This window comes from Oncorhynchus masou, chromosome 16 (genome assembly GCF_036934945.1).
Source record: "Oncorhynchus masou masou isolate Uvic2021 chromosome 16, UVic_Omas_1.1, whole genome shotgun sequence".
In the NCBI taxonomy this organism is placed as follows: Eukaryota; Metazoa; Chordata; class Actinopteri; order Salmoniformes; family Salmonidae; genus Oncorhynchus; species Oncorhynchus masou.
The window spans coordinates 38173897-38233896 of NC_088227.1; the positions used below are offsets into that span (position 1 = coordinate 38173897).

At 44.8% G+C, this 60000-nt stretch overlaps 3 protein-coding genes across 5 annotated transcripts in view; 2 read left to right on the forward strand and 1 right to left on the reverse strand.

The window, feature by feature from the left end:
- The window catches only part of LOC135557925 (coiled-coil domain-containing protein 85C-A-like), a 147220-nt gene extending 146379 nt beyond the window's left edge, over window positions 1-841 (forward strand). For both annotated transcript variants that reach the window (XM_064991643.1, XM_064991644.1), the window contains exon 6: window positions 1-841. This exon is cut by the window's left edge and continues 1378 nt beyond it. The gene's annotated coding sequence lies outside the window, so the exon portion shown is untranslated.
- Window positions 842-5149: 4308 nt separating this feature from the next.
- LOC135557926 (cyclin-K-like) lies at window positions 5150-18890 on the reverse strand. 2 transcript variants are annotated; one of them, XM_064991646.1, is made up of 10 exons: window positions 18775-18890; window positions 18021-18247; window positions 17787-17868; window positions 17331-17462; window positions 9454-9577; window positions 9171-9228; window positions 8854-9023; window positions 8341-8543; window positions 7640-7742; window positions 5150-7090 (listed from the first exon to the last, which is right to left on the reverse strand). In XM_064991646.1, exons 1-10 carry the CDS (start codon window positions 18781-18783, stop codon window positions 6552-6554), a joined length of 1647 nt encoding a protein of 548 aa, XP_064847718.1. In that variant the 5' UTR covers window positions 18784-18890; the 3' UTR covers window positions 5150-6551. The 2 variants fall into 2 exon arrangements, with proteins under 2 accessions (XP_064847718.1, XP_064847717.1); XM_064991645.1 differs by having other exon boundaries at window positions 9445-9577.
- A 35405-nt stretch (window positions 18891-54295) lies between these two features.
- The window catches only part of LOC135557927 (B-cell lymphoma/leukemia 11B-like), a 70670-nt gene continuing 64965 nt past the window's right edge, over window positions 54296-60000 (forward strand). The window contains exons 1-2 of the mRNA XM_064991647.1: window positions 54296-54814; window positions 55108-55299. Coding sequence (XP_064847719.1) covers window positions 55236-55299 — 64 coding nt within the window. The 5' untranslated portion in view covers window positions 54296-54814; window positions 55108-55235. The remainder of the gene's footprint in view (window positions 54815-55107; window positions 55300-60000) is intronic.

The window sequence follows — 60000 nt, forward strand, 5'->3', positions numbered from 1 at the left end:
TCACCTACGGCTGCAAATATTGAGGCGGCTTAATCTAATGCCTACCCTATAACAAGGAGCTTTATCAAGATGTGGAACGTCACTGTGCACATGTTAGGCTACACATCATTAAATAGGAGGCAAAAATTGCAGACAGGAGCCAAATAGTAAAATAAAAACAAAATTGAATGAACATGAAATTGCTTTCAGTATCGTCGAAATACGATCTGTAGGTAGGATATTTATCTTTTAATGCTGTCGTCTCATTTCATTGGAAGCATATTTTTTCCTTCACTTGTTTGTATGAATTGCAGAGACATTGGCAACTTTTGTATTTGTACTCAACATCGTTCTGAAGTTTTCGGCGGTCACAGAGAGACGGATAAACATCTTCTTGATTCTTTGTTTAGCGGAGGTTTTCTGTGTATAAAGTGACGCGGTAGGTATCTAACGACGTCCTTTGCTGTTCACACGCCGAGGCATTCGGACGCAGTCAGTAAATAACAAGCGTTTTTCAAGTACAATTTTAGTAACGTTGGTTTTGGGAAACAGCTCTTGAGATGCTCCTACGAAGTTACTAACGATGAAATGAGTCTTTAGATGCTCTTGGGAACCTGGCCCCTTTTGTTTTGTTTTATGCTGAATAGAAACCCAGATGAGCTCTGGGTAAGAGCTCATCTGAAGTAAGAAGTCCCCTAGAATAGGACCAGTGTCACTTTAAACCAGTAGAGCTGCATGGTTACTATAACAGGGCTTCAGGTAGAGCTGCATGGTTTCTATAACAGGGCTTCAGGTAGAGCTGCATGGTTACTATAGCAGGGCTTCAGGTAGAGCTGCATGGTTACTATAGCAGGGCTTCAGGTAGAGCTGCATGGTTACTATAGCAGGGCTTCAGGTAGAGCTGCATGGTTACTATAGCAGGGCTTCGGGTAGAGCTGCATGGTTACTATAGCAGGGCTTCAGGTAGAGCTGCATGGTTACTATAGCATGGCTTCAGGTAGAGCTGCATGGTTACTATAGCAGGGCTTCAGGTAGAGCTGCATGGTTACTATAGCAGGGCTTCAGGTAGAGCTGCATGGTTACTATAGCAGGGCTTCAGGTAGAGCTGCATGGTTACTATAGCTGGGCTTCAGGTAGAGCTGCATGGTTACTATAGCAGGGCTTCAGGTAGAGCTGCATGGTTACTATAGCAGGGCTTCAGGTAGAGCTGCATGGTTACTATAGCAGGGCTTCAGGTAGAGCTGCATGATTACTATAGCAGGGCTTCAGGTAGAGCTGCATGGTTACTATAGCAGGGCTTCAGGTAGAGCTGCATGGTTACTATAGCAGGGCTTCAGGTAGAGCTGCATGGTTACTATAGCAGGGCTTCAGGTAGAGCTGCATGGTTACTATAGCAGGGCTTCAGGTAGAGCTACATGGTTACTATAACAGGGCTTCAGGTAGAGCTGCATGGTTACTATAGCAGGGCTTCAGGTAGAGCTGCATGGTTACTATAACAGGGCTTCAGGTAGAGCTGCATGGTTACTATAGCAGGGCTTCAGGTAGAGCTGCATGGTTACTATAGCAGGGCTTCAGGTAGAGCTGCATGGTTACTATAGCTGGGCTTCAGGTAGAGCTGCATGGTTACTATAGCAGGGCTTCAGGTAGAGCTGCATGGTTACTATAGCAGGGCTTCAGGTAGAGCTGCATGGTTACTATAGCAGGGCTTCAGGTAGAGCTGCATGGTTACTATAGCAGGGCTTCAGGTAGAGCTGCATGGTTACTATAGCTGGGCTTCAGGTAGAGCTGCATGGTTACTATAGCAGGGCTTCAGGTAGAGCTGCATGGTTACTATAGCAGGGCTTCAGGTAGAGCTGCATGGTTACTATAGCTGGGCTTCAGGTAGAGCTACATGGTTACTATAACAGGGCTTCAGGTAGAGCTGCATGGTTACTATAACAGAGCTTCAGGCTGGGGAAACATGTGCGATTTAAAAAAAAATCCCCAAACGTCCCCAAAAGTAACGATGTGATAACATCAGATATGGTTTGATAGTACGTTTTGGGTTACAAGCGTCTCGTATGCACAGATCTAGGATCAGCTTCACTCTCCTTTAACCCCGATCTTGAGCATTTAGAGGTCACATACAGAACTGACTGTGGATCAGTGTCTAGGAACAATGTCATCCCACTCCTTCATAGTACTTGCCATAAAAACCCAGCTTCTATGTCAGTTTTGTCTCTCTGGTTGATTAGCATAATTAGCATTAGCTAATGCTAGCATTAGAATAATTATCATTAGCGTCCAAAGTGTTAATTTGTGTTACCCACTGTGACGTACATACCTAGCACCCTGTGCTCATAAGAGATGTCTATTATTAACACAAAACTATAGAGATCACTTTTAAAACTTGTGTAAAATATGTATAAAGACATAGCATTACTGTTTATCGTTTATTTAGACTTTTTGTTTGTTATTATTCTAGGTTGAAATTGACTGTTTTATGTTTTACAAAAGCACTCAGTTGAACTGTAAATAGGGCTGTTTCTATGGTAACCACTCTTATTTTTACTGTATTTTAGTATAACAAATGATTATTTTATCTCTTCAAACACATCAAGGCCATTTGGAATCTAAACTGCCTCAGCCAAGAGTCAATGGAGCGATCTTGTTTTTTGAGGAAAACATTTAAAAAAAAAAAAATGTTTTAACTAAAATGTACACCGTTGTGTAAGACAATCATATTTCTCAGGTTGGGAAATAACGAGAGCTTCACCCCAACTCTTCTTCTGTGACTCTGAAGACAGGATGGTTTGTAGTCTTTCTTTCGGTTGGTCAGGCTGTATACTGTAGTTCTCTGTAAACAGACTGAGGACACCTGCTTCATACAGGGTTGGAGACTGCGGAACACATTTGCTGCATTCATTTCGTATGAACTAATGTTTCAAGAAATATTCTGTGAAATTTAAAAAGCTTTCATGCTACTATCATAAAGGGAAGATCAGCCAAATTAATCTACTGTAATAACTACTAATCAAACTACTGTACAACACCATTTTTATTGAAAGCTACAAAATAAATGGAATGATTTATATATTTTCAATTAGCATAATATTAATTAGGCTTTTTAGCGATGGTGAATCCAGGAGATGAGTTTCAGCAGTGAACTGCATGTTTTGTAAAAGTCTTTTCTGTTGGAATGTGAGAAAGAGCAAGTCTTCCCTTAGATGTTTTTCGATACATTTTGACGAGTTATTCCTTGACGAAGTCAGATGAAATAAGTACTGTTATGATCAAACTGTTCATTGCCATGTGTTTAGATAAGAGCTCTCCCATTATAGGGCTGCCATGTGATTGGTCCGTTGATGATTTTAACCTATCGGGAGATTTTGATTGGTATCCAAGTCTTTTGATTGGGTAATTGGTTAATAAGTCACTGATTGACAGCTCAACCTCTCCTGACACTAGTATTTCTTGTTCCTAATTAGAACATCATTTAGGCTTCAGACTGTACAATCTCACGGTTCTGCCTCGGGTTCTCGCTAATGGGGTCTAGTACAAAAAATAAAATCAAAAGAATAGATTTTTTTTTGAAGTGTCATTTTTTTCTAGAACAACTGATTTGTAGCTATGAGAGGAGATGATTTGTAATATTTTTCAGTCTGCCATTTTGTGCCATGTTTTTCTCTGCGTGGGAGTTTGATTTGGAACCTGTGTTTTAAAACAACTTCTGTGCTAAACCAGAAGACATGACGAACTTGGTATGCATATGAAATATCACCCTATTCCCTAGTGCAGGAGTTTCCCAAACTCCAACCAGGTGCACGGTTTGATGTTTACGTAGCAGTACACAGCTGATTCAAATAACCAACTCATCATCAATTATTTGAATCCGCCGTGTAGTGCTATGGCAAAAACCAAAACGTGTACCAGGGGGCCCCGGGACCGAGTTTGGGAAACCCTGCCCTAGTGCATTACTTTTGACCACAGCGTTGTGCTGAACCTAGACAAAAGTAGTGCACTATATAGGGAACAGGGTGCCATTTCAGACACAACCCTAGTGTTAATGCTAACTCCTCCTGTAGTTACAAGCATTACTGTAAAGTGTTTTTTCATGAATTTAGCTGAGACCAGATAGATACTCTAAAAGGATGAATAAATGTACTAGGCCACAGATGATTTTGGGAAGAAAAATAAATAAACTTTCTTTGTAGTTCTGTGTCTTCTCTGAGTTAAATGTGGGAGGAAACGCTGACTTGAGCCCACTGATTAACACTAAACAACACATGCGAACCCTTCTGTACTGAAGAACTGACAGGGTGGCAGGTAGCCTAGCAGTTAAGAGAGTTGAGACAGTAACTGAAAGGTTTCTGGTTCGAACCCACGACCTGACCATGTGAAATCTGTCAATGTGCCCTTGAGCAAGGCACGTAACCCTAATTGCTCCTGCTCAATGATACATTAAAATGAATTCAGAACTTGAGCAAATCTGCCCTCTGCTGGTAAAGCTGTTGAATGTACAGTATTTTGCTGAGAAAACAGAATAACATTTCAAAGTGGACTAACGGTATTGGGGAAAACAAATGTAACAGGTACCGTTTAAGCCACTGGTCAGTAGATGTGTGGTTGTGGTGAGGGGTGTCAGTAAATGTGTGGTTGTGGTGAGGGGTGTCAGTACGTGTGTGGTTGTGGTGAGGGGTGTCAGTACGTGTGTGGTTGTGGTGAGGGGTGTCAGTACATGTGTGGTTGTGGTGAGGGGTGTCAGTACGTGTGTGGTTGTGGTGAGGGGTGTCAGTACGTGTGTGGTTGTGGTGAGGGGTGTCAGTACATGTGTGGTTGTGGTGAGGGGTGTCAGTAGATGTGTGGTTGGGTGAGGGGTGTCAGTACGTGTGTGGTTGTGGTGAGGGGTGTCAGTACGTGTGTGGTTGTGGTGAGGGGTGTCAGTACGTGTGTGGTTGTGGTGAGGGGTGTCAGTACATGTGTGGTTGTGGTGAGGGGTGTCAGTACATGTGTGGTTGTGGTGAGGGGTGTCAGTAGACAAAACAGTTAAGCTGACTGTTGGTAAGGTCATGACCTGTAAATCAGACAATTTGAACCTGACCTTAACACTGTCAAGAACACAACACACCACTGTTCTGAACAAACACACCACTGTTCCTTCTCACCCCCCCCCTTAAATGATTTAGATGCACTATTGTAAAGTGGCTGTTCCACCGGATGTCAGAAGGTGAATTCACCAATTTGTAAGTCGCTCTGGATAAGAGCGTCTGCTAAATGACTTAAATGTAAATGTAAAAACACACCACTGTTCTGAACAAACACACCACTAGCCTCAATCACCAGGATTCCACACACAATGAACCAGTCTACGCAGTATGGTAACACATACTAGACTAATTCAACACAGACAACACTAGTTTATACTTTTTATTTTATTTTCCCCGAGTGCCTGTGAGACACAAAAGCAAGTGTGGGTGTGTAGGGAGGGAGAACGCAATTGTCTTAAAGTAAAGCCTGATTAACTAAGGATATGAGCTGTCTAGAAAGAGCTAGTAACTTAATCATGTACAAATACACCCCTGCCTGTCCAGGGTCCACCGGCTGTTCAGAGCCAGATGTGGGTTACACCCCTGCCTGTCCAGCGTCCTATCCACAGGCTGTTCAGAGCCAGATGTGGGTTACACCCCTGCCTGTCCAGGGTCCTAGCCAGATGTGGGTTACACCCCGGCCTGTCCAGGGTCCTATCCACCGACTGTTCAGAGCCAGATGTGGGTTACACCCCTGCCTGTCCAGGGTCCACCGGCTGTTCAGAGCCAGATGTGGGTTATCGATGTCTTTCAGCTCATGACTAACAGTGGAAGTGCTATTCCTGGTATAACACATGTCACATCCAGTCCAACACGTCTTACAGACCAACCAATATTCACACAGCTAAATAAAAAATAAAAAAATGTGTTTGGTATTTTCTGCGATCAACCCAACTTGTTCTCCACACACATACACAAGTTACCACAGCACTGAAAATATATCCTTTTTCGATGCAGACTCAAAATTAAAGCAAAAACAAGCAGGTTTTATTGCATCATTCGAACCTTCCGTCTATATATAAATTGTATTTCCTTTCAGTGCGTCTCAAAATATGTTCCACCATGTTAAGACTTCAATATTATCTGCCTCGTCTTTCTCAAAAGGAACCACATGGAATGTGGAACTGATAGAATCTCTACAGAATGGCAGGACAGGTTCCAGGGGTCGTAACCTTTACATGCCTGGGATTCCACAAGCAGCCAAGACAATGTAGAACAACAGACATGGCTCTCTGAGGTAAAAATCCTTTGTTGACATCTCCAGTGGACTCCAGGGTTGTATTCATTAGGACACAGTGTACCAAACAGTTTTGCAACAGAAACAAAAATTAGCATTTCTTATTGGACAAGTGCAGGTAGTCCCTCAGTAGTCAGTTTCTTCCATTTGGTGACTAATGAACACGACCCAGCTAAAGTTATGCACAACAGGAAGTGTACTGTTAGCTTCAGACATTCCTATACTTGTCACTCTTTCATCCTTCCCTCTCTCCTCCACCACTCCTCCTTTCATCTCATCCATCCCCCACGGTTCATTGGCATGCCAGGGGGTGGCAGGGGCACCTGGGGCTGGCCTGGCGGTGGAGGGTACCCCCCAGGAGGCATGCCCATCCCCGGAGGTGGTACCCCGTGTCCTGGGGGCATGCGTGGAGGGGGGTACTCAGGGTAGTTGTAGCCTGGTGGAGGGTAGGCCGGAGAGGGAGGGGGCAGGTTGGGGGGTGGGTAGGCGCTGGGTGGGGGACCAGGGGGTGGAGCGTTGGGGTAGACATGAGGATGATAGGGCATGGGGGGACCGTAGTTGGGGGGCATGGGGGGGTAGGATGGTTCCCCTGTCTTCATTATAGACTGTAGGCTCTGGAAGCCTTCCCCTGACATGTAGGAGCTAGAGGTGGACATTCCCATGATGTAACTAGAGGGAGGAGGAGGAGGGGGGCGGTGGGGCAGGGGAGGGGGCTGGTGGGGGGGTGGCGCATGAGAGGGGGGAGGGGGAACAGGCTCGCTACCCGCGGCTGGCTCAGCTTCAGGAGGCACTGGGGGAGCCTTACGATCTGAGAGGAGAGAGAAAGAGAGAGTGAAGGAGAGGGGAGAGAGCGAAGCGAGAGGGAAGAGAGGAGAAAGAGAGAAAGAGAGAGGGGAGAGAGCGAAGCGAGAGGGAAGAGAGGAGAAAGAGAGAGAGAAGTGAAGTAAGGTCAACAATCATAGGACTGAAAGCTTTGACATTCCTGTTCAACTAGACAGCACTTTAGAGACCCAACTGTCACTTTAAAACCGTAAAGAATTCCTAGTAATCCCATAGATAGACTACACACTTCCTGTGAAGTGCTCATTAACAAGTTGAAGCAGTAATCAGATTGGTCAGAGGGCAGGAGGTAAGGAGGGGGTGGTCTGTTCTGATTGGACGGTTAGTTACATAACCAGGATTCTAAGAAGGCCTGTTGTGCTCTAAGCAGCCTCTCACCAAAACCATGTCCATCATTAAAAACACACAACATAAAGATACCACTTCATCCATCATATGACAACAGGCCAGATTCTCTCTCACTAGCTACTGCTGCTATGCATATAATGAGTAACCTACTGAGTAGTAAGACACTCACCAGGCAGCGGTTGTGAAGCGGGCAGGGGGGGCATAGGGTTCTCCAACCGTGGAATCTTAGAACCCACTTGTTCTGGAGGTTTAGGTTCCTCTTTTGGAGAGGTCTGACAAAACAGAAAGAATACTCTGCTGCTTCAAGCAGGCACACACGCTCCTCGTTCAACTTTAGACCACTTGAGGAATGAAAACGACCAACTACACACAAGCTGTTATCGGGGGGTTATCTGTTAGAGTTGGGCAGTGTCCACATTTTCATACCGTCTCTGTACCATACCGGGGTGCATGGTATTACAGAATGTGTACACAGGGGGGGGGTGCCATTACGCACAAAACCATTTAGGCAACAGGGATCTTGATCCAGGAGGGGGGGGGGGGGTTGAATGTCTCTGCTGTGACCAAGAAGCTTGATCTTAACATAGAGCCACTTAGCTAGCTGGTTAGCAAACCAGATGCATAGCTGGAGACCTGACTTGGATATCATGTCTTTGACAAGTATTAGATTTCTGATAGTTATACATAACTTAGTTATAAATCATACTGTCAGTATTTCAAAATATACTGTTTATAACAGGGTATCATCTAATACCTATCGTGTTAGTCATGGATACTACTCGGACACATTAAATAATTAAACATTAATGATCCACAGATAATGTAATTGCATATGTCACCAGCTGACAAAGACACGCTGCCATCACTCACATGTGAGCGTTTCGGATGGCGTGGGGGGCTGCCTTGGGGGGAGATCCTCTTGGGTGGAGGGGGTAGTGGGACACCCCCTGGAGGCTGTGGGGGGGCTGGGCCAGGAGGCTGGGGGGGTCCTCTCTGCTTGGTCTCCTGCTCCAGACCCGAGGGGATGGGGGTCTTCCCCTGGGAGTACAAGTCCAGGATCTGATGACAGATGTCTAGGACGAGATGACAGCAGTGCACAGGGGTTAGGTATGATGTGCCTGTACAGAACTACAGTTTTCATTTCTCCTAGATGCTGATTAGCGTTAAGGGATGAATAGGACTCAATAGGAGTAGGAACATGAGCAGAACTTGTAACCATTACACCATAAGTACATAAGTAGGGATAAAGTGACCTGGCAACATGATAAGTCAAGACGCTTTAAAAATGGTGCAACACTGTGCTTTTGGGAGTCACCGTCTTAAAATGTGTGTCAGGGAAGTGTTACAATGCAAAGAGACGAAGACGTAACCTTGACGTCATACCTTCCAGCAGCTCCACTGGGACGTCCTGGACAAACTGCTCCCACCATCGCCGTGGAGACTGCTTGGATGTCCACTCCTGGAGGTCAAACTTACACAGCCGTCCAGCCAGGTACATGACTGCTACAGCTATGATCTCTGATTCCCACTGCAGGGACAGCATGGTGCACAGACTGGGGGGGGAGAGAGAGGTAGGAACAGAGAGAACCGTAGAGATCTGGAGCTAAATACAGTCCTACAATACTAGTCAATGAAAATTGTAAGATGAGAAGGTGACAGGAAACAGGAAATAAGGACTACTGGTGTTATGTTTGGCTCACCTGTCGTTGACGAAGGTCCAGGCCATCTGCACCAGCTTCTGAACTTTGGTTTTGTCACCTAGAAAAATAAAACGCTGTTTTTCACAATTGCATAAGGAGGAACACATCATTGCCTGGTGTGGCCAAGACAGGACCTAGATGTTTTCAAGGTGAAAAAAACATGACTCACTAGTGCTATTTGGAGAGGAGACAGCTTAAAGGATACTAGTAACCACTTCAACATAAAGACTTGGAGATGACAGTTGGAAATGAAGTCAAACTAAGATGGAAACACCTTTCAGACCTTTGAGCTGTTTGGCGTATCGCAGCAGAAACATGTAAGGGTGTTCCACTTGCAGGTCAAACTTGATCGTCTGTAGCAGGATCCTCTCTAGAACCATAACCTCTTCCTGTTGATGGCGAAAATCCTATGATACATCCCAGGACCCAAGTAAGAGCATAAAGTAAAAGGAAACACACAAGGGCTTTTCACACTACTATCAAACTGAGCTGTACTGAGCAGGCCTGGTTAAGCATTCAAACAATTGAGTGAACTGTGCTGAAAAGGACAGTGTGAAAAGTATAGCCTATTAAAACTAAATTATTGCCAACAATAGAATGTTATATTTAAGGGGGATACAACCGTCCCAGCTCCACATATTTTGCTGTGAAGAGACCGAGTCATTAGATCATTTATTTTGGTACTGTCCATATGTAGCTTGTTTTTGGTCACAGGTACAGGAATGGCTGAAGAATTGTGACATTTACCTACAGCTAACTCTGCAGATAGCAATACTGGGTGATTTGAAAAATAATAGTCAAAACGATCAATAATATAATAATTTTAGCAACACAAAAATATACATATATATAATTTACAATCCGTAGAAACTGATAGAAAGTTTCAGAACTTGTGAAGCATCACAGCACAGCTGAAAAATATATGACAAATATAAATCCAAAATGGATGGTGTTAATAGATGGATGGGAGGGGTTGAATGGAGCTGAAGGTTGGGACTAATAAACAACAAGATATCAACTGTAAAACATACTGTCTGTAAAATGTCTATAGGTTCAGAACTTCTGCGAAACAGCACAGTTCAAAATATATGGCAAATAGAAATCAAACTGGAAGGACACCAGAAAGAGATGGGAGAGGTAGGACACCAGAAAGAGATGGGAGAGGTAGGACACCAGAAAGAGATGGGAGAGGTAGGACACCAGAAAGAGATGGGAGAGGAAGGACACCAGAAAGAGATGGGAGAGGTAGGACACCAGAAAGAGATGGGAGAGGAAGGACACCAGAAAGAGATGGGAGGAGAAGGACACCAGAAAGAGATGGGAGAGGTAGGACACCAGAAAGAGATGGGAGAGGTAGGACACCAGAAAGAGATGGGAGAGGAAGGACACCAGAAAGTGATGGGAGAGGTAGGACACCAGAAAGAGATGGGAGAGGAAGGACACCAGAAAGAGATGGGAGAGGTAGGACACCAGAAAGAGATGGGAGAGGTAGGACACCAGAAAGAGATGGGAGAGGTAGGACACCAGAAAGAGATGGGAGAGGAAGGACACCAGAAAGAGATGGGAGAGGAAGGACACCAGAAAGAGATGGGAGAGGAAGGACACCAGAAAGAGATGGGAGAGGAAGGACACCAGAAAGAGATGGGAGAGGAAGGACACCAGAAAGAGATGGGAGAGGAAGGACACCAGAAAGTGATGGGAGAGGTAGGACACCAGATCGGTCTGAGCGCAGAGTTTCTTGCCCTGGCAATTTGCACTGTTAAGACACTGATGCCCTTTGAAACCACATAACTATTGTGAGAGTGGATTCTCGGCCCTCACTAGCATGAAAATAAATACAGGCACAGACTGTGTGTGGAAAATGATTTAAGACATGATCTCCAATACAACCCAACATTGCAGAGTTATGTGCATCCTTTCAACCCTCTCATTAACCTGTGGTGAGTTATTCACCATCTTTGATGAACAGATAAGATTTTATATAGAAGATGGGTAAATAAAAAGCTAAATGATTGATTATTATTATTTGTGCCCTGGTCCTACAACAGCTCTTGGTCACTTCCCACGAGCTGGGCTGTGACAAAACTCACACTCACTCTTATGTTTAATAAATGTATCGTATAGTGTGTGTGTGTGTGCGTGTGTGTGTGTGGCAGGCTTACAATAATGGCAAAAAAACATTTGAGAGTGTGCTGACCCTGGTACTAGAGGGGGTACACAGCTCGAGGTTGAATGTTTGAAGGGGTACGGGACTATAACAAGTTTGAGAACCACTGGGTCTACCTTATCAAAAGCTTTGACCAAGTCAATAAAAAGCAGCACAACAACATTGCTTAGAATCAAGGGCAATGGTGACATCGTTGAGGACCTTTAAGGTTGCACTAACACATCCATAACTAGAGTGGAAACCAGATTGCATACCAGAGAGAATACTATATAAATCAAGAAAGCCAGTCAGTCGACTATTGACAAGTTTTTCCAACACGTTTGATAAACAAGGCAAAATAGAAATAGGCCTATCACAGTTAAGATCAGCTTGATCGCCTGGTTCCTCTCTAGGTTTCTTCCTAGGTTTTAGCCTTTCTAGGGAGTTTTTCCTAGCCCCCGTGCTTCTACACCTGCATTGCTTGCTGTTTGGGGTTTTAGGCTGGGTTTCTGTACAGCACTTTGAGATATCAGCTGATGTACGAAGGGCTATATAAATAATTTTGATTTGATCGCCCCCTTTAAATAAAGGATGGATCGTGGCTGCCTTCCAAGCAATGGAGAGACAGGTTAAAGGTCAGAGATAGGCTTGGCGATGATAGGGGCAGCAACCTTGAAAAGAAGAAAGGGTCTAAACTATCTGACCCAGATGGTTTTTGGGGTGTCAAGTTTAAGGAGTTCATTTAGCACCTCGGATTCAGAGACTGCCTGCAGGGAGAAACTTTGTAGCGGGGCAGTGGAAAAATAGGGAGGAACACCGGGGATAGTCACATTAGAAGGGGTGGGGAGATGAGGAAATGTTGGACGGGCAAGGAGGCATGGCCGAGTCAAATAGGAATCCTGACTTAATGAAGTTGTGATTAAAAGCTCAGCCATGTGCTTGTTAGTAACAACCACAAACTTTAAGGGACATGGGCAGCTGTGAGGAAGAGAGTTTATTCTCCAGGTCATTAACTGGTTAAACCCACAGAGAGAGAACTGCTCCTTAAAGTAACTAACGTGGGCCTTCCGGAAGGCCTGAGTGCACTTATTTCTCATTTGCCTGAACGAGAGCCAGCCAGTCAGCCTGAGTATGCGTGTGGCGAGCCTTTCGCCAAATGGAATTCTTGAGATGGAGTAACTGCAAGATCACGGTCGAACCAGGGGCTGAACCTGTTTTTAGTTCTCATTTTCTTTATGAGGGAGAGTTTGTTAACAATACCACTGAAAATATGAAAAAAAATAGGGTCCAAGTGTCTTCGACAGATTGACAGTGTTGATCAAGCTGATTTTATGCCAATTTACAGAGGCCAGATCATGAAGGAAGGCTTGCTCATTAAAGTTTTTTTTAACCAAGCGTCTATGACAAATCAGGACGGGTCGTTTCACTGAGCAGCCATTACGAACACAGGCTGTAAAACAGTGATCACTAAGGTCATTACAGAAAACACCAGACTGATACCTATCAGGATTATTTGTGAGGTGATGTCAGAAGGTGAATTCACCAATTTGTAAGTCGCTCTGGATAAGAGCGTCTGCTAAATGACTTAAATGTAAAATGTAAATGTAATACCTATCAAGATTATTTGTGAGGATAACATTGAGGAGAGTAGCCTTTTGTGGGTGTTTGAAGTCATACCTTGTTGGATTGGTAATAATCTGAGAAAGATTTAGGGAGTCTCATTGCCTTAGGACTTGATCAGGTAGTTTAAGCATGTCCCAGTTTAGGTCACCTAGCAGGACAAATTCAGAATTAGTGTAAGGGGCCAGGAGAGAGTTTAGGGCAGGTGGGGTACAGGCCGGAGAGAGCTTTAGGGCAGGTGGGGTACAGGCCGGAGAGAGCTTTAGGGCAGGTGGGGTACAGGCCGGAGAGACCTTTAGGGCAGGTAGGGTACAGGCCAGTGCCGAAAAAGGTTGTAACCAGAAAAGTTAACATCAGTATTCAAAACACTCTTTCTTAATCACGTCTCAGTTATGACCAAAACATCTGGATTGGAGCTGTGAACCCACACTTTCAATTGATCCATTTTAGGTAATAAGCTTCTAGTGTTAACGTGCAGAAAACCAGGCTTTTACTAGAGCAGAAATCAGTGAAGCAGATATCAGAGCACAAGTCAGAATTGAGGCTAGCAACAGTAGATGGGTCAGGGTGTATATGCACAGTTCCAGATATCATCAGCAGTAACACCATCAAGGCACGGCAGAGGACAGGGAGAGCTCTGCAGTGCTGATTTATGCATTAGATGGCAACAAGATCATATTGTACACCAATTTCAACAGGTAACATGAATACAAAGCTGGTGAGAGGTGGTTGGAATGGGAGGCCAAAAATATATGTAACCAATAGAGTCAGAGTCCCGAGTTTGGGAACAAACAGTCTGTCCCACGGTTGGGTAAAGAAAGTCCATCCTCAACAAAGCATGCAGGAGTCTTGAGGCAAATAGCAAAATAAAAAAATAATGACTTGGGGCCATTTTAAGTTCAGAGTCACTCGCCCCAACAGTGCCTGTGTGCTGGAGGGAGTAGGTGTCACACCCACTTGGGAGAAGCGTTTATTTCTGGAGACAGATTTGTAGAAAATGCCAGAGGATTGTCTCTGAACAGCGGGAGAGGGCTTGTGAGACGCCATGTTGGCCTCACACTTCACACCTCAGTGCTAATTTACGTTGTATCTGGTCTGTCTCAGTTCCAGGTTGGATGGTGTCCTCAGGTCTCTACTGTACGTTTGCCAGAGAACCCTCTGTATAGCTTAGAAAAAGGGAATCCTTGGTCGTAGTAATCCTTCCAGGTAATTTTGTCCAAAATGAGGTTGTAGGTTTGGAGTTTTGACTTGGAGTGAAGGTTATGTTGTGGACAGTAGCATCCTGTACATGTCCCTGCTGAAAAATCCAAGTTTATCTAACTCCAAATCTATATTTTTGTAAAAATAAAAACATGCTGAAAAATGAATATCACATGCAGCTTTTTCTATCACTCTCTCCCTCAATTCTGGTACAGGGCCTTCAGGAAGTATTCTGACCATCTTTTACCACATTTTGAAATGTTACATCCTTATTCTAACATTGATAAAAAATATATATTTCTCATCAATCTACACAAAATACCCCATAATGACAAAAAACGGAAATATCATATTTACATAAGTATTCAGACCCTTCACTCAGTACTTTGTTAAAGCACCTTCGGCAGCGATTATAGCATTGAGTCTTCTTGGGAATAAGGCTACAAGCTTGGCACACCTGTATTTGGAGAGTTTCTCCCATTCTTCTCTGCAGGTCCTCTCAAGCACTGTCAGGTTGGATGGGGAGCATCGCTGCACAGCTATTTTCAGGTCTCTCCAGAGATGATTGATTTGAGTTCAAGTCCGGGGTCTGGCTGGGCCACTCAAGGACATTCAGAAACTTGTCCCAAAGCCACTCCGGCGTTGTCTTGGCTGTGTCCTTAGGGTCGTTGTCCTCTTGGAAGGTGAACCTTCGCCCCAGTCTGAGGTCCTGAGCAGGTTTTCGTCAAGGATCTCTCTGTACTTTGCTCTGTTCATCTTTCCCTTGATCCTGACTGGTCTCCCAGTCCCTGCAGCTGAAATACATCCCACAGCATGATGCTGCCACCACCATTCTTCACCGTAGGGACGGTGCCAGGTTTCCTCCAGATGTGACGCTTGGCATTCAGGCCAAATAGTTCAATCATGGTTTCATCAGAACAGAGAATCTTGTTTCTCATGGTCTGAGAGTCTTTAGGTGGCTTTTGGCAAACTCCAAGTGGGCTGTCATGTGTCTTTTACTGAGGAGTGGCTTCTGTCTGACTCTACCATAAAGGCCTGATTGGTGGAGTGCTGCAGAGATGGTTGTCCTTCTGGAAGGTTCTCCCATTTCCACAGATGACCTTGAGAGCTCTATCAGAGTGACTACAGGGTTCTTGGTCACCTCCCTGACCGAGGCCCTTCTCCCCCGATTGCTCAGTTTAGCCATGCAGTTAGTTCTAGGAAGAGTCTTGGTGGTTCCAAACTTCTTCCATTTAAGAAAGATGGAGGTCACTATGTTGCACACATTTTTTGTCACCCTTCCCCAGATCTGTGCCTCGACACAATCCTGTCTCTGCGCTCTATGGACAATTCCTTTGAATTCATGGCTTGGGTTTTTGCTCTGACATGCACTGTCAACTGTGGGAACTTATATAGACAGCTATGTGCCTTTCCAAATCATGTCCAATCAGTTTAAATTGACCACAGGTGGACTCCAATTAAGTTGTAGAAACAGATGATCAATTGAAACAGGATGCACCTGGGCTCAATTTCGAGTCTCATAGGAAAGGGTCTGAATACTTATTTAATAAGTTCTTTAAAACAAATTATAATACATTTGAAAAACTGTCTAAAAACCTGTTTTCACTTTTTCATTATGGGGTATTGTGTGTGTATTGTTGAATATTTTTTTGTTATTTAATAACTTCTTGAAGCCAGGGGGCACTAATTTTATGTTTGGAAAAATAATGTTCCCAAAGTAAACGGCCTATTTCTCAGGACCAAATGTTAGAATATGCATATAATTGACAGAGTAGGATAGAAAACACTCTAAAGTTTCCAAAACTGTCAAAATTTTGTCTGTGAGTTAAACAGAACTGATTTTGCAGGCTAAAGCCTCTCTGTTGTGATGCATCCCTATTGCCCATTTAAAGTAATATCAACCAGATTCCTTTTTCTATGGCTTCCCTAAGGTGTCAGCCTTTAGACATAGTTTCAGGCTTTTATTTTGTAGAATGAGCGTGAACGACCATATTGCGTAAGTGGATAGGTGGGGGCTCTCAGAGTGAGTTGTGCGCAAAAGAGAAAGGTGGCCATTGTTACTCCCGGTCCTAGTGAAAAGCCAACTGTCCCGGTCGATATATTATCAAATAGATATTTGAAAAACACCCTGAGGATTGATTTTAAAAAAACGTTTGACATTTTTCTGTTGACTTTATGGATATAATTTGGAATTTTTATCTGCGTTGTCGTGACCGCTCTTTCCGGTGGATTCCTGGTCATAACGCACCAAACTAACGGAGGTATTTGGATATAAAAATAATCTTTATGAAACAAAAGGAACATTTGTTGTCTAACTGGGAGTCTCGTGAGTGAAAACATCCGAAAATCAAAAGGTAAACGATTAATTTGATTGCTTTTCGTGACAAGTTACCTGATGCTAAATGTACTTATTGTTTTGTCGAGCGATTGATAAACTTACACAAACGCTTGTATTGCTTTCGCTGTAAAGCATAATTTCAACGAGACGACAGGTGGATTAACAAAAAGGCTACGCTGTGTTTTGCAATATTGCACTTGTGATTTCATGAATATTAATATTTTTCTAGTGATATTATTTGACTGTGGCGCTATGCTATTCAGCGAGGCTGATGACAATTATACACAATCCAGGATAGGTGGTTCAGAGAGGTTAATCAATTTTAGAATAAGGCTGTAACATAACACAATGTGGAAAAAGTCAAGGGGTCTGAATACTTTCCGAACACAATTACCGGACAAAAGTTTTAGAACACCTACTCATTCAAGGGTTTGAAACTATGAAATAACACACATGGAATCATGTAGTAAACAAAGTGTTAAACAAATCATGTGTTATTTTATAGTTTTGATGTCTTCACTATTATTATACAATGTAGAAAATAGTAAAAATAAAGAAAAACCCTTGAATGAGTAGGTGTTCTAAAACTTTTGACCGATCGTGTATATATTTACAAAAAAAATATATGGGGGATTGGAAATGATGTGGGCTATTAGATTTTAGCTTCCATCAATCTATCTGCAATATTAAAGCTGATCTACCCCGTAAAAAGGACAAAATAATAATAATAAAAAATAGCCTATTATCAAGCCAGCAGTTTGGTTCAGCACGTGTAGAAAGTGTACCAGTAAACATAGCAGGACTTCACTGTACCTACAAACAGAGGGAGAAGTGCATGAACTAAGACACATCTCACCTTTGGGTCGTCTCCAAACTGGGCAAACTGTATGTCGTTCAGTAAGCTCCGAGCCGTCTTGATGATGTCTTTACATTTCTTAGGAGTCTCCTCCACTTTCCCAGCCAAGAAGAGACAACACGCACCGGTCACCTGTAGATACACAAGTCTCACACGATGTAATACCAAGACATTAGGCAGTACCACCTGTCACCTGTAGATACACAAGTCTCACAATTTAATACCAAGACATTAGGCAGTACCACCTGTCACCTGTAGATACACAAGTCTCACAATTTAATACCGAGACATTAGGCAGTACCTCTAAGAATGCACCACTGAGATTGAAGTTGACAAGATGACTGTGTACAATTACTTTGATTGTTGAAGGCAAATTATTGTAAAAGTGTAGTATTGTAAAAGTGTAGCATTGTAAGTCGCTTTGGATAAGAGTTTCTGCTAAATGTAAATACTCACATATCTGGGGAACTGTTTGAAAGAGTGAAACATGTAGAAGCGGTGGAAGTAGATGATACCTGTTGCCAAGGTGTCATAATGTCTGATGACAGAGTTGAGGGTGAAACTCGACAAAGCCACTTTACTTTAGGTGAAATCCCAAAAATCTTGCTAACTTTCTGACACACAGAAAATGATCAACCAGATGACGAGGCTATGACATGACTGTGTCAAATGTTGCATGTAAAAGGATACAGTCCGAGTCTGGTCCCCACATCGAAGATGAACCGGGCCCCCTCCCTGCGGTACCGGGCCTCTGTGGCCGGGTCCAGGCCCTCAGACTGGGACGGGGTGTGGGACAGGTCCTTCTTGTCCCAGTACCAGCATGGCTTGATATGGTCAAGGAAGGCCTGACCACTGGAGGGGTGGTTGTTTTCCTTCATCTGGTGAGAAGAGGATGATGGACCCGCTGAACTAGAAGACTGGCAAAGGAGGGGGATGAAAACAGCGAAGACAGCAATTAATGGTGTAGAGTATTGTCATATATGATGAAGAAATCAGTTGCTAGTTAGCTGGCTAAAGTTGTCATCTATCTTATTTTACAGTAGCTAGAAACTGTTTGGGAAGTTAAACTAATAAATACGTCGTGGTAGTAGCCATTGAATTCATAATATTAAATGAGGGTTTATAGTACCTAACTATAGCTACAGAGCTAGGTAGCTAACAGGATGAGGGGCATGGATTACCTACATGGAAGAAATAACAGTTTTGACAATATCTATTTGATCTCTCTGACCACAGTTGAAAGCCTGTGCTAAATAACGGTGTTGTAAGCTAACGTTACTTAACTACATTTCAGGCCGAAGATGCAAGTTAGCTACTATAGCTAACTAACTTGGTAAAACTAACTTTAGCTAATGTTAGCTTGCACTCCCTGACCGTTCAATCAGTCCAAAACACACGCATGTCGAACGTAGGTCCTCTAAAATCTGAAAAGAAGGTCCCTTACCTTTATCATGTAGGCTTTATAATGAGTAATAATATCAACAATCGATTAAATAATCGTTTTATATTTAGACTGAATTAGTCACCGACAACAGTCTCCATTGTAACATGGGCGCCGCCATTTTTGTTATACGTCAGATGCCGGTGAGGGTTTTTATTATTATTATTATTATGAAAAATAGCACAAATTCTAAAACAGAAATATACAGACAAGAGTGCATAAACCAAACGTAGACAGGGATATTTCATGTAAAACTACATTTTAATTTGTCAAAAAGTTTTATGGTACAAACGTTTTTTTTTTTTTTTACATTTACTGATAATTTCAAACTAATGTTTCAGTTCTACCTTAAACAATGTAAAGGTTCTCCGCCCACTTCATCTTATGGATAATACAAATAATAAAATTAACAATCAAAATTAAATCAAGGTCCAGCCGGTTTGAGGAGTTGTCTGCGTGGTATATGGTGTAATTGCAGACCGATATCTGGGGCGTTTCTTGATGTGCTTGTGGTTAGTTTCCGTGGTCAGTTCCGGTGTTATGAGACGGTTGGTTTCAAGACACAGATGATTTGTTTACATAGCAGATTAGAATAATTTAAGGTGGCAGGTTAGGGTAATTAGCGTGGCAAGATAGGAGACTGTGGTCAATAGGTGTAACTTGATATCAAGAAACGCCTATATTAAAAAACACCCACAATTGCTGTCTGCAAATACACTGTTTCTCTATGCACACACGACACAATAGTGATAAATGTGAACAAAAATGTTCCACTAGAGGGCGAGAGAGAACTACTAATGTTGATGACCCCTCTACTTCTCCACTTGGAGGACCTCAATGGGCATTCAGAATTCATGAATGGATGGATGCATGAATGAATCTTTGCATTAATAAATTCATTCATAGGCAAATGGGTGTTTGCATAATTTTCTCAAATTTGAGTGGGAAAAACAACAGAGTCACGGTGCACAATCCCATTTTAGAGATTTGGCTGATACAGCAGTCATATTGGGCCATGTGTTTGTGCTCATCATTTCAGAGATGACTCGAATGGTGAAATTCAAACTCTTACCCCTCATTGTATTGCTTATAACTATGTCATTGCAATTCATGTGGAATTCATATGTTCAATGTGGTTTATTATGTTCCTTTGCTGCAACACCAATTGCCCGCTGGGACAATAAACTTGAAACTTGAACGTGATTTCCCCATCACTCAAGTTTCAGTCCAAAAATATAATCAGATTTTATTTTCTCCTGAAATCTGTATTTGGCTGAAGGAAGGAGATAAATTCTCCTGTCACAACTAATGTGTATAGTTTTGTGTGTAAGAACATGAGGCAATAGGCTTTCTACCACCACTAGGCTCTCTACCACCATCAGGCTCTCTACCACCATCAGGCTCTCTATCCCCACTAGGCTCTCTACCACCACTAGGCTCTCTATCACCACTAGGCTCTCTATCACCACTAGGCTCTCTACTACCAATAGGCTCTCTATCACCACTAGGCTCTCTATCACCACTAGGCTCTCTACCACCATCAGGCTCTCTACCACCATCAGGCTCTCTATCACCACTAGGCTCTCTATCACCACTAGGCTCTCTACCACCACCAGGCTCTCTATCACCACTAGGCTCTCTATCACCACTAGGCTCTCTATCACCACTAGGCTCTCTACTACCAATAGGCTTTCTACCACCAATAGGCTCTCTACCACCAATAGGCTTTCTACCACCAATAGGCTCTCTACCACCAATAGGCTCTCTACCACCAATAGGCTTTCTACCACCAATAGGCTCTCTACCACCAATAGGCTCTCTACCACCAATAGGCTCTCTACCACCAATAGGCTCTCTACCACCAATAGGCTCTCTACCACCAATAGGCTTTCTACCACCACTAGGCTCTCTACCACCACTAGGCTCTCTATCACCACAAGGCTCTCTACCACCACTAGGCTCTCTATCACCACAAGGCTCTCTACCACCAATAGGCTTTCTACCACCACTAGGCTCTCTATCACCACTAGGCTCTCTACCACCAATAGGCTTTCTACCACCACTAGGCTCTCTACCACCACAAGGCTTTCTACCACCACTAGGCTCTCTACCACCACTAGGCTCTCTACCACCAATAGGCTTTCTACCACCAATAGGCTCTCGACCACCAATAGGCTCTCTACCACCAATAGGCTCTCTACCACCAATAGGCTCTCTACCACCAATAGGCTCTCTACCACCACAAGGCTCTCTACCACCACAAGGCTCTCTACCACCACTAGGCTCTCTACTATCACAAGGCTCTCTACCACCAATAGGCTCTCTACCACCAATAGGCTCTCTTCCACCAATAGGCTCTCTACCATCAATAGGCTCTCTACCATCAATAGGCTCTCTACCACCAATAGGCTCTCTACCATCAATAGGCTCTCTACCACCAATAGGCTCTCTACCATCAATAGGCTCTCTACCACCAATAGGCTCTCTACCACCAATAGGCTCTCTACCACCTCTCAGAGAACAGAAAAAGACAGCATTGAATCATCTACTTAATCCCAATGAAAATCTGGACTCTGCATATACTATTAAACCCTTCCTGGACAACACCTTTGAACTGTGGGAAGAGCTGTCACCTTGTGTGCTGTCAAAAGCCTTGTCTGGTTTTGTATTGTATTGCCCATAACAAGAAAACCAACCTGTCATTTAGGCCGGAGGAAACACACACGTAAACACACACACACACACATATACACACAAACACGCACACACGCACGCACACACACACACACACACACGCACGCACGCACGCACGCACGCACGCACACACACACACACACACACACACACACACACACACACACACACACACACACACACACACACACACACACGGTAAGTAAATCATCTCATGAATAATAAAGTCCTATCTCTATAAGTTATTTTTTACAAACGCTAGGACCCATTCCTCAATACTTAGGTCACTTTTTCAAAACTCTTCACACAGTGAACACAACAGCATTCTGTGTGGGCTAAACTGTGGATCATTTTTCATTGCTTTGGCACAAAATGCAACCACCACCAAAACTATGTACCGACAGGACAATTGGCACATTGTTTACATTGTTTACATACTCTTTTTAAAACTTAAGTTCAAACCTAAAATAGCACAAAATTGAAGAAGACATTAATTTGCTACATTTCTACAGTAATACCATATTGAAATATATTCCAAATCTAAAAAATGAAATACAATCAAAACAATTAGATCAACCACAGCTGATTCCCATTGTAGCTAAACACCTAACAGGTGTTAGTCAATTTTTTTGCCATCTGTACAAAAGGGGGCATCTTAGGAATAATGCTGCACTGTAATGTAAACATGGACCCAGCCAGAGAGAGAGAAGTGGCTGACAGAGGAAGAAGAGTGGCTGGGAGAGGGAGAGGAGTATGTATGCGTGGTGGAAGAAGACTGAGAGGAAGACCAAGACCAGATGAGATTAGGGCTACTATAATTAGTTATGTAATAAATCATGGTCTATCAATGAGAGAGGCTGGTCTGAGAGTGCAGCCAAATCTGCAACACTCAACACTGGCATCTATTGTGAGAAATGTCAAGCAAAACAACAGGTAAGATGTGTATTCTTAAAGGTCATCTGACTGAAACATTACAGAAGTCAATTGAGCAAAGCCTCCAAACCCACTTGTGTGTAATTGTTTTTGTATTTCTGCTTAGGACCCAACAGTTACCTCCCACAGGCTGGTGAGGTAGGACTTTCACTGCTGTGCTCATCAGAAACAATGGCATAAAACTCAGAAATTCGGGACGCGTGTTGGCAGACAATGTAAGCATCTCCAGAGTCCTGAAACAACATCAAGTCAGGATGAAGCAGCTGTCCCCTTTGAGATGATCTCTGAACGAGTCACGCAACTCAGGAACCAATATGTCCAGGTAAGATGACTACCGTAATAGCCAACTCTTATGTTGCCTTGTGGATTTATTTTAGAGAGTCATGGAGATTGAAGCCAGGCAAACACCCCACATATTCATCTTTGTGGATGAGGCTGGTTTCAACCTGGCCAAAACATGGCAGTGAGGAAGGAATGTGATTGGACAAAGATCCACAGTGGATGTCCTGGGCCAGAGGGGTGTCGACATCACAATGTGTGCAGCAATATCCTCTGATGGATTTCTGTTACACAAACCGCTAATGGGGCCATACTGTGGCGAAATCTGCTCGGAGCCTTCACCGTGCACTGCCACTTTAAGAGCGCATGAGCAGTAAGGAAGGAGGAAATAAAGAGAGCTCGTTCAGCTCTTTGGGGAGGGGCTCTTGGCTGGCGCGACAGTTTGATTGTGTGTGCTGTGCTGCAGAAGTTTTGTTTGTTTTCAGCGTTTGTAGTTTATATAAAGTATTTAACTCAATCATCGGTGTGATCGCTTTAGATCGTGGTTCTTTTTGTTTGGGACCGCGCCCGTTATGGATCGCATGGATTAGAAGCAACTTGTTGCGAAGCTTTAACATACAAACCAACAAACCATCGGACAGTCAGACCGTACACCGGCAGGCCTGAAGACCACAGCTAAGATTTCTCTTTTTCTCTCTCTTTCTCTTCCCTCTCGTTCCAGTGCTTTACCCTGCAACAGACTCTCTATTTTTCAAATGCACTTCCCATTGAAGTTCATTAGAGCTGGATTATTATTGCCCTGCCACAAGTATTTTGATGGACATTTTAGTTTAAAGGGAGGTTGCTTGCAAGTTGTGTCTTGTTATGTGAACTGTATTGAGGTGAGGTGTACTAATGACATGTGGCCGAGAAGACTGTGGACATTTTTAAGGCCTTTGTTGTGTCGATGAACACCCCCCACATTCATACCCTCTGCACTCATCCACTAGAAAATAATACAGATTATTGCAAATCCTCTGATGACTGGGTTTGTTCTTGTATGAAGTTGCTGTTTAATTGCTCTGCCATTATTAGTATTAGTATTATTGTATGAGGTATTCTTGTTGGGGTTACCCCTGTGCTGTGATGTGGGTTTTATATGGTGTGTATTCTCTTTTCTCTCCACTGGCTATCTGGTAAACAGGCTACACTCTAGGCAGTCTCTTCTGCTGATGTGTGTGGGTCTGGTAGTGGTACTCTCTCTATTCTACTCTTTTCCTTTCGGCATGGTTAATACCTGCCTGGCGCCCGAACAAAATCTTTCTTTACCCCTCTCTAATAAATACCGCTACAATACAACACAGAGCATCTCATTACATTCCTGGATGACCTCTATGGAAGGGTTGTGTCAGGTGAGGACAGGGTTGCAGTGAGGTGAAATCAGCCAACGTTTGTAATTGTATGGGACAATGTGGCATTTCACCTCTCCCGTACAGTCACAGAGTGGTTTGCAGCCCATCCCAGGATGGTGTCACCTTTCCTCCCACCTTACTCTCTATTCCTCAACCCCATAGAGGAATTATTTTCCTCCTTCCTTACTCTACATTCCTCAACCCCATAGAGGAATTATTTTCCTCCTTCCTTACTCTACATTCCTCAACCCCATAGAGGAATTATTTTCCTCCTTCCTTACTCTCCATTCCTCAACCCCATAGAGGAACTATTTTCCTCCTTCCTTACTCTCCATTCCTCAACCCCATAGAGGAATTATTTTCCTCCTTCCTTACTCTCCATTCCTCAACCCCATAGAGGAATTATTTTCCTCCTTCCTTACTCTCCATTCCTCAACCCCTTAGAGGAATTATTTTCCTCCTTCCTTACTCTCCATTCCTCAACCCCATAGAGGAATTATTTTCCTCCTTCCTTACTCTCCATTCCTCAACCCCATAGAGGAATTATTTTCCTCCTTCCTTACTCTCCATTCCTCAACCCCATAGAGGAATTATTTTCCTCCTTCCTTACTCTCCATTCCTCAACCCCATAGAGGAATTATTTTCCTCCCACCTTACTCTCTATTCCTCAACCCCATAGAGGAATTATTTTCCTCCTTCCTTACTCTACATTCCTCAACCCCATAGAGGAATTATTTTCCTCCTTCCTTACTCTCCATTCCTCAACCCCATAGAGGAACTATTTTCCTCCTTCCTTACTCTCCATTCCTCAACCCCATAGAGGAATTATTTTCCTCCTTCCTTACTCTCCATTCCTCAACCCCATAGAGGAATTATTTTCCTCCTTCCTTACTCTCCATTCCTCAACCCCTTAGAGGAATTATTTTCCTCCTTCCTTACTCTCCATTCCTCAACCACATAGAGGAATTATTTTCCTCCTTCCTTACTCTCCATTCCTCAACCCCATAGAGGAATTATTTTCCTCCTTCCTTACTCTCCATTCCTCAACCCCATAGAGGAATTATTTTCCTCCTTCCTTACTCTCCATTCCTCAACCCCATAGAGGAATTATTTTCCTCCTTCCTTACTCTCCATTCCTCAACCCCATAGAGGAATTATTTTCCTCATGGAGGTGGAAGGTTTATGACCACCATCCACATGATCAAATGCCCCTCCTGGACGCAATGCATGCTGGATGCCTGGACATATCTGCAGAAGATTGCCAGGGGTGGACCAGGCATGCCGAAAGATTCTTTCCTGGGTGTATTGCCCAAGATGACATAAGATGTGATGTGGATGAGAACCTGTGGCCAAACGCAGAAGACTGGGTTGACTGGCATTGCTACTGTATCTGTATCGGTAGATGGTGTATATACAAATGATTGTATTGTGGAATCACTCAATGCCATAAAACATATTGAAGCATATTGCATCATGTCTGATTCATTCCTGTAACATTTCCTGCAGGGAATTCTAAACAGTAGAGAGGTGTCATTCTTGTTTTGTAAAGACATTTGACAAAAGAAAACATTGTGTAACGCTACCTGTTGTTCGTGTTGTTTAGGTGATTGTTTTATGAGTGACAACGTGTGCTTGTTGGGTGACAACCTTTGCTAGTGTTATGGAAGAACAAGTTGATTTGAGACATGTATAAAGTGTGTTGGTAGTTTTAGGGCATTTTGGATGTGATATTAACTGCTGTGCCAAGCTGAAAGTTTGATTAGGAGAACTGTGTGAAGATTTTTGAAAAAGTGACCTAAGTATTGAGAAATGGGTCCTAGCGATTGTAAAAAAACAACAACTGTAATGTTAAAATAGTCCATGTTTAAAATAGGTCATAATAATAAAATAGTGCAAGAGAGAATATGGTAGATGGTTGCTGTCAAAAGGTGATTGATAAGCTATTCCTGTCCTGTGTTTATGTCCTTTTTAAGGACATCCTGTCCAGATGTCCTCATGCTATTTAAATGGTGCTTATGCAACATGATAGTGCAGCTGTTTCTTCAAAGTAAAGCAAATGTTTGAAATAAAAAAAGTAATAGACCGATTGATGTGTGGTGACCTTGTTGAACTGAAAGAAAATATTTTTGAAACATGTTAAACAGTTGGGAATTTTTGGTAGTGAACTTATGGAGCTGCTGTGTATCCTGTGACCCCTTGTATATGAAAAAGTAATTTACGAGGTAGGTCTGCCTGAGTTAGACTCGTCCTGTGCCATGTCTAACACAGATAAACTACATAAAACAAGACCAATTCTAGATCTATTGTGTCCTTAATGTCTGGGACACAATGACAAAACCATCTTAAGCCGTTTTCTCCTGCGTTTCACATGAGAGAACGGCTTAAGATAAGACTTGCTCTATGTCAGATCGAACAGGCCCTGAGTGGAACATCCTGGGTACGCATTGGAAGAGGACGTCTACGAGCCAGATGATTTGAAAGTCAAGAATCTCTTCAGTCGCATAGAGTCCAGACTCCAAAAGTGACAATAGCTCACATCAGTTAGTTAGTATCTTCAAAACCATACACAGAAGTCAATTATTTAGTGCCTGTCTTCAGCTTCAGGTGAGGAGATTCCTTTAAAGTGCTTGATATGATGAAATAAGTACAGAAGTTTCTCCACCACCGTGAACATCGTATACGTAGATGGTCCATTCTGTCCTCAAGACATAACTTGGGGGCTTAACGGCAAGAAGGTTGATCTATCATGGAAAAGAAAACATACCCAAACCTGGAAGGCCCTGGAGATCCAGCGTGGAAGAGACATTGTCTGAGGCACAGCTTGAAGATGGGGTTTTGGAGACTGATGGGGGTGTTGGGTTATAATAGGCCCTTCTCATTGCCTTTTTCTCTAAGAGGAATTAAATATAAATTATGCATATAGAATTAAATATAAATTATGCATATAAACATGTATTGTAGTAGTAAAGTGGAGTATTGTAATTGTAATATGTCTGCAATTATGTACTGAAGTTTTAGAATACAAATAAGTTTTTTTTTAAAGAATTTACCATTAATGAATGACAGTTCTCTTCCTCTGGCCCTCTGTATAGCCCTCGTTGGGGGGTGTGTGAGGCCAGGCAAGGATGCACGGTTGGGGTCAGAGGTTACAAGCAGACGAGGGCCCTGAAAAGATTAAAAACATTTAAAAAATCAGTCTTTCCTACAACATATTTATACATAAAAACATTTAATGGGTATTAACGTGTAGTCAATTAGGCACAAAAGTTTTAGAAAAAAAATAAAGGGTTTAAAAATAATTTACATTTAAGGAATGACAGTTCTCTTCCTCCAAGGGTGTGTTGGTGTGTGTGTGTGTGTGTGTGTGTGTGTGTGAGAGAGAGAGAGGCAGGCTGCATGGTCGGGTCAGGTTACATGCAGAGAGGTACAGAGAGAGAGAGGCAGGCTGCATGGTCGGGTCAGGTTACATGCAGAGAGGTATAGAGAGAGAGAGGCAGGCTGCATGGTCGGGTCAGGTTACATGCAGAGAGGTGCAGAGAGAGAGAGGCAGGCTGCATGGTCGGGTCAGGTTACATGCAGAGAGGTGCAGAGAGAGAGAGGCAGGCTGCATGGTCGGGTCAGGTTACATGCAGAGAGGTACAGAGAGAGAGAGGCAGGCTGCATGGTCGGGTCAGGTTACATGCAGAGAGGTACAGAGAGAGAGAGGCAGGCTGCATGGTCGGGTCAGGTTACATGCAGAGAGGTACAGAGAGAGAGGCAGGCTGCATGGTCGGGTCAGGTTACATGCAGAGAGGTGCAGAGAGAGAGAGGCAGGCTGCATGGTCGGGTCAGGTTACATGCAGAGAGGTGCAGAGAGAGAGGCAGGCTGCATGGTCGGGTCAGGTTACATGCAGAGAGGTACAGAGAGAGAGAGGCAGGCTGCATGGTCGGGTCAGGTTACATGCAGAGAGGTACAGAGAGAGAGAGGCAGGTTGCATGGTCGGGTCAGGTTACATGCAGAGAGGTACAGAGAGAGAGAGGCAGGCTGCATGGTCGGGTCAGGTTACTTGCAGAGAGGTGCAGAGAGAGAGAGGCAGGCTGCATGGTCGGGTCAGGTTACATGCAGAGAGGTACAGAGAGAGAGAGGCAGGCTGCATGGTCGGGTCAGGTTACATGCAGAGAGGTGCAGAGAGAGAGAGGCAGGCTGCATGGTCGGGTCAGGTTACATGCAGAGAGGTGCAGAGAGAGAGAGGCAGGCTGCATGGTCGGGTCAGGTTACATGCAGAGAGGTACAGAGAGAGAGGCAGGCTGCATGGTCGGGTCAGGTTACATGCAGAGAGGTACAGAGAGAGAGAGGCAGGCTGCATGGTCGGGTCAGGTTACATGCAGAGAGGTACAGAGAGAGAGGCAGGCTGCATGGTCGGGTCAGGTTACATGCAGAGAGGTACAGAGAGAGAGAGGCAGGCTGCATGGTCGGGTCAGGTTACATGCAGAGAGGTGCAGAGAGAGAGGCAGGCTGCATGGTCGGGTCAGGTTACATGCAGAGAGGTGCAGAGAGAGAGAGGCAGGCTGCATGGTCGGGTCAGGTTACATGCAGAGAGGTACAGAGAGAGAGAGGCAGGCTGCAGGGTCGGGTCAGGTTACATGCAGAGAGGTACAGAGAGAGAGGCAGGCTGCATGGTCGGGTCAGGTTACATGCAGAGAGGTACAGAGAGAGAGAGGCAGGCTGCATGGTCGGGTCAGGTTACATGCAGAGAGGTACAGAGAGAGAGAGGCAGGCTGCATGGTCGGGTCAGGTTACATGCAGAGAGGTACAGAGAGAGAGAGGCAGGCTGCATGGTCGGGTCAGGTTACATGCAGAGAGGTGCAGAGAGAGAGAGGCAGGCTGCATGGTCGGGTCAGGTTACATGCAGAGAGGTACAGAGAGAGAGAGGCAGGCTGCATGGTCGGGTCAGGTTACATGCAGAGAGGTACAGAGAGAGAGAGGCAGGCTGCATGGTCGGGTCAGGTTACATGCAGAGAGGTACACAGAGAGAGAGATCCCCTGAATAGGAGCAAATACTTATTTCTCTCTAAAAACTAATTTAAAAAACAGTATTTCCTACAACAAAATAATAATTGTAATATGTAGGCATTTTCGTAGTTACATTTTTTAAGAAAATAAAAAGGGTTTTAAATGTTATTTTACCTTTAATGAATGACAGCTCTTCCTCTGGCCCTCTGGGTGTGTGATGCTTGGTGGCAGGAAAAAAGCAGAGAGAGAGAAGGACCCCTGAAAAGGGTCAAACATATTTTTAAAAACAGTCCAACAAAACATATTTATACATAAACATATAACGTGTAGCATTGTATAAGAATTTGCATGATTAATAGAAAGGTGTTGTAAAAAAATGATTGCAATATGTAAGCATTTTGGTAGTAGCATTTTTTAAGAAAATAAAAAGGGTTTCAAATGTAATTTACCTTCAATGAATAAAATATCTCTGTCTCTCTCTGTCTGTCTCTACACAAGAGCCAACCGGTCCTGGTGGATGTGTGTGTGTGTCTGAGCGTGTGTGGTGTGTCTCCTAAAACAACTGTCTGAAAAACTGTCACAAGGGATGAAGCTGGAACGAGGAGTAAAACATTTAATAAAGAACGGGCATGGAACGAGACAGGAACAGGAACAGGAACGAGACAGGAACAGGAACGAGACAGGAACAGGAACAGGAACGAGACAGGAACAGGAACGAGACAGGAACAGGAACAGGAACGAGACAGGAACAGGAACGAGACAGGAACAGGAACAGGAACGAGACAGGAACAGGAACGAGACAGGAACAGGAACAGGAACGAGACAGGAACAGGAACAGGAACAGGAACAGGAACGAGACAGAAACAGGAACGAGACAGGAACAGGAACGAAACAGGAACAGGAACAGGAACGAGACAGGAACAGGAACAGGAACAGGAACAGGAACGAGACAGAAACAGGAACAGGAACAGGAACAGGAACGAGACAGAAACAGGAACAGGAACAGGAACAGGAACGAAACAGGAACAGGAACAGGAACGAGACAGGAACAGGAACAGGAACAGGAACGAGACAGAAACAGGAACAGGAACGAGACAGAAACAGGAACGAGACAGAAACAGGAACGAGACAGAAACAGGAACAGGAACGAGACAGAAACAGGAACGAGACAGGAACAGGAACAGGAACGAGACAGGAACAGGAACAGGAACGAGACAGGAACAGGAACAGGAACGAGACAGGAACAGGAACAGGAACGAGACAGGAACAGGAACGAGACAGGAACAGGAACAGGAACAGGAACGAGACAGGAACAGGAACAGGAACGAGACAGGAACAGGAACAGGAACAGGAACAGGAACGAGACAGGAACAAGACAGGAACAGGAACAAGACAGGAACAGGAACAGGAACAGGAACGAGACAGGAACAGGAACGAGACAGGAACAGGAACAGGAACAGGAACGAGACAGGAACAGGAACGAGACAGGAACAGGAACGAAACAGGAACAGGAACGAGAACGAGACAGGAACAGTGACAGGAACGAGACAGGAACAGGAACGAGACAGAAACAGGAACAGGAACGAGACAGGAACAGGAACGAGACAGAAACAAGAACAGGAACGAGACAGGAACAGGAACGAGACAGAAACAAGAACAGGAACGAGACAGGAACAGGAACGAGACAGAAACAAGAACAGGAACGAGACAGGAACAGGAACAGGAACGAGACAGAAACAGGAACAGGAACGAGACAGAAACAGGAACGAGACAGAAACAAGAACAGGAACGAGACAGAAACAGGAACAGGAACGAGACAGAAACAGGAACAGGAACGAGACAGAAACAGGAACGAGACAGAAACAGGAACAGGAACGAGACAGAAACAGGAACAGGAACGAGACAGAAACAGGAACAGGAACGAGACAGAAACAGGAACGAGACAGGAACAGGAACAGGAACGAGACAGAAACAGGAACAGGAACGAGACAGAAACAGGAACAGGAACGAGACAGAAACAGGAACGAGACAGGAACAGGAACAGGAACGAGACAGGAACAGGAACGAGACAGGAACAGGAACGAGACAGGAACAGGAACAGGAACAGGAACGAGACAGGAACAGGAACGAGACAGGAACAGGAACAAGACAGGAACAGGAACGAGACAGGAACAGGAACAGGAACAGGAACAGGAATGAGACAGGAACAGGAACGAGACAGGAACAGGAACAGGAACGAGACAGGAACAGGAACAGGAACGAGACAGAAACAGGAACAGGAACGAGACAGGAACAGGAACAGGAACGAGACAGAAACAGGAACAGGAACGAGACAGGAACAGGAACGAGACAGAAACAGGAACGAGACAGGAACAGGAACAGGAACGAGACAGAAACAGGAACAGGAACGAGACAGAAACAGGAACGAGACAGGAACAGGAACAGGAACGAGACAGGAACAGGAACGAGACAGGAACAGTTACGAGACAGGAACAGGAACAGGAACAGGAATGAGACAGGAACAGGAACGAGACAGGAACAGGAACGAGACAGGAACAGGAACGAGACAGGAACAGGAACAAGACAGGAACAGGAACGAGACAGGAACAGGAACAGGAACAGGAATGAGACAGGAACAGGAACAGGAATGAGACAGGAACAGGAACGAGACAGGAACAGGAACATGAACGAGACAGGAACAGGAACAGGAACTAGACAGGAACAGGAACAGGAACGAGACAGGAACAGGAACGAGACAGGAACAGGAACAGGAACAGGAACGAGACAGGAACAGGAACGAGACAGGAACAGGAACGAGACAGGACCAGGAACAGGAACGAGACAGGAACAGGAACGAGACAGGAACAGGAACGAGACAGGAACAGGAATAAGACAGGAACAGGAACGAGACAGGAACAGGAACAGGAACAGGAATGAGACAGGAACAGGAACAGGAACGAGACAGGAACAGGAACGAGACAGGAACAGGAACGAGACAGGAACAGGAACAGGAACAGGAACAGGAACAGGAACGAGACAGGAACAGGAACAAGACAGGAACAGGAATGAGACAGGAACAGGAACAAGACAGGAACAGGAACGAGACAGGAACAGGAACAGGAACGAGACAGGAACAGGAACGAGACAGGAACTGGAATGAGACAGGAACAGGAACGAGACAGGAACAGGAACGAGACAGGAACAGGAACGAGACAGGAACAGGAACAGGAACAGGAACGAGACAGGAACAGGAACGAGACAGGAACAGGAACGAGACAGGAACAGGAACGAGACAGGAACAGGAACGAGACAGGAACAGGAACGAGACAGGAACAGGAATGAGACAGGAACAGGAACAGGAACAGGAACGAGACAGGAACAGGAACAAGACAGGAACAGGAACGAGACAGGAACAGGAACAGGAACGAGACAGGAACAGGAACAGGAACAGGAACGAGACAGGAACAGGAACGAGACAGGAACAGGAACGAGACAGGAACAGGAATGAGACAGGAACAGGAACAGGAACGAGACAGGAACAGGAACGAGACAGGAACAGGAACAGGAACGAGACAGGAACAGGAACAGGAACGAGACAGGAACAGGAACAGGAACGAGACAGGAACAGGAACGAGACAGGAACAGGAACGAGACAGGAACAGGAACAAGACAGGAACGAGACAGGAACAGGAATGAGACAGGAACAGGAACAGGAACAGGAACGAGACAGGAACAGAAACAGGAACGAGACAGGAACAGGAATGAGACAGGAACAGGAACAGGAACAGGAACAGGAACGAGACAGGAACAGGAACGAGACAGGAACAGGAACAAGACAGGAACAGGAACAGGAACAGGAACGAGACAGGAACAGGAACAGGAACAGCGTCAGCAAACAAGTAACACAAACAAAAGACAATCAATGCAGCAGCAGGGAACAGAGCTGGGTTACTGACAAATATAGAGGAGGAAATAAACAGACGATGAGAGTCCAGGTGAGTCCAATATCGCTGATGCGTGTGACGAGGGAAGGCAGGTGTGCGTAATAGATGATAGGAGTGAGTGATGCAGCCGGGCGCCCTCAAGTGCCAGAGGGGGGGGAGAGCGGGAGCAGACGTGACAGAAACAGTTGTGTCCAGGGGCCTACGAGGATGTCCCGACCTCTGCCCCCCCCCCCATTGGTGTGAACATGTAAATATATCTTTTTTTTTACCTGTCTAACCTTTAGCCTTTTTAAAAAGAGCTCTCATCAAATCCATATAAATATGAATAGTCAACAGGTTGGCCTTTACAAAGTAGGTCACTATATGTACATAAGGGTCCCCCCAAACAACTTTTTATTTTTCTCGGAGTGAAGTCCTCTGGGAATGTCCGAGGATGTCTGGGGTGTCCAAGGATGGAATGTACGGTGTATGTTTCCGTCAATCACACCCTCCACATTGAAAGGGTTATTGTATTATTTTTTGGAAGATGGGCCCATTTCTATGCTGACCGAAACAGATCCATTTCACCCCCTGAATAACATTTTACTGCAGTGGGCTAAACACACAGAGTGTTTCTTGGTGGTCTTAAACAAATCTATTGTGAAACAAATGTATACACTTTATACACATGGTTAGGGGCTTCAAAAATAACCGTAATGTCAGATATCATTTAAATGATTCATTTTTGAGTTTTCAACCCAATATGACACTATAAGTACTTCACAGAAGACTGAAATGTAACAAAACACCTATTGTGTTTATTGAGATGTACACTGAGATGCTCAGTTGGTCAATATACAGAGGGGTACCGCTACAGAGTCAATGCACGGGGGCACTGGTTAGTTGAGGTAATATGTACATGTAGGTAAAGTTATTAAAGTGACTATGAATAGATGGGAACAACAGAGAGTAGCAGCTGTGTATCAGAGAGGGAGAGGTGGGGGCAATGCAACTAGTCCGGGTAGCCATTTGATTAGGTATTCAGCGGTCTTATGGATTGGGGGTAGAAGCTGTTTTAGAAGCCTCTTGGACCTAGACTTGGTGCTACGGTACTCCTTACCGTGCAGTAGTAGAGAGAACAGTCTATGACACGGATGGCTGGAATCTTTGACAATTTTTAGGGCCTTCCACTGACACCGCCTGGTATAGAAGTCCTGGATGGCAGGAAGCCCCAGTGATGATTTGGGCCGTTGCACTACCGAGCAGTTGCCACACCAGGCAGCTCTCGATGGTGCAGCTGTAGAACCATTTGAGGATCTGAGGACCCATGCCAAATCTTTTCTGTCTCCTGAGGTGGAATAGGTTTTGTGGTGCCCCCTTCACAACTGTCTTGGTGTGCTTGGACCATGTTAGTTTGGTTGAAACTCTCAACCTGCTCCACTGCATCCCTGTCGATGAGAATGAGGGCGTGCTCGGTCCTCTTTATCCTGTAGTCCACAATCATCTCCTTTGTCTTGATCATGTTAAGGGAGAGATTGTTGTCCTGCCACCACACGGCCAGTTCTCTGACCTCTTCCCTATAGGCTGTCTCGTCGTTATCGGTGATCAGGCCTACCACTGTTGTGTCATGGCAAACTTAGTGTTGGTGCCTTGCAGTGCAGTCATGAGTGAACAGGGAGTGAGAGAGGGGACTGAGAACGCACCCATGAGTGGCCCCTGTGTAGAGGATCAGTGTGGCGGATGTGTTGTTACCTACCCTTACCACCTGGGGGCGGCCCGTCAGGAAGTCCAGGATCAGTTGCAGAGGGAGGTGTTAAGTCCCAGGGTCATCTCTGGATGTGTTGGGGCGGTATGCAAATTGGAGTGGGTCTAGGGTTTCTGGGATAATGGTGTTGATGTGAGCCATGACCAGCCTTTCAAAGCACTTCATGGCTACAGACGTGAGTACTTCGGGTCGGTCGTCATTTAAGCAGGTTACCTTAGTGTTCTTGCGGCCTTGCGAATATGAATATTGACCTGTTTAAAGGTCTTACTCACATCGGCTGTGGAGAGCGTGATCACATTCTTCCAGAGCAGCTGGTGCTCTCATGCACGTTTCAGTGCTATTTTCTTTGAAGTGAGCATGTGTAGACAATAATGTTTTTCATGTTTTCATGAGTGTTTGAGATTAAGTCTCTGAATGATCGAAAACCTCTTCAAATAGAAGTATGTTTATAGCACAAAATATCTTACAGGTAGGCCTTCTTTCACTCTCTAATCATGTCACAAGCTGACAGACTCCCAGAGGCAGGGCCTCAAAAGGCCCCAGCTCACTCAACTGCCCCTCCCCTCTCCAGCAGCCATCAACCAAGAACATCCTGAAGACAGAACATCTAAAAGTTAATCTGGGAATCTTTCTTCCTCATGGACCTTTTTGAAGGTGAGTTGAATATTCAATGTGATGTTTGTATATAGATATACATTATTTAAGAATGATGTGTATGAAGGCTATTTATCCATTAAATGGTAGCCATTGTTTTTTCTCATACTGTTTGTAGACAATAGTTTCTGCCCTCTTAGGTTGTATTTGACCCTCGATTATATCAAAAACTCTCAGACTAGAAAGTATGATTTAGAAGGTATGATTAGAAAGTATGATTTAGAAGGTATGATTAGAAGGTATGATTAGAAGGTATGATTAGAAAGTATGATTTAGAAGGTATGATTAGAAGGTATGATTAGAAGGTATGATTAGAAAGTATGATTTAGAAGGTATGATTAGAAGGTATGATTAGAAGGTATGATTAGAAGGTATGATTAGAAAGTATGATTTAGAAGGTATGATTAGAAAGTGTGATTAGAAACTCTGACAAAAAACTACGAACAACTATGAAGCCATGTCTGTGTGAGTGATGATCTATTATTTAATTGTGTAATATTACTCTCTCCCTCCCTCCCCCCCTCTCTCTCTCTCCCTCTCTCTCTCTCTCTCTCTCTCTCAATGTATAACATTTCACTCAATGTATACCAAAGTACAAAATATATTTTTAACAATGTCTTGTGTTGCAATTTTTTAGGGAATTATTTATATAATGTGTTACATAGTGTGCATCTGTGATAACTTTATGTAATAGATCCTCTCTCTCTCTGTCTCTCTGTCTCTCTGTCTCTCTCTCTCTCTCTCTCTCTCTCTCTGTCTCTGTCTCTCTCTCTCTCTCTCTCTCTCTCTCTCTGTCTCTCTCTCTCTCTCTCTCTCTCTCTCTCTCTCTCTCTCTCTCTCTCTCTTTCTCTCTCTCTCTCTCTCTGTCTCTGTCTCTCTCTCTCTCTCTCTCTCTCTCTGTCTCTCTGTCTCTCTCTCTCTCTCTCTCTCTCTCTCTCTCTCTGCCTCTGTCTCTCTCTCTCTCTCTCTCTCTCTCTCTCTCTCTGTCTCTCTCTGTCTCTCTCTCTCTCTCTGTCTCTCTCTGTCTCTCTCTCTCTGTCTCTCTCTGTCTCTCTCTTTCTCTCTCTCTCTCTCTCTCTGTCTCCCTGGTTACTATATGACATCCACGGTAGTTGGAACATCTTGAATAACATTAAGGGGCACATGTACTCTTAAATGTCCACTCAGCACAGCCCTCAGAGCATGGTTCCTCTCTGGTTTTAATCCTAGGTTTACGACTTCTAGGGAGTATTTCCTAGAGGCTGTGCTGAGGCATATGCATTGGACTGGGTATCTGCTGATGAAAAAAGGTATTTTAAGTAATACATTTGGTTGATTGACAGATTTTATATTATTATAAAAAAGTAATACAATAATATTATTAGTATCATAATCATTGTTATTATTTATTTTACCTTTATTTAACCAGGCAAGTCAGTTAAGAACAAATTCTTATTTTCAATGACGGCCTAGGAACAGTGGGTTAACTGCCTGTTCAGGGGCAGAACGACAGATTTGTACCTTGTCAGCTCGGGGGTTTGAACTTGCAACCTTCTGGTAACTAGTCCAACGCTCTAACCACTAGGCTACCTTGCCACCCTATTATTATGTTACAGGTGAGACCCAGAAATGTCAACGTCTTGTCAAGTGCTCAAATCTGTACAGCAGCTCCAGACAATCACGTACAGTAGCTCCAGACAATCACGTACAGTAGCTACAATAGCTCCAGACAATCACGTACAGTAGCTCCAGACAATCACGTACAGTAGCTCCAGACAATCACGTACAGTAGCTCCAGACAATCACGTACAGTAGCTCCAACTTACAAGAATGTGTTTACAAGGCAGTGATGAAAACAGTTTATATGAGTGCTAATTCAAACATACAATGATATATATTTCATACAATTACCCATTCAAAACTGTTATAAAATCACTTCTCATTGTGTTCATTTCAAGGTTTCACAAACATAAAACAACTGACTAGTTCATGTTTCTCGGGACAAACAGACTGTTGAGTTTTCTATTTACTAACAAACAGTCATTAAGACAAAACACAAAGAGTTGTAATATAATCTGTATACATGTCTTTCTATACTGAAAACATTCTGAAAGATTTTGTTGTGGTTGATGTGATAATATTTTTTGAAATTCATGTCTCATTTTAGAATAATACTGTTAATTTAAATTTTACTTAAACTGTATTATTTATGTTGTCTCATACCATGCTAACACACTACCAAACAGTGCAAGCAGATGTGGAATTAACCTCAAAAAAGTTGTGTGTCTTTTTGGATCAATAATTGATCCAGAATACCAATAGGATTGATCAGATACTCTTATTCAGGTATCATATAATGCACAACCACATGAAAATACATAAACTCCAACAATGACACATTGAAAACCTGAACAACCAGGTCTTCCTAACATTTGCCTTACATCCTGAACGTTTGTGTGCTATAAAACATGCACCTGGGACCACATGGGAGTGGTCGGACTACATGGGAGGGGTGGGACGACATGAGAGGGGTGGGACGACATGAGAGGAAAGGGACGACATGAGAGGGGTGGGACGACATGAGAGGAAAGGGACGACATGGGAGGAAAGGGACCACATGGGAGGAAAGGGACCACATGGGAGGAAAGGGACCACATGGGAGGGGTGGGACTACATGGGAGGGGTGGGACTACATGGGAGGGGTGGGACGACATGAGAGGAAAGGGACGACATGAGAGGGGTGGGACGACATGAGAGGAAAGGGACGACATGGGAGGAAAGGGACCACATGGGAGGAAAGGGACCACATGGGAGGAAAGGGACCACATGGGAGGAAAGGGACCACATGGGAGGAAAGGGACCACATGGGAGGGGTGGGACTACATGGGAGGGGTGGGACCACATGGGAGGGGTGGGACTACATGGGAGGGGTGGGACTACATGGAAGGGGTGGGACTACATGGGAGGAAAGGGACCACATGGGAGGGGTGGGACTACATGGGAGGGGTGGGACTACATGGGAGGGGTGGGACTACATGGAAGGGGTGGGACTACATGGGAGGAAAGGGACCACATGAGAGGGGTGGGACTACATGGGAGGGTGGGACTACATGGGAGGGGTGGGACTACATGGGAGGGTAGTACTACATGGGAGAGGTGGGACTACATGGGAGGAAAGGGACCACATGAGAGGGGTGGGACTACATGGGAGGGGTGGGACTACATGGGAGGGGTGGGACTACATGGAAGGGGTGGGACTACATGGGAGGGGTGGGACTACATGGGAGGAAAGGGACCACATGAGAGGGGTGGGACTACATGGGAGGGGTGGGACTACATGGGAGGGGTGGGACTACATGGGAGGGGTAGTACTACATGGGAGAGGTGGGACTACATGGAAGGAAAGGGACCACATGAGAGGGGTGGGACTACATGGGAGGGGTGGGACTACATGGGAGGGGTGGGACTACATGGGAGGGGTGGGACTACATGGGAGGGGTGGGACTACATGGAATAAAACAAACATACAGTCAATAATACAGTAGAAAAATAAGTCTATGTACAATGTGAGCAAATGAGGTGAGATAAGGGAGGTAAAGGCAAAAAAAGGCCATGGTGTCGAAGTAAATTCAATATATCTTGTAAAACACTGGAATGGTAGATTTGCAGTGGAATAATGTGCAAAGTAGAAATAGATATAATGGGGTGCAAAGGAGCAAAATAAATAAATAAATACAGTCGGGGAGAGGTAGTTGTTTGGGCTAACTTATAGAGGGGCTATGTACAGGTGCAGTAATCAGTGAGCTGCTCTGACAGCTGGTGCTTAAAGCTAGTGAGGGAGATAAGTGTTTCCAGTTTCAGAGATTTTCGTAGTTCGTTCCAGTTATTGGCAGTAGAGAACTGGAAGGAGAGGCGGCCAAAGGAGGAATTGGCTTTGGGGGTGACCAGAGAAATATACCTGCTGGAGCGCCTGCTACAGGTGGGTGCTGCTATGGTGACCAGCGAGCTGAGATAAGGGGGGACTTTACCTAGTAGGGTCTTGTAGATGACCTGGAGCCAGTGGGTTTGGCGACGAGTATTAAGCGACGAGAGAGTACAGGTCGCAGTGGTGGGTAGTATATGGGGCTTTGGTGACAAAACGGATGGCACTGTGATAGACTGCATCCAATTTATTGCGTAGGGTATTGGAGGCTATTTTGTAAATGACATCGCCGAAGTCGAGGATTAGTAGGATGGTCAGTTTTATGAGGGTATGTTTGGCAGCATGAGTGAAGGATGCTTTGTTGCGAAATAGGAAGCCAATTCTAGATTTAACTTTGGATTGGAGATGTTTGATGTGAGTCTGTTATGTACTTGAGTGAAGACCCAAAAGCGGTTTAACAGAAACAGAGTTCTTTTAATGAAAAAACAGGAATGGCATAGATCCTCTTCCGACGTTGTCAATGGCACAATAGACTACCCGCAGAGAGGGCGACAAATGAAACATAAAGTCCCTCTGATGAATAGCTGGGTAGCGGCGACAGGCTGCAGGTCGCTCTGGGTCGGTGCGGGTCACAGAGGAACGGTGGTAGCTGATCACACGGAGCATATGATGAACTGGACACGGTGCAAACAAAAGATAGTTAATAGTGTACAGGATGCACCTGCCAGGCAGACTCCGACAGGATAGGACTAGGAGGAAGCAAATGAGACGATAGCTTGCTTCTGGCATGAGAAACACAAACGAGAATCTGACACCGAAAGTAGCAGGAACAGAGAGAGAAATAGAGACCTAATCAGAGGGAAAAAAGGGAACAGGTGGGGAAAGGGTGAACGAGCTAGTTAGGGGAGATGAGGAACAGCTGGAGAAGGAGAGAAAGAGAAGGTAACCTAATAAGACCAGCAGAGAGAGACAGAGTGAAGAGAAAGGACAGGAACAGACATAAGACATGACAGTACCCCCCCCACTCACCGAGCGCCTCCTGGCGCACTCGAGGAGGAAACCTGGCGGCAACGGAGGAAATCATCGATCAGCGAACGGTCCAGCACGTCCCGAGAGGGAACCCAACTCCTCTCCTCAGGACCGTACCCCTCCCAATCCACTAGGTACTGATGACCACAGCCCCGAGGACGCATGTCCAAAATCTTACGAACCCTGTAGATAGGTGCGCCCTCGACAAGGATGGGGGGAGGGACGAGCGGGGGCGCGAAGAACGGGCTTAACACAGGAGACATGGAAGACCGGGTGAACGCGACGAAGATATCGCGGGAGAAGAAGTCGCACTGCGACAGGATTAATGACTTGAGAAATACGGAACGGACCAATGAACCGCGGGGTCAACTTGCGAGAAGCTGTCTTAAGGGGAAGGTTCTGAGTGGAGAGCCATACTCTCTGACCGCAACAATATCTAGGACTCTTGGTTCTACGCTTATTAGCGGCCCTCACAGTCTGCGCCCTATAACGGCAAAGTGCCAACCTGACCCCCTTCCAGGTGCGCTCGCAACGCTGGACAAAAGCCTGAGCGGAGGGGACGCAGGACTCGGCGAGCTGAGATGAGAACAGCGGAGGTTGGTACCCGAGGCTACTCTGAAAAGGAGATAGACCGGTAGCAGACGAAGGAAGCGAGTTGTGGGCGTACTCTGCCCAGGGGAGCTGTTCTGACCAAGACGCAGGGTTACGAAAGAAAGACTGCGTAAGATGCGACCAACAGTCTGATTGGCCCGTTCGGCTTGACCATTAGACTGGGGATGGAAGCCGGACGAGAGACTGACGGAAGCCCCAATCAAACGGCAAAACTCCCTCCAAAATTGAGACGTGAACTGCGGGCCTCTGTCCGAAACGACGTCTGACGGAAGGCCATGAATTCGGAAAACATTCTCGATAATGATCTGAGCCGTCTCCTTAGCAGAAGGGAGCTTAGCGAGAGGAATAAAATGAGCCGCCTTAGAGAATCTATCGACAACCGTAAGAATAACTGTCTTCCCCGCTGATGAAGGCAGTCCGGTAATAAAATCTAAGGCGATGTGAGACCACGGTCAAGAGGGAATGGGAAGCGGTCTGAGACGGCCGGCAGGAGGAGAGTTCCCAGATTTAGTCTGCGCGCAGACCGAACAAGCAGCGACAAATCGACGCGTGTCACGTTCCCGAGTGGGCCACCAGAAACGCTGGCGAATGGAAGCGAGCGTACCCCGAACGCCGGGGTGGCCGGCTAACTTGGCAGAGTGGGCCCACTGAAGAACGGCCAGACGAGTAGGAACGGGAACGAACAGAAGGTTCCTAGGACAAGCTCGCGGCGACGGAGTGTGAGTGAGTGCTTGCTTTACCTGCCTCTCAATTCCCCAGACAGTCAACCCGACAACACGCCCCTCAGGGAGAATCCCCTCGGGGTCGGTGGAGACCTCAGAAGAACTGAAGAGACGAGATAAAGCATCAGGCTTGGTGTTCTTTGAGCCCGGACGATAAGAAATAACGAACTCGAAACGAGCGAAAAACAGAGCCCAACGAGCCTGACGCGCATTAAGTCGTTTGGCTGAACGGATGTACTCAAGGTTCCTATGGTCAGTCCAAACGACAAAGGAACGGTCGCCCCCTCCAACCACTGTCGCCATTCGCCTAGGGCTAAGCGGATGGCGAGCAGTTCGCGATTACCAACATCATAGTTACGTTCCGACGGCGATAAGCGATGAGAAAAAAACGCGCAAGGATGGACCTTGCCGTCAGAGAGGGAGCGCTGAGAAAGAATGGCTCCCACACCCACCTCTGACGCGTCAACCTCAACAACAAACTGTCTAGAGATGTCAGGTGTAACAAGAATAGGTGCGGATGTAAAACGATTCTTGAGAAGATCAAAAGCTCCCTGGGCGGAAACGGACCACTTAAAGCACGTCTTAACAGAAGTAAGGGCTGTGAGGGGAGCTGCCACCTGACCGAAATTACGGATGAAACGACGATAGAAATTCGCGAAGCCAAGATAGCGCTGCAGCTCGACGCGTGACTTAGGAACGGGCCAATCAATGACAGCCTGGACCTTAGCGGGATCCATCTTAATGCCCTCAGCGGAAATAACGGAACTGAGAAAAGGGACAGAGGAGGCATGAAAAGTGCACTTCTCAGCCTTCACATAAAGACAGTTCTCTAAAAGGCGCTGGAGGACGCGTCGCACGTGCTGAACATGAATCGGGAGAGACGGTGAAAAAATCAGGATATCGTCCATGTAAACGAAAACAAAAATGTTCAGCATGTCTCTCAGGACGTCGTTAACTAGTGCCTGAAAGACAGCTGGAGCGTTAACGAGGCCGAAAGGAAGAACCCGGTATTCAAAGTGCCCTAACGGAGTGTTAAACGCCGTCTTCCACTCGTCCCCCTCCCTGATGCGCACGAGATGGTAGGCGTTACGAAGGTCCAATTTGGTGAAAAACCTGGCTCCCTGCAGGATCTCGAAGGATGAAGACATAAGAGGAAGCGGATAACGATTCTTAACTGTTATGTCATTCAGCCCTCGATAATCCACGCATGGGCGCAGGGACCCGTCCTTCTTCTGAACAAAAAAAACCCCCGCTCCGGCGGGAGAGGAGGAGGAGACTATGGTACCGGCGTCGAGCGATACAGACAAATAATCCTCGAGAGCCTTACGTTCGGGACCCGACAGAGAGTATAATCTACCCCGGGGGGGAGTAGTTCCCGGAAGGAGATCAATACTACAGTCATACGACCGGTGTGGATGGAGAGAAGTGGCCTTGGAACGACTGAACACCGTGCGCAGATCGTGATACTCCTCCGGCACCCCTGTCAAATCACCAGGCTCCTCCTGTGAAGAAGAGACAGAGGAAACAGGAGGGATAGCAGACATTAAACAGGTCACATGACAAGAGACATTCCAGGATAGGATAGTATTACTAGACCAATTAATAGAAGGGTTATGGCGAACTAGCCAGGGATGACCCAAAACAACAGGTGTAAAAGGTGAACGAAAAATTAAAAAGGAAATGGTTTCGCTATGATTACCAGAGACAGTGAGGGTTAAAGGCAGCGTTTCACGCTGAATCTTGGGGAGAGAACTACCATCTAAAGCGAACAAGGCCGTGGGATCCCTTAACTGTCTGAGAGGAATGTCATGTTCCCGAGCCCAGGTCTCGTCCATAAAACAGCCCTCCGCCCCAGAGTCTATCAAGGCACTGCAGGAAGCAGATGAACTGGTCCAGCGGAGATGGACCGGAAAGGTAGTGCAGGATCTTGAAGGAGAGACCTGAGTAGTTGCGCTCACCAGTAGCCCTCCTCTTACTGATGAGCTCTGGCTTTTACTGGGCAGGTGGTGACAAAATGACCAGCGGAGCCGCAGTAGAGACAGAGGCGGTTGGTGATTCTCCGTTCCTTCTCTTTGGCCGAGATGCGGATACCCCCCAGCTGCATAGGCTCAGCACCCGAACTGGCGGAGGAGGGTGGCAGTGATGCGGCAGGTGGCAGTGATGCGGAGAGGGGGGCAACGGAGAACGCGAGCTCCTTACCACGAGCTCGGCGACGAAGATCAAACCGTCGCTCTATGCGAATAGCGAGAGCTATTAAGGAGTCCAGGCTGGAAGGAACCTCCCGGGAGAGAATCTCATCCTTAACCTCGGCGAGGAGACCCTCCAGAAAACGAGCGAGCAAAGCCGGCTCGTTCCAGTCACTAGAGGCAGCGAGAGTGCGAAACTCAATAGAATAATCCGTTATGGATCGATTCCCCTGACATAGGGAAGACAGGGCCCTGGAAGCCTCTTCCCCAAAAACAGAACGGTCAAAAACCCGTATCATCTCCTCCTTAAAGTCCTGATACTGGTTAATACACTCAGCCCTCGCCTCCCAGATTGCCGTGCCCCACTCACGCGCCCGTCCGGTAAGGAGAGAAATGACGTAGGCGATGCGAGCTGTGCTCCTGGAGTAAGTGTTGGGCTGGAGAGAAAACACCACATCACACTGAGTGAGGAATGAGCGGCACTCAGTGGGCTCCCCAGGCTCCGGAGACTCGGAAACCCTGGAAGTGGGCGGTGGATCGAGGTGGAGTTGGTGAACCTGTCTTGTGAGGTCGGAGACTTGGGCGGCCAGGGTCTCAACGGCATGTCGAGCAGCAGACAATTCCTCCTGGTGTCTGCCTAGCATCGCTCCCTGGATCTCGACGGCGGAGTGAAAAGGGTCCGGAGCCGTTGGGTCCATTCTTGGTCAGATTCTTCTGTTATGTACTTGAGTGAAGACCCAAAAGCGGTTTAACAGAAACAGAGTTCTTTTAATGAAAAAACAGGAATGGCATAGATCCTCTTCCGACGTTGTCAATGGCACAATAGACTACCCGCAGAGAGGGCGACAAATGAAACATAAAGTCCCTCTGATGAATAGCTGGGTAGCGGCGACAGGCTGCAGGTCGCTCTGGGTCGGTGCGGGTCACAGAGGAACGGTGGTAGCTGATCACACGGAGCATATGATGAACTGGACACGGTGCAAACAAAAGATAGTTAATAGTGTACAGGATGCACCTGCCAGGCAGACTCCGACAGGATAGGACTAGGAGGAAGCAAACGAGACGATAGCTTGCTTCTGGCATGAGAAACACAAACGAGAATCTGACACCGAAAGTAGCAGGAACAGAGAGAGAAATAGAGACCTAATCAGAGGGAAAAAAGGGAACAGGTGGGGAAAGGGTGAACGAGCTAGTTAGGGGAGATGAGGAACAGCTGGAGAAGGAGAGAAAGAGAAGGTAACCTAATAAGACCAGCAGAGAGAGACAGAGTGAAGAGAAAGGACAGGAACAGACATAAGACATGACAGAGTCTGGAAGGAGAGTTTACAGTCTAACCAGACACCTAGGTATTTCAAGTTGTCCAGAACCAGAAGTCAGAATCGTCCAGAGTAGTGACGCTGAACAGGCGGGCAGGTGCAGGCAACGATCAGTTGAAGAGCATGCGTTTAATTTTACTTGTATTTAAGAGCAGTTGGAGGACACAGAAGGAGAGTTGTAATGGCATTGAACCTCGTCTGGAGGGTTGTTAACACAGTGTACAAAGAAGGGCCAGAAGTATACAGAATGGTGTCGTCTGCATAGAGGTGGATCAGAGACTCACCAGCAGCAAGAGAAACATCATTGATGTATACAGAGAAGAGAGTCAGCCCAAGAATTGAACCCTGTGGCACCCCCAGAGAGACTGCCAGAGGTCCGGACAACAGGCCCTCCGATTTGACACACTGAACTCTATCAGAGTGGTAGTTGGTGAACCAGGCGAGGCAATCAGTTTAGAAACCAAGGCTATTGAGTCTGCCGATAAGGATGTGGTGATTGACAGAGTTGAAAGCCTTGGTCAGGTCAATGATTATGGCTGCACAGTATTGTCTCTTATCGATGGCGGTTATGATATCGTTTAGGACCTTGAGTGTGGCTGAGGTGCACCCATGACCAGCTCTGAAACCAGATTGCATAGCGGAGAAGGTGCGGTGGGATTCGAAATGGTCGGTAATCTGTTTGTTGACTTGGCTCTCGAAGACCTTAGAAAGGCAGGGTATGATAGATATAGGTCTGTAGCAGTTTAGGTCAAGGGCGTTCCCCCCCTTTGAAGAGGGGGATGACCGCAGCTGCTTTCCTATCTTTGGGAATCTCAGACGACACGAAAGAGAGGTTGAACAGGCTAGTAATAGGGGTTGCAACAAATTTGGCAGATAATTTTAGAAAGAACGGGTCCAGATGTCTAGCTCGGCTGATTTGTAGGGTCCAGATTTTGCAGCTCTTTCAGAACATCAGCTGGTTGGATTTGGGAGAAGGAGAAATGGGTAGGCTTGGGCGAGTTGCTGTGGGGGGTGCAGTGCTGTTGACCGGGGTAGGAGTAGCCAGGTGGAAAGCATGGCCAGCCGTAGAAAAATGCTTATTGATATTCTCAATTATAGTAGATTTATCAGTGGTGACAGAGTTTCCTATCCTCAGTGCAGTGGGCAGCTGGGAGGAGGTGTTCTTATTCCCCATGGACTTTCCAGTGTCCCAGAACGTTTTTGAGTTTGTGTTGCAGGAATTACATTTCTGCTTGCAAAAGCTGGCCTTGGCTTTTCTAACTGCCTGTGTATATTGGTTTCTGACTTCCCTGAAAAGTTGCATATCACGGGGGCTGTTCGATGCTAATGCAGAACGCGATAGGATGTTTTTGTGTTGGTTAAGGGCAGTCAGGTCTGGAGAGAACCAAGGGCTATATCTGTTCCTGGTTCTAAATTTCTAGAATGGGGCATGCTTATATAAGATGGCGAGGAAGGCATTTAAAAAAAACAACCAGGCATCCTCTACTGACGGGATGAGGTCAATATCCTTCCAGGATACCCTGGCCAGGTCGATTAGAAAGGCCTGCTCGCTGAAGTGTTTCAGGGAGTGTTTCACAGTGATCATCATTGATAATTGATAATTTGTGTGAGATTGAGGGCATCAAGCTTAGATTGTAGGATGCCTGGGGTGTTAAACATGTCCCAGTTTAGGTCACCTAGCAGCACAAGCTCTGAAGATAGATGGGGGGCAATCAGTTCACATATGGTGTCCAGAGCACAGCTGGGGGCAGAGGGTGGTCTATTGCAGGCGTCACAGTGACTTGTTTTTAGAGAGGTTTCAAAGTAGAAGTTCAAATTTTTTGAGTACAGGTTGGCAGAGTGTGCTAAAGCAGTGAATAAGACAAACTTAGGGAGGAGGCTTCAAACGTTAACATTACGGTTACAGAAGTCATCAAAAGAGAGTGCCTGGTGGATAGGAGTGGAGCTAGGAACTGCAGGGCCTGGATTCACCTCCACATCACCAGAGGAACAGAGGAGTAGGATAAGGGTAAGGCTAAAAGCTATGAGAATTGGTCGTCTACGACATCCGGAACAGAGAGTAAAAGGAGCAGGTTTCTGGGGGCGATGAAATAGATTCAAGGTATAATGACAAAGGTATGGTAGGATAGCCTAGTGGTTAGAGCGTTGGACTAGTAACCGGAAGATTGCGAGTTCAAACCCCCGAGCTGACAAGGTACAAATCTGTCGTTCTGCCCCTGAACAGGCAGTTAACCCACTGTTCCCAGGCCGTCATTGAAAATAAGAATTTGTTCTTAACTGACTTGCCTGGTTAAATAAAGTAAAAATTAAAAATACAGTGGAGGTAAACCCAGGCATTGTGCCGGCAGATTTCCACCTCTTCGTCTGAAGAGGTGTAGCAAGGATCGGACCAATACGCAGCGTGGTAAGTGTCCATGTTTTAATAGAAAAGGCTGAACACTATGAAATACAAAAACAATAAAGTGAATATAAACGAACCGAAACAGTCCCGTGTGGCACAAACACTGCCACAGGAAACAAACACCCACCAACCGACAATGAAACCCAGGCTACCTAAATATGGTTCTCAATCAGGGACAACGATAAACATCTGCCTCTGATTGAGAACCATATCAGGCCAAACACAGAAATCGAAAAAACATAGAAACACAAACATAGACTGCACACCCAACTCACGCCCTGACCATGCTAAATAAAGACAAAACAAAGGCAATAAAGGTCAGAACGTGACAGGCATTGAGTGATGATGAGAGAGATATTGTCTCTAGAAACATCATTGAAACCAGGTGATGTCATCGCATGTGTGGGTGGTGGATGGAACTGAAAGGCAGGATAAGGTATAATGAGCAGGGCTAGAGGCTCTAGCTCGAGGCGATTAACGATTAGCGGGCCGCAGATTGGGCTTTCAGGTTACGTCGCGACAGAGGATTTAAAACCCCTTTTTATTTTCTTCAAAAATGCACCAACCAAAATGCCTACATATTACTGTCACGCCTGCTCCTGCTCTTCCCCCCTGGCGCTCGAGGGCACCAGGCTCCCCAGCATTACGCACTCCTGCCACCATTAGTACAAACACCTGCCTTCCCCCGTCACGAGATTCAGTGATTATTGGACTCACCTGGACTGTAAAAAGAGAAAGATGTTAAAATGTGAACATATTAACTATGTACAAAAACAAACACAAAAAAACAGTGTAGGGGTCCAGACCTGTACAGGCCATCGGTCCATACACTCAACTAAATCAAAAATTAAACAGTCTATAAACAAAGATAAAATAGCTCACAGATTAATTCAGCTTAATTCACCTTACAGAACTAGCTGGCTCCACTAAGGCCCTCTCTGCCAGATGGCTCCACTAGGGCCCTCTCAGCCAGATGTCTCTACTAGGGCCCTCTCTGCCAGATGGCTCCACTAGGGCCCTCTCAGCCAGATGGCTCTACTAGGGCCCTCTCTGCCAGATGGCTCCACTAGGGCCCTCTCAGCCAGATGGCTCCACTAGGGCCCTCTCAGCCAGATGGCTCCCCTAGGGCCCTCTCTGCCAGATGGCTCCACTAGGGCCCTCTCAGCCAGATGGCACCACTAGGGCCCTCTCAGCCAGATGGCTCCACTAGGGCCCTCTCAGCCAGATGGCACCACTAGGGCCCTCTCAACTAGCTGGCTCCAATAGGGCCCTCTCAACCAGCTGGCTCCAATAGGGCCCTCTCAACCAGCTGGCTCCAATAGTGCCCTCTCAACCAGCTGGCTCCAATAGAGCCCTCTCAGCCAGATGGCACCACTAGGGCCCTCTCAAACAGCTGGCTCCAATAGGGCCCTCTCAACCAGCTGGCTCCACTAGGGCCCTCTCAGCCAGATGGCTCCCCTAGGGCCCACTCAGCCAGATGGCACCACTAGGGCCCTCTCAGCCAGATGGCTCTACTAGGGCCCTCTCTGCCAGATGGCTCCACTAGGGCCCTCTCAGCCAGATGGCTCCACTAGGGCCCTCTCAGCCAGATGGTTCCACTAAGGCCCAGTCAACCAGATGGCTCCACTAGGGCCCTCTCAGCCAGATGGCATCACTAGGGCCCTCTCAGCCAGATGGCTCCACTAGGGCCCTCTCAGCCAGATGGCACCACTAGGGCCCTCTCAACTAGCTGGCTCCAATAGGGCCCTCTCAACCAGCTGGCTCCAATAGGGCCCTCTCAACCAGCTGGCTCCAATAGTGCCCTCTCAACCAGCTGGCTCCAATAGAGCCCTCTCAGCCAGATGGCACCACTAGGGCCCTCTCAAACAGCTGGCTCCAATAGGGCCCTCTCAGCCAGATGGCACCACTAGGGCCCTCTCAACCAGCTGGCTCAACTAGGGCCCTCTCAACCAGCTGGCTCCACTAGGGTCCTCTCAACCAGCTGGCTCCAATAGGGCCCTCTCAACCAGCTGGCTCCAATAGCGCCCACTCAACCAGCTGGCTCCAATAGGGCCCTCTGAATAAAATGGTGTGTTTAAGAGCGTGTGTTGTGTGTGCAAAATGTAGAAGTACAAATGGAAATGGTAAATCTACAGATAAATAACGGCCTAGATTTTATTTACTTTGGTGTTTGTTCTCCACTGGTTGCCCTTTTCTTATCGCAACAGATCACACATTTTGCTGTGATGATTGCACATAACAGATATGGGAGCTTGTCACTATTTAATTTGTTTTCAAGTCATTTTTTCAGTCCTTCTAATCTGAGGAAATATGTGTCTCTTATATCGTTGTATATTTGTTTCTCTCTCTCTCTCTCTCTCTCTCTCTCTCTCTCTCTCTCTCTGTGTCTATCTGCCTCTCTCTGTCTGCCTCTCTTTCTTTATCTCTCTCTCTCTGTCTGTCAGCGGTCTATCTGCCTCCTCTCTCTGTCTGTCTGTCTGTCTGTCTGTCTGTCTGTCTGTCTGTCTGTCTGTCTGTCTGTCTGTCTGTCTGTCTGTCTCTCTCTCTCTCTCTCTCTCTCTCTCTCTCCCTCTCTCTCTCTATCGCTCTCTCTCTCCATACACTATTTCTATGTTAAGGTCTTCTGAGGTTATGTCGATTTGATACAGAGCTGATACGACATTTCATTTGTATAAATAATTAGTGTCCAGGAAGTCCCGTAGGCCTGGCCTCAAGCAATCTGACTTCTAATGCTCTTAAAATTGGCATTCATATAATATTTATTGCAGCCTATAATAAACAGTCTAGCTGCAGTACAGCATTGCCTCGATTGAGCCTAAATGGAAATTGTGTCCACATTAAGTTAATTTGTATTTTATCAGACTTTATTGTACCAAACTACATTTTTCAGTCACTTAAATGTCACAATTTGTATTGAACATTATAGCACTTCATATGATAGTAGCATACAACACATACAACAGCCCTTCTGCCAGTCACATTCTGTTAAAGGTCCCCAAAGCACACACATACCTGGGTCGCTCCTCTTTTCAGTTTGCTGCAGCTAGCGGCTGGAAGGAGCTGCAACAAACACTCAGACTAGACAGTTTTATCTCAATCTCTTCATTCAAAGACTCAATCATGGACACTCTTACTGACAGTTGTGGCTACTCTGTGTGATGTATTGTTGTCTCTACCTTCTTGCCCTTTGTGCTGTTGTCTGTGCTCAATAATGTTTGTACCATGATTTGTGCTGCTACCATGTTGTGTTGCTACCATGTTGTTGTCATGTTCAGTTGCTACCATGCTGTGTTGTCATGTGTTGCTGCCTTTCTATGTTGTTGTCTTAGGTCTCTCTTTATGTAGTGTTCTATAGTCTCTCTTTATGTAATGATGTATAGTCTCTCTCTATGTAGTGTTGTCTTAGGTCTCTCTTTATGTAGTGATGTATAGTCTCTCTTTATGTAGTGTTCTGTAGTCTCTCTTTATGTAGTGTTGTGTAGTCTCTCTTTATGTAGTGTTCTATAGTCTCTCTTTATGTAGTGTTGTGTAGTCTCTCTTTATGTAGTGTTGTATAGTCTCTCTTTATGTAGTGATGTATAGTCTCTCTTTATGTAGTGTTGTGTAGTCTCTCTTTATGTAGTGTTGTATAGTCTCTCTGTATGTAGTGTTGTCTTAGGTCTCTCTGTATGTAGTGTTGTGTAGTCTCTCTGTATGTAGTGTTGTGTTGTAGTGTTGTGTAGTCTCTCTTTATGTAGTGTTGTGTTGTCTCTCTTTATGTAGTGTTGTCTTAGGTCTCTCTTTATGTAGTGTTGTATAGTCTCTCTCTATGTAGTGTTGTCTTAGGTCTCTCTTTATGTAGTGTTGTGTCGTCACTCTTTATGTAGTTGTGTAGTCTCTCTTTATGTAGTGTTGTCTTAGGTCTCTCTTTATGTAATTTTGTATAGTCTCTATTTGCGTGGTGTTGTCTTAGGTCTCTCTTTATGTAGTGTTGTGTAGTCTCTCTTTATGTAGTGTTGTGTAGTCTCTCTTTATGTAGTGTTGTGTAGTCTCTCTTTATGTAGTGTTGTCTTAGGTCAATCTTTATTTAGTGTTGTATAGTCTCTCTTTATGTAGTGTTGTGTAGTCTCTCTTTATGTAGTGTTGTCTTAGGTCACTCTTTATTTAGTGTTGTATAGTCTCTCTTTATGTAGTGTTGTGTAGTCTCTCTTTATGTAGTGTTGTGTAGTCTATCTTTATGTAGTGTTGTGTAGTCTCTCTTTATGTAGTGATGTATAGTCTCTCTTTATGTAGTGTTGTGTAGTCTCTCTTTATGTAGTGTTGTGTAGTCTCTCTTCATGTAGTGTTGTGTAGTCTCTCTTTATGTAGTGTTCTGTAGTCTCTCTTTATGTAGTGTTGTCATAGGTCTCTCTGTATGTAGTGTTGTGTAGTCTCTCTTTATGTAGTGTTGTAATAGGTCTCTCTTTATGTAGTGTTGTATTAGGTCTCTGTTTATGTAGTGTTGTATAGTCTCTCTTTATGTAGTGTTGTCTTAGGTCACTCTTTATTTAGTCTTGTATAGTCTCTCTTTATGTAGTGTTGTATAGTCTCTCTTTATGTAGTGTTGTGTAGTCTCTCTTTATGTAGTGTTGTATAGTCTCTCTTTATGTAGTGTTGTGTAGTCTGTCTTTATGTAGTGTTGTGTAGTCTCTCTTTATGTAGCGTTCTGTAGTCTGTCTTTATGTAGTGTTGTGTAGTCTCTCTTTATGTAGTGTTGTCATAGGTCTCTCTTTATGTAGTGTTGTCATAGGTCTCTCTTTATGTAGTGTTGTATAGTCTCTCTTTATGTAGTGTTCTGTAGTCTGTCTTTATGTAGTGTTGTATAGTCTCTCTTTATGTAGTGTTGTGTAGTCTCTCTTTATGTAGTGTTGTATAGTCTCTCTTTATGTAGTGTTGTATAGTCTCTCTTTATGTAGTGTTGTCATAGGTCTCTCTTTATGTAGTGTTGTATAGTCTCTCTTTATGTAGTGTTGTGTAGTCTCTCTTTATGTAGTGTTGTATAGTCTCTCTTTATGTAATGTTGCATAGTCTCTCTTCATGTAGTATTGCATAGTCTCTCTTTATGTAATGTTGTCTGTCTTAGGTCTCTCTTTATATAGTGTTTTATAGGCTCTCGCCGTGATGTGTGTTTTGTCCTATATTTATATACATTTTTTTTTAAATCCCAGCCCCCATCCTCGCAGGAGGCCTTTTGCCTTTTGGTAGACCGTCATAGTAAATCAGAATTTGTTCTTAACTGACTTCCCTAGTTAAATAAAGGTAAAAAATAAATAAAATAAAAAATACAATTATCCTTCATCAGATTATAAGAATCTCCTTCTTTTACAGTAACTGGGGCATGGACTGGATATCCTGAGGGAAAGTACTTGGATTGGACATCTACATGCCTGACGCACTGAACTACGTAAGTGCATAAAATAACAATTAGCTATTAAGTGACCCATAAATCACCTCTAAGTGAATCTGGTACCGTTATATCATATCTCTCAAGTGGATCATTTAGTTTCAATTTATGACCAGACAGTAATATATTTTTCTCAAGGAGGCTCTAACCCTGGTACTGTTCATTGATAACCTGACCATCCTATCAACATTGAAATTATGAATGGTGGTATGGAGATCACTACTATGGCAATTTAAATGGCATTTAAATGAACAATTACGTGAGGAAATTTGACAAGTGAGAGGTCAACTGTTCTGAACCACTAGCTAATAATACATTACATTTACATTACATTTAAGTCATTTAGCAGACGCTCTTATCCAGAGCGACTTACAAATTGGACATGTTGTAAAATGAAATCCAATGATTTAAGACACAGATACAGGGGAATGTTAGGAGGTATAAACAACATCGTCTTTCCAACAGATGATGTGAGAAAATCTGATAGTGTATCAGGTCAACTGTTTTACCACTCTGTAAAATGAAATCAAAATGAACTACTATTATTAACAAATGAACAGACAGAGAGGTAGGACAGGGGAAGCTTGGCAAATAGTCTAACATCGTCATGCCAACAGAGGGTACTGTTGCTTCACAACAAGGCAGGGATGAATATGTAGAAGAACACAGGCAAACACAGGGGAGGTGTTCCCGCCTTGACATACCTGTGCAGTATGTCTGTCTATTGTAGTAATTGATTGCTCTCCCAGTTATTTTTCTTGCTTTGAAATATTACAAGTTCGCTACCTCAATTAATCAATCAATCAATTCAAGAATCGTTATAAATGCACACAATTAAATATATTGCCCTCACAACAATGTATAGTTTTTTTTAAATTATTGTTTATTATTTAGCATTATTGTTCTGTAGGTCTACGTGTCTTATTCTAGCCTACAAATGTGCAACATTATAAATAACTGAAACATTGCATTAGTGATAACCATAGGCTTAAGGAAAAATTGCTATAGCATTTACGAAAAGCCAATGTCCGTACTGAATGTTGAAGAAACCCGCTTCTATGCGTATTGCTTAAAAGTCAGTCTTCAAATAATTTATCAGACTCAAAGTAGCCTTACTGACAGTTTAAAGTTTTTTTAAAAATCGACCTTGAAATCAGTGACATGATATGCCATCATATCATTGTGAAACCAATTTGGAACGGTTCGTCTGCACCGGAACTGGGTTGTTTTGGTTTCTCCGTGTCCACTTGATTCCTTCCCGCACGCGCCAAACGCGCGCACTAACGATAGCCCACTAATGGGCGCGCGAGTCACTGCTCGTCGCCTCCCAAGTCGCACTGATGTCTCTCTCAGCGTGGACGCAACGTCACGTCCGCACTTGAATCTGAAGTCTTATCCCATTCTACGGAGGCAATCCCAGCCACACACACACGCGGGATTCTCCCAAAGCGATAGGACAGACTCGTCACTGTGAAAGGAGAAAGAGACATCAGGAAGCACTGGACCTCGGCTGTTTGGAAGGAGAAAAATAGGAGGTGTCTGACTGGCTGGCTGTGCTGTAGTCTGTCTCCGTCTCCCTCTGTCAACTCCTAGAGCGGAGAGTTCTGTGCCATTCCTTTCGCTTCTGTCAAGACTCGCACCGCGAGGACTGAATGGTGCCAAAGCTCACAGCACTTGGCAGAACCAACACCGGTGGAAATTTTGGGGTTCAGTTATTGAATTAATAGGACATTTGTTGTAATTCTGCAAGAAAATAACAGAGGAGAGAAGAGGTGACAGTTGAATCGAATATTGGCCCATCGAGCGAAGAGTGGCATGAACGGTAGGCTTCCCCAGTAGAGAACGCAGAGGGCAGAGGGTACCTCGTCGGAATTCTAATGGGTTTTATTCTCTGCAATTATTGCAATAATTCCGTTGAGGTTATTGACACAAAATAACCAAACAGAAATATTTGCATGAACTTGCATGTGCCTGCTGTAACTCCAACAGTTTAACCCCTCCAGGTGTTGCGCTTAGGGTGAAATAATTCTGCGAGGACTGGACAGTCGACAAACGTTTTACTCGCCTTTCAACAACTACAATAAAAAAAACTTGGCCTTTTTTCACTTACTGTAGCTTCATGTTAGTCGTCTCAATTGGAAGCACTTTGAAAAAGTTACCGGGCACCAGACCAGCGGAGCACCACGGAGCAAGCCGAACCCACGCGCAGTTTTCCGGGCGATGCCAGAGTAGATGCAGGGACAATGTCCCGTCGCAAGCAGGGGAACCCTCAGCACCTATCACTGTCTCAAAGAGAAATAATACGACGTGAGTATGATCACCTTATAGATCATTTGATAATAGCCTAAATATGGGAATTTTGTATATAAAATACTGAATTCAATTACCATTATCACTGGCAATTATTAGGATGAATTTACATGTTTACAGTGTGATACTGGAGCAAGCACGGTATACTATAAACACACATCTTCTTCTATAGCTGTTTATGTTTCATTGCAAACCACGTTTTGATCTTTTCCAAGAGGGATGGAATGGTATGATTTTAAAGCACGAGCTGCAAAACCTGAAAAATCGCAAGTGCAGAATAACTTTATTTGTGATGACCCGCTGATAGCATGCACAATCTAAAGTACATTCATGGTTATTATTACGCCTTCACATGTGCATGTTTTGGGCATATTTGTGCAATAATTAATTAACATTTAAAACCAAAATAATTGTGCAACCAAAACGTACTATTTAATTTTACAATTTTAAATTCCACATTAAAAATTAATGTATTTATTAATTCTAATAACTTATTGTTACATTCTTACATTTCTGTCCATGTGCGTAATTGTCAAGTGTTAATGAAAAACCCTTGTATGAACAGGTGTTCTTACACCACGTTCATATCAGGAGACCTCACAATGTCTTTATTTTAGTCATATCGAGAGCAGCTTGCATTAGTAAGCCCATACATTTTCACATTGGTCCCCCGTGGGAATTGAACCCATAACCTCTATCAACTGAGCCACACAGGACACACGACCCAATCATCATCCATAGTTTGGGAAACTATGTTCTATTCAAATTGCATGTGTTTTAAAGTACTATTTGGTGAGAACCCATGTGACAGTCATACGCTACTGTGTTAGGATGAATAACCTGCCGTCGTTTTCTTGGAAGGTTTTACATTTCTTTGCAATTAGACTTTAGTCATACATAACACCTTATCATTCAATTTATAGGATCTATCCCCTTCTCTGTCTCTCTCTGTCTCTCTCACGCACACACACACACACACACACACACACACACACACACACACACACACACACACACACACACACACACACACACACACACACACACACACACACACACACACACACACACACACACACACACACACACACACACACACACACACACACACACACACACACACACACACACACACACACACACACACACACACACACACACACTGCACCAATATTTAGAATAGTGCCATGTTCATTGCGTCGTGAAATATATTATCTTCATGTTCAGTCATGATTTCCTTGAGATCATGTATTATTTCAGTTAGCCCATTCAGTCATGATTTCCTTGAGATCATGTATTATTTCAGTTAGCCCATTCAGTCATGCATTTTGAGGATGGTATCATTCTCTGCCACATTATCCCTATTTATTATGTCAGTGTGAAATGCAAGTGCATGTTAATTATGTCATTATTCTACGCAGTCTAGTTTCTTTAGTTTATTTTGACCGCGGCAGCAGCTGCTGCATAGGCGTTTTATCGGTATATTGTGCATTGTAGACCTAAACTTTATTTACAAAAATCCCAATCTGAATACTAAATTATTGAGGCCAAGAAAGAGCATGTGGATCAAAATTGTACAAATGTAGTCGATGTTCCGCCGTCTGGTATAACTTCATGGAACATGTATCTACAGTATTCACCGACAAGGCCACCGAAATCTTTCAGCTATTTGCTTCTTCGTTGTGGATTCCACGCTGGTGGATTCAAGTAGGAAGGCCTTCATTTACTGCCTTAAATCATGAGTCATGTGTAGTTTATCAATGTGATTTTTCCAGGCACGACCTGTTATGTTATAGATTAGGCTACATCTGATTGAAGATGCTTGTGGGCATATGATTTAAAAAAAGTCCGATAATCCAATTTTAAATCAATTAAATCAATCCAGAGTTTTCCCAGTGCTCTCTCCCGTGCATAAATCCAATTTCATAGTGGCCTAATCTAGCTAATTCATAACAGAGGTCTGTGATGTAATCTTTGTCCAATGTGTTTCTTGTTGAGCAGGGTTAGACCCGTTCTATCCCACACACCGACATTTAACATCGAGACTAATCATTTACTCTACCCCCGTTTTCACTGGATTTAACCCATTCTATTGCATGTTTTAATCTTCTTTATATTCTATCATTTTTAAGCCTTTCAGTGTTTTAATCCCCGACCTCAAATATCAATGCCAATTAATGATAATTTAAAAAAAACTAATAAAATCATGACAGCATAAAGAATTCAATTTAACCAATGTCTTTTTTAACAAAACGTATTTTGCACGTCACATGGCTCTAAAATTTCACCAAGACAAAGGAAAGACTACTTTCTCAGTGTAGATCCTGTTATTGTCAGTTGTGACGTGGCCTCGTGGGCTGATGAGACCGTAACATTGGTGTAGCCTAGGCATGCAGCCTCCATCTGCTGTGCCGTGTTCCCTGTCACCCGCAGCTGGCTGACTTCCGCTGTCACCTTTCAAACAACAGCAATCATGCCGTTGTCTACAGGCCTGAGAAATACCAAAAATCAGGTGGTTTGATTCTCTATTCATAGCAGGTTGAGAGGAGTCCAAATCGGTGTCAGTTTAATTCATCAGCAACAGGATTAGGACAGTAATTTGGTATTACAGGTGATTTTCATCAGGTGTGGTTCACAGCAATCCCCTTCACCAAGTATGCAGATAATGTGCTCACTGCTCATGAGTACTGCAATAGAGGTTGCCTGTTGCCTTGCACCTACAATATGTATAGTTAGATCACATTTAATCCTGTAAGAGACGATACAACTGCATTGTGGGTTAGCGGCAGAAACAGTGTTATTTTCTGTCAGACGAATCACCCCACAGTTTTATTCAGTTGAGAGGAATCGGTGAGGGTGATGGACAGGTGAGCCTGAAGCAGGACTGTGTTTAAGCCCATCAACAGTCCCAGGGTGCAGCTCATAACATCACTCAGGGCTCAGTGGACATTCCACCACTATAGTAACTCCCTGTCTGCTCCTCTTTGTGACTCATTAGCTTTACAGATCTAAGGAACAAACCGTGTATCCCAAATATTTTCTGTTTGTTTTTGTTGTTGTTTTAATGCCGTTTGACCTACTTCATCGACAACGTAGAGTTACCTATAAGGAAGATCTCAAACGGTGTGTCTGTCTCAAGAGGACAGGTCAATTACTGTCCTGATTTTTACCCCGAGGTCCACAGGGTAAAAGGGGTGTCTCGAACTGTCGTTTCTATATGACTTACCTTCAGATCGATAGCTTACAGGATATGAGTTAATGTGGTCTGTGTGTATGTGTGTGTTTATTTATGTCTGGGAAGGATAGAACAGTTACTGACCCAACATTTAAATGATTAAACTTTAACTTGAAATACAATTTAGATAATCTCTGAATTTGGTTTATTTGACTGTAAACTACGAGAGAGAGAATGACAAGAGAGAGACAAGGAGAGAGAGAGAGAATAACAAGAGAGAGAGACAAGGAGAGAGAGAGAGAGAGAGAGAGAGAATGACAAGAGAGAGACAAGGAGAGAGAGAGAGAATAACAAGAGAGAGACAAGGAGAGAGAGTGAGAATGACAAGAGATAGAGAAGGAGAGAGAGAGAATGACAAGAGATAGAGAAGGAGAGAGAGAGAATGACAAGAGAGAGAAAGGAGAGAGAGAGAATGACAAGAGATAGAGAAGGAGAGAGAGAGGAGAGAGAGAGAGAATGACAAGAGAGAGACAAGGAGAGAGAGAGAGAATGACAAGAGATAGAGAAGGAGAGAGAGAGAGAATGACAAGAGAGAGAGAAGGAGAGAGAGAGAATGACGAGAGAGACAAGGAGAGAGAGAGAGAGAATGTAGAATCTGTGTGTATGTGTATGTGTCCATCTGACCATCTATCTCACCACCTGTCTCTACGTTTGTCCAGCTATGTCTGTGTGTGTAAGCATGCATTGTGTGTGTGTCTGTGTGTGTAAGCATGCATTGTGTGTGTGTCTGTGTGTGTAAGCATGCATTGTGTCTGTGTCTTTGTGTGTAAGCATGCATTGTGTGTGTGTCTGTGTGTGTAAGCATGCATTGTGTGTGTGTGTCTATGTGTGTAAGCATGCATTGTGTGTGTGTCTGTGTGTGTAAGCATGCATTGTGTGTGTGTCTGTGTGTGTAAGCATGCATTGTGTGTGTGTCTGTGTTTGTAAGCATGCATTGTGTGTGTGTCTCTCTGTGTGTGTGTAAGCATGCATTGTGTGTGTGTCTGTGTGTGTGTGTGTGTGTGTGTAAGCATGCATTGTGTGTGTGTCTGTGTGTGTAAGCATGCATTGTGTGTGTGTCTGTGTGTAAGCATGCATTGTGTGTGTGTGTCTTTTTGTGTAAGTATGCATTGTGTGTGTGTCTGTGTGTGTAAGCATGCATTGTATGTGTGTGTGTATGTGTGTGTAGTCATCTGTGTGTGTGAGGTTATGTGTTTGCATGTGTCCATGTCTGCATTTGCAATATAGGCCCTGCAAATTAATTTATCCAAATACATACAAACACATGTATCACGCAACATCCCCCAGGTTAGCCGTGGAGGCAATACACCCATCTGGGAGGAAGGGAGAGGGGAGAGTAGGAAGGGAGGTAGGGAGAGGAGGGAGGTAGGGAGAGGAGAGGAAGTAGGGAGAGGAGGGATGTAGGGAGGTAGTGAGAGGAGAGGAGGGAGAGGAGAGGAGGGAGAGAGCTAGGGAGAGGAGGA

Coding starts and splice junctions, on each gene's coding strand:
- LOC135557926 (XM_064991645.1), bottom strand. Junction 17,463..17,786: donor TCAAACAGTTCCCCAGATAT/GTGAGTATTTAC, acceptor GTGTATCTACAG/GTGACCGGTGCGTGTTGTCT. Junction 9,229..9,444: donor ACAGCTCAAAGGTCTGAAAG/GTGTTTCCATCT, acceptor TTATTTTTCTAG/GTGACAAAACCAAAGTTCAG.